This window comes from Aspergillus novofumigatus (genome assembly GCF_002847465.1).
Source record: "Aspergillus novofumigatus IBT 16806 chromosome Unknown P174scaffold_17, whole genome shotgun sequence".
NCBI lineage: Eukaryota > Fungi > Ascomycota > Eurotiomycetes > Eurotiales > Aspergillaceae > Aspergillus > Aspergillus novofumigatus.
This window is the reverse complement of record NW_020194290.1, coordinates 43,625-111,688: the sequence shown is the minus strand read 5'-3', so window position 1 is coordinate 111,688 and position 68,064 is coordinate 43,625. Positions and strand designations below refer to the sequence as shown.

The following is a 68,064-nucleotide window of genomic DNA, read 5'->3' as shown; positions in this document are numbered from 1 at the left end:
AATAGTGTCAGGAGGAACTGTCACTGTAGGCTTCTTTGATAGATCGATGCATGTGTTTTGGGTAGTTAAAATTTTTGTGGACCGTCCATGAGGCGGTACAGTTATTAAACAGAACTGGTTGGCATTTTTGGCGCTGAACAATGAATTGACATCATAGCCGGAAGGGACCTAGGGTCTAGATATGATGACTGGCTTATTGCTTGAGAGGATTCTAGGAAGACATGGGGTCATCTTGCCTGGACTTAACTGTGGTGCTACCAGATGCCTGGCTACAGCATCGCCGCTTTTTCTTTCGTAGGGCTGAATTAACGTAGCATCCGGCGGGGAACGATCCGCACGGCTTAGGCAGACCTACCCATAATCAGCATGGTGGATACGTATACCACTGCAAAGGCGTGGATACAACGGTAGGATGCTCTTCAGTGTGACACTATCTGTTATCTCATTGCGACGGGTCCATGATGGTCCATAGTGTTTGCCATTATATTTGTACATTCAGACGTTTTGCACCCACCAATAGCCGTCCATTTCATTTGGTTCATCCTGTGGAATGCGCCGGCCTCTGCGGAATCTGCGACTCCAGACGATCCCTTGGTTCCGATAAATTCTGCAGATTTACTTTCTGTTCGTCAGGTAACACCTGTGGCAGGTTGATGGAACCCGCTTTACCATTACAAGAGAAATCGCTCGTATCTCTCATACAAATACCCAGCATCAGGGCTTGAGTGAGTGAAACTGCTGCGATAGACACATAAAAAATAACAGGGTTCTGCCTTGCTGGATATCTGTTTGTCCTTGAAAATCTGATCTTTCAATCCCTCCGGCCCTAAATTCCTTGTTCAACCATCTATTGGAGCCATCTGCTCGCATAATTAGCACTGATACGGCGGAAAGTTCAGGTCGCATTGGACCTCAACTTCACGTTTTCTGGGCGCAGCTGCCTACGAACTTCCCAATGCACTCGATTTTCGTCAACATGAGCTTATTGCAACCTCTTTCAGTGCAGCTGATTACTTTGGCACTTCCCTTCAGTGTTCATCTCATCCGCTACGCCCTTTTCAGTGTCCTGATTACCTGTACCCGAAGAGGTTCCCTATCCCGGTACTTTGGTATTGGTACACTGGTATTTCTGTCAGTAATGGAAGGCGCTAGCGCAGTATTACTTCCTTTATATCGCCCACTAGGGGCGTATTTGGGTGCGGATGCCTTCCTACATACTTTACATGCAGTCAACCTCTTGATCCTCCTCGAGCTTGATGGAGCAGACCTTGAAAGGGAGGGTCTCTTACACCCCCACGCGAGCCTGAGTAAGAGAATTTGGAGCGGAGTGTATCTACAATTCAATTATCGAGGCATTCGGACGAAGTGGCAGGTGAAGAACACACCGGATTTCCTGCCCTGTTTGAAACACGCCAAGCGTCTAAGCCCAAATCAATTCTGCATGAGGCAGAGCATTATTGCAGCATGGCAACTCTTTTCTATCGCCCTTACAGTCCGGTTTGTGCAGAGCATTGTACCCAATTCGACGACGTGTGGTGAAGTCCTGCCCTGGATTAGGGAGTTCCTGCGAGCCTGGCAAATCTACATGCCTCTTGTATGGATTCTCCTCGCTCGCCCAACTCTTGACATTGCTTTCCGGCTGATCAGCGTTGCCTCCGTCGCCATAGGCCTAACTACACCAGTCGATTGGCCGCCTCTATTCAATAGCACACTGGACGCTTGGACTCTGCGCCGGTTCTGGGGGCTATATTGGCACCAGTGGCTGCGATGGCCTTTTACAGCCATAGCGACATTCTTGGTGAGGAAGATCTTGAGAATTTCAAAACCAGGGCCGGTGTACAGATACTTCCATGTTCTATGTGTCTTCAGTCTCTCAGGTATCCTCCATCTCATCAATGACGTCCTCCTGGGAGTTCGATGGCGTGAATCAGGCGCTCTGCTATTTTACTGCAGTTTCACTATGGGATTTATGATTGAGGACGGTATCCAGGAGCTGTGGCGTCACATCACAGGAAAACATGCAAAAACACTGTCAAACAGGAGTGATAATGAAGGGCAGTCAAAGGACACTGCCCAAACCATCACTCCTCTGTGGAAAAGATTGGTTGGATTTCTGTGGGTATGGGTCTGGATGAGCATGATGACGCCGGTGTACATCCAGCCATTCTTGCAGGCGGTATGCCGCCATGGTACTGCATCCGATTTCCTTCGCATGATTCGATATCTGAATCCTGAGATTGGGGTAGTGTGTCTGGCGGCAGGAACACTGTTTCTTTGGCGTCACATTGGTATAAGCATCTGACAAGGACACCTGTTCTGCTCGCTGAGTTTGCAGATGAGAATAACAAGCAACATCAGGGATTAGACAACTACGGTAACTGGAAGGTGAGCAACCCTGCGCTAAAGGCCGGTGGATTCAGTTTGAGTACTTCAAAATTTGGTACCCTGATGTGGATGATACCCTTATCCGTGCATCGAGTTGCAGGGGAATTGGCGGCTGAAGAAAGAGTGAACTTATTTTAGCTACAGTTTCAACTCTGTCATTTATCGTCTGTTTCTTAAAAGTATCTAGCTCAGAACATTTAATTAAGGGGGATTCCGCTGCTTTTGACATGACACTGTAGAGTCAAATGCTGACTAGAGAGTGGTGGCCGTTGTATATTATTCAAGCATCACTACTATGGTCACTCCCATCTAATAATATGGACAGGTATTGCTGTAGCATTAGAAACAAGCCAACCTACGAACTACGACTACAGCACCCACCCTCTCACCTCTTCCATCTGCGCATACTACTCCTTGATATATGGAAGCAGCATATGCGGTCCATAAGGCTCCAGCTCCTATTGCAGACTTGGCGCAGGAAGCCCAGTCTCCTTTAGGTAAGACTTAGTTAATTTCTCAATTATGCATCCTCAATCATATTGCTGGGCCTTGCCCACTGCATCCTGAGCAGCTATCATACTCATCCTTTAGGCTCTAGTCTCGGCTTCATGCACGCTCAGATTATCCGGATTACAATCACACTGTACTTATTATAGGCAACTAGCTGGGGTAAATTCATACTTTCATATAAGGATACTAAGTATGTTTGTAGGTATAGGGCTATTAAGAGGTTCAAACTGCATAGATATTAGTAGCTTTACTCCCATTCTTACTTGCTACTAATATAGTTGTAGTCTACAGTATTTAATATCTGCTGTGTGCACAGATGAAGGTTTTAGGGAAGGGCTTCTCTTGGCCGGAAAGCCACTCTACAGGCATGGGGTTTGTAAATTGGTACTACGTAAAGTATGAACTCTATCTGCATTATTTTTTCCTGTGATGGCACTTGCAGATAATTGATTTACGGCTTGGTGTGTGGTTCGTCCTTTCAGCACGTTTCCTTTAGTTTGCTTCAACCGATCCCAAGTAGAATAGGGCCTATCTATAGTGAGCAGGACTACTTTAATCACGCTTAATCTCACACTACAGTTGACAATGCGTTCCATTTTTTACGTTCCATTGCTGATATATCTAGAACAAACGTTTGAGTATCTCATACATCAATCTGATGTTTCTAAGACGGACATGCATGGGTCACAAGCCTGTCAGGCTGTAGTTTCCAGTCCAGGGTCTTATAGCAGAAATTTGCCATTGAAGCTTTGAAGTCAACAAGTGGCTGATAGGGGATAGGTGGTGTATATGCTAATTAGGGAAGAAAACACGAGAATGACCACCAAGAGAAAAGTGGCCAGTGAACACAGGTGATCACAGAGTTATACATGCTAATATTAATAGCGCGCGAAGTATTAAGACTGTAGATTTTTTTAGGACAATAGAACTCTATCTTTCTTTTCATCAGATATTTAAATAGTCTAGTAAATATTGAAACTTACTAGCTTTAATTAAAGAGCATACTAAGTCTAAGGGGGTGTAAATAAACAGAGCATTATAAAAAATATTCAGAATACAGTGACCTGAATGCAATAGTTACAATGACAAAATATAGAAGCTATAAGATTATGCTCAATGAGCAACCACTTATAAGGGGGTCTCGCCATAGTGCGTCTTGTAGAATAAAATGTGCACCTCTTTACTCCTGCACACTAAGGTTGAGATTGTGTTAGCAGCTGAATACATTGTGAAGAGCGGGGGTTGAAGTGGAGGAATCCAGGGCGCTAGCGTGCCCTACCATGCAGCAGTGCCTGCACAGCTGCTGGACATAAAGTATAAAAGATACTATATTTTGCGTGCGGTGAGACTGCCTATTTCCAGGAAAAACCATTGATAATAAGAAATAAGTTGGGGCAATTATTGCCTGGCATGCTGTTAAATTTATATCATAGTATTTTGGGATTGATCTTCATGCAGCCGACTGCAATGAAGGTATTTAAGAGTTAACGTAATTGGTAAGCGAGCGGCCATAACTGTGCGGCCACCATACCCCAATCGACTGTACCGATCGACTTTCCATGTATGATCCGACGACATTTCTGAGATACTTAAAATCCTGAGGACATGAGTCAGCCTACTCCTATTAGATGCTTAAGGGACTCTAAGTATGATAAGTAGATTAAGATAATTTTTAACTTTAGTTACTTAGGTATAGTTATATAAGCTCTTGGGTTTGTTCTATGGGTAAAATAAATTACCTTAAATATGGTTCCTATAGATGTGAAAGTCCTGTATAGGAGACTATGGCAGCATACAGAAGCTAAAATATGGTGGTGCATTGCTGTTACTAATGATTAGGTGGATCTGATGGAAGCATTATTAAAGAAGAAAGAAGAATTAGTTAGTAGTTTCTCCTTTTAATCTAGGGAGAATTAGGACTAATAACCATCTGCTATTTAATTTACAGAACCTGACTATAGATAAGCTTATTACTAATGCTGAACTCCTTATTATTACTAGTTTAGAAACAACTGCAATCCTTCTCAGCAGAGTGACCTATTTTCTACTCTAGAATCCAGCAGCTTATCAGCAGTTAGTTAATGAGGTGCAGTTAACTTTTAGCAGTAAGAGAGACATTAACTTCTTTAGTATTATCTAACTCCTATACTTGCTGGCTTACCTAGATAAAGCTTTATATATGTATCCATTATTAGTGAACAGTCTTCTGCGTGCCATTCCTAAGGGAGGAGTGCAGATTTTAGGGTAGTATATTCTAGAATAGGTTAGAAGATATTAATATATTAATAAGCAATGAGTAATATCATTAACTATATCTATAGATATATATGGCTGTTCCCTAGTGGGCACTCTATCACTGCAAGGAATACTTTACTAAGCCTAATACTTTCAACCCTGAGTGCTTTCTTGGTGATTCTAAGTTTACTAATAATTAATAAGATGCGCTGTAAGCCTGTAACCCTTCAGCATTAGCCCACGGAACTGCCTTGGATAGAAGTAAGTAAACTTAGATATTATATTAGGAAGCTTACTAACTCCATATTTAGCCTTGCATATGCTGAAATGGGTTTGATCCTCGCCCTTATCTTTTTTAATTTTGACATGAAGATTGACCATGATAGTCCATATTAAATTATTTAATTGCACCTGCTTGGCACGTATGCTATTGCGGAACCTGGTGGACATGTAGTAGAGAACCTTATTAATAGCTAATAATTAGTAGAAGCTAATATTAGGAATAAACCAGAGAAATTATGGATATCTGCTGCACTAACATGATGATTATAGAAGGCAGGATTATTAATCCACATGCTAATTAAAGTACACAAGGTACTTAAAGAGGTTGATGACCCCTCATTCTCATATAATAAACTTTTAAAAATAACTTGAAAGGATTAGGAATCCACTGAATATCTAGGAGTATATTTAAAGCAGGTAGGGGAGGGTGTCTTAATAAAATAATATACTTAATGAATGAGGCTTTAAGAATGCATTAGTAATATACTAATAGGGAATGGCTAACCTGTGCACTATTAAAAAGAGTTAACTCTAGGAAGTGACTGGAGTGAAATTAAATTGACTTCTTTAGATGATAAGCTGAATAGGGGAATAATATATAAATTATTAAGGAGTGATTAACTCTAAAGGGATGCTAGTAGGAAAGACACAGACTTTAATAGACTATTTATAGTGGTGATTCCAGCTCATTAGGAGTAATTAGAGAAGGATAAGCTGCTTAGTATTATAAGAATATTAAGATAAAGGAATGAATTACCCATTTAACTAAAGCTAATTACTTAAAGATAGCTAAGTATAAAAGAAAACCATAAACTAATACTAGGTAAGAGAGCTATGTCCATACTAAACTCTGAGAACTATAAAATTAATCTAACTAAAAAAGCTTCTTTAACTTTATTAGCTTCCTTAATAGGAGCTATACTTAACCACCTTAGCCTCTACCTCAGCCTTAATGATCACCCTGGTCTAAAAGGACCTAGTTCTAATATGCCTTCTTATGCTTATTAACCTCCTCTATATCTTCTTCCTCCACCTTAATGGCCTCTAGAGCATCAATCTGATTCACTATGACCTTATTAAACTTTACTAGGTCTTAGTGAATGGAACATAGGCGCCCTAAGTTCTTAAAATCCTTAGTAGAGATTAGCTAGGTAAGCACTTAACTATCTATGGGATGACCTTAATGTCTCTGCTTTAAAGGAGTAGTATTAGTTAAAGGGGTCAGATGTTTCTTCCTCTTATTAAGAAGGGTGGAAGGGGCCTTGGAAGGAGCATCTTAGGAATGATATTAGTAAAATAAGACTACATCAAACTTATTAGCCTGGAAGAACCTATATGGACAAAGATTAATAGACTTATAAGGTGAAGTAGGAGCGCTTGTCTTTAATATAAAGGGAGGAGGATTAAAAAAGGACTTCTTCTTCTAAGAATAAGTAGTAGGGCCTTTGGACAGAGAAGATATAATAATCTCTAGGGTTAACTTTTTCGCAGATACTTTGCCTTTCTTAAGGGGAGTATTCATGACTAGTTGCCTAGTCCCTATTAAACTAGCAGTAATGTTCTCTATTTTAACAGGTGGCTAGTCATATATAATAAGGCTGTTATCATTAAGAGCATAAAGCCCCCTTACTTAAGGAACAGACTGTATGAATTAGAAAAGAATAAAATAAAAATAAGGAAGGAAAAGAGAATTTATATATATTAAGGTTAGGCTTCTAGACTCCTAATTTACTAAGGTAAAAAGAGCAGTCTGTACCTTTGCTATTCTATATATAATTTACATAGGTGCTAGTATACAAAGAATAATATTATCCAGAAGAATTAATTATATTAGGGGCAGCTATGCAAGAATAAAAGGTACTATGACCACCTGCATAGGTAGAACATGGTTTAGATATCTTATTGCCATGTTATTATAGGAGGAAGGCATCATGGTTAGGTTGTGTCTTAAGGTCCTTTATAAGAATCTGCTTATTTTAAGTAGCCTAGTTAATCTCTTATATAGGGTCTAGTAACATCGCGCAGGATGTTTAAGTGCTTATTAACTTGTAGCTAATCTCTTTCTTAGCTACCTATACAGTGCCAGTGCGTTCAGGAATATTAGGCATCTTAAAATTAATAGAATGAAGATGAAATAAGGCATGAAGAACACTAAAATACTCTATATCAGGGAGCAATAATAAGAGACTGTTGGTTTAGATAAGAAGGAGTTTAGCTAAGGGATGTGGTATTAAGGCTTAAACTACAAAATATTATACATGATGAAGTGCTAAAGGTTAAGGGTATTTATACCTAGGCTATACATGCTAGCAGTAAATGCTTACTTATTTATTTATAATTATTAGTTAATTCTACCTTTATTAATTCTTTTATTTATATGTGTTTATGAATAGTGATATTTATTATAATTCCCTATATACTGCTTAGTGATTACTAATTGCTTAGGCAACTCGCGTATTAACATCACTAAGTAAAGGGATCTAATTACAACCCTTATATATTAATAAAGAAGATGCTGGGCCACCACTACCTTGATTTTGAAGTTAGAGAATAAAGAACAATTTGGTTAGTTCCATGGATGTTTAACAAAGAAATAATACTATCTAAATGCCAGATCTGGTAATTAATATATCTTGGTAATAGTTAAACCCTGTTTAGCTGCAATGATGGGTGCTGACTAAACCTTCTGCTTGCTGACTAAGAACTCTGCGGACAGAGTTTGATCTAAGCAGGGGAGGATGTGATATTAATTAATATGTGTGATTTTGATTAAGTCTATGAGGGTGCGCAGAGGATATTGGTAGATGTCATCAGCATGTATGTAACCATGTATATTCTTATGTTCCTTCATAGCTTAGGTAGAATTATAAAAGGGGCCAGAATCCCTTAATATCAGCAGGACATGTACGGGGCGGCCTTTGGCCTACCCCCTACCCTCGCACGATTCGAAGGCTCTACGCCCTCTGCGATGAACGATTATCCCAATATTTAGTGGGTGCCCCTTAGAATAGATATTCTATATCTTAAAGCTATTCTTCTTATTTCTAAAGGGTATAATTAATAGTAGAAACAGGGAGATTTTAGAACTAAATCTTAGGTTTAGAGGGTGGCTGTAAAGAGATATATAATTAGTTATAGCCTAATTATAGTAATTAGTCCCTTTCCTTAATCTCCTCTTATAATTATGCTATGGTCTTCTAGAGCTCCTAGAATCTTTTAAGTTTAGAGATATCCTATTTAATATAATTAAGGTCCTCTAATATAGGGGGCTAGTTCTATAATAGATTAGGGTTCCCTCTAGTAGGGGAGCTGCTCTGTCCTGTGGAGGTAGAGGCAGGTATTTAGTAATGTTACAGGACTAATTTAGTATCTAAAGGTATTATAACTGATACTTAGGTAGCTAAAGAGGAAGGATTAGAAATTATAAGGATCTACTTAGTAGGGTAGATAGCCTATTAACTAGGTAAGGATTAGTAATGATTATAAGGAGGAAAGGAATAGTATATTTAGTTAATCCCCTTCATATAAGAACTAATCCTTGTCTTCTTCTAGATAGATAAGGAGGAAATGTTCCTATATACCTTCATTAATAGTTTGATGATGCTTTGGCCATGATGCGTAGATATAGGTAGGTGATATCATATATAGGTGCAATGCAAGGTAATAATGTAACCTAATCTGCATCCACTCCATTACACTATATCTCTAATCTATTCTTCCCTTTTTTAGAAGGAATATTTTAGGGTAAAAATAGGAAAACTTTTAAACTTAACCTCTTACTTATCCTTATAAGGTGAAAAGGTGCTATTTTAATAGGTAATTAATCTATATTTAATAGATTTAGTACTCTTCCTAGTTTCCTAAATTTATTTAAGTTTAGTAATATTATATAAGCTATTAAATTTCATCCTTACCTAGCTTCCTATGTTAAATAGAAGAAGTAGAGGAATTACTATCCTCTAGTAGTAGTGTATTACTAGCATGTTCCTATTAGGGTTGTTATTTTCGTGGGTTGGGCCGGGTTCTCCTATCTTTTGAACCCAACCCGCCGGGTTCGGGTTCTAGATTTCTAGGGCCTAAACCCAGCCCATAACCCGGCGGGTTCTAGATAGTCAACCCGGCGGGTTCTATTCTGCCGAAAAATCCACTCTCCGCCTACCTAATCTAGTTAGTATGTATTTAATTTTTCTATACCATACTAGCATCTATACTAGCATTCAAAATATACGTATATAAATAATGCATTCTACATAGAAATCTAACCTAGGTTAGTGTATTATAATTACTAGGTATTGTAATTTAAACCCGTTTTTAGAACCCAACCCTTAGCGGGTTCTAAGAATTAGAACCCAACCGACCCACGGGCCCTAGAACCTGAACCCAAACCCGGCCCATGGTGGGTTCGGGCTGGGTTGGGTTAGGGTTCCCGGGTTGGGTTTAACCAGTCTAGTTCCTATTATTTAACTAGTATAGTAGTAGGAAATATGGCCTCTAATAAATTAGGGATAATAGATATCATAACTAATACTTAGGTAGTTAAAAAGGAAGGATTAGAATTATAAGGGATGATCTATAGGGCAGGGTAGATTAGCCTGTTAACTAGGTAAGAATTAGGAATAATAGAATATTAGGTCAGAATAGTATAGGAGAAAATAGTAGATCACTTAATAATAAGACTAATCCTTATCCTCTCTAATATTAGATAAGGGGATACTATATATCTTCACTACACATCCTAGATGCTTGTAGTGATGATATAAAAATAGTCCAAGGCCTGAAAGTGGAAGACTGAAAATAATGATAATAAGAGGTTAAAGCATAGTACTGCTTAATCTGTTACACAGAGAATAACATCCTTGGTAGAATAGAACCCGCTGGGTTCTGCTACCTAGAACCCACTAGGTTCTAGGCTGGGTTCGGGTCCTAGGTTTTTACAACCCGAACCCGGTGGGTTGGGTTCTGAAGATAGGAGAACCCAGCCCAGCCCGCGAAAATAACAACCCTAACTGAACTCGGATCAGTTTCACCCTATGTTCGAAACCATTGCGATTTCCCAGGTTAGGAACTGAACCTGAACCACTGCGAGTTCGGTGAGGGTCGGATTCGATTTTAGCGGTTTGGTTATGCCACTCTAAGTGATATAGGGGAGACTAGGCTGCTTTAGAACATAATCTTACTAGACGCTGAGAGAAGTAAAGCTGTGATTCCTGGCTCTCTACTGGTTGCAGAGAAATAGTTAAGATCAAAACGGGCACTGAGTGAAAACTCTCATTGTGCTCTGGTGGGATACTTAAACTTTGCAGATAACACATATGATAGTATCGATTTATTCATTAGTCTTAATCATACTGACATTCTAAGGGAAAACCGGGATTATTATCCCTCACGCTGACAACTAGATTGTAATCTCGTACTTGTCAGGACAGCGATTGTAGTACTAAGATCTAGATCTCTAAGTAATAATGAAAATATGCAAGTAATATAAGTGAGCTATACCTGATCATGAACCACGACGCGTCTCTAAAAAACATCACTGTCTGTTATCTGGCGGACAAGTTCAGGGACAGCTAAAAAGGGTTACTGGAGTAACATGTAGATGGCATGGAGAAATTGGAATATGTGGTATTTGGTCAACAAACCTGCGAAAGGTGGGATGAATAAGGAAGCATCCAGCATAATATCCGCTGGTAGATTTACCATTTATTGGTGGCCGCAAGCAGTCAAGAGTGACAAGAAGAGCAGAGTTTGGCCGTAACAGGTCACCTGTCGCTGCAGTCTTATAGAGGAAACGCATCAGACCGTAGCGTCAGATATGGTCCATAACCCTTGCCATCCTTGATGCTCTTTTCTGAGATAATCGTCTTTTATCCACCCCCAGAGCTCCCAACTAACGCCCAGGCCAGCTGAGTGTCAGATCTAGCCGTGGCAGCCACTGCGAACCCTTTTCCTTCCACTGAATCAAAGATCCGCGATATTTTGTCACGATATACCCGGCTCCGCACCTCCAAGGCAACAGTGGTGAGTAACGGAAGGAAGAATACAGACTCCATGCCTGCGACCTGTAGTCTCCGTTGCAAGTGCTCGAGCGCTGCGATGGCATGATATCTAATCGCGTCTTCCGGCAACATGGGGAGTGGTTCGCCCAGAATACTCCACAGCGGATCGATGAATAATCGAGAGAGGCTAATGGGACCGCAGTGATACAACGACATCATCAAGTCGTAGAGCGATCTGCCTTGTATCCAGTTATGTGTATGCAGATCCGGGGCCAGCTTTAGCAACTCTTGGCGGACCATATGCCCTTCTTGTATGATGTCTTTTCCTTCCCCCAAATGAATGCTGTCTCGCAAACTAGAAATATTATTTGTGGGTAGGCTATTGCTATATCGCATAGCTCGAGCCCGTACTAACCAGCTCAGCGAACTATTTTCGTGTCAGCTTAGAGGATGCAAACTTCCTACGCGCGCGGAGGCCATACCGGTAGTTTAGTCTACCCAAAAGAGCCATACATCGCAGCAGCCGGGTGTGATCTCTTTCGGTAGCCACTTTCCGAGTGCTGGACTCTTCAGCGCGGCCGAGCAGGCTCAGCCATTTTGGATCTGCAAGTGCGTTATCCTCATCGAATGCCAGAGTCCGAAGCGATTCGAGCACCCAGTACTGGTTGAATATGGCGAGAGCTACCGGTCTGGAAAAGCTTTCTGGTCCTCCCAGCTGCACGATGCGCTGTAAGGTACACTTCATCATCAAGTACCAGCGGGTAGTAGATGCGTCGGTCATAAGCTGGGAGGCATCAGTGTGTTTGCGACTGCGGGTAAACCGGAGCGCTTCCGGAACGCCCATAGTCCGGACAAGAGGGAAAAACAAACATGAAAGATACTCAGCAGAAGCCCACAGAGAAATGAGCCGTTGTCCCGGCCCGTGGCGGAAGAATCACATGCTTTTCGCTGCAAGTATGAACAACACTCGATGTATGTAGCCTGAGCTGTCGCTAAAAAACTCTGCTGAAGCGACGGGTCACTATGAGAGCATTCACCCGCTGCGATGACCGCTCCCAGTGCGCATGTGGCTCTGCGGACTGGTTCCACCTGCTCACAGATCGAACCAGTAATCTCACGAGTAAAACCAACCATAAGCGGTGAATACTGTGTCCCAACTAGGTCATAGAACTTGGTGACCAGGAAGTCATGTAGGTGAACATTCATACCTATGCCAGGACTGACAGTGGCCGGTGGCTGGCACACAACAATGGCCAAGTCACTACTTGACTCCACAGATGACACTGCGTCGCATCTGAGAGTCCGACTGCGGCACGCGGAGCAGGGGCGAGACCCATCACACTAAGAGTTGTTATCACAATTATGATCCAAGAGACTGGGTTTCAACTTTGCAGAACCTACTTTAATATGACTGCGCTGACAGTTCTCACAACGATGACTCTTCCGACGCTTGTCATGCGGCCCGCAACGCCTACGTACTTGGAAAGAGCCAAGGGACATCCTGGTCACCGATATTTATACTATTGTTGTTGGTGGCTGACGCGCTTCAATCAACATGGCGTGTAGAAAAAAGCGAGGATTGGTAGACGGTCACCCACATCATCGTTAATCTGCGGAGGACTTACCGCCTACTCTGTCTGTCTGTTGACGCTGCGACCGCTGTTGTCCCACTTCAGGCGAAATTTCGGCCAAACCAGTAACACAGGTATTTTAGAACTTTACTGCTTCCGGCATGATCACACCCATTTCAAGATTCATATACTGCTTTAAGACCAATCTTTGAGATTCCATACGTGTATACAGCATGCAGGTTTCCTCATCTTAGCGCATCAGGTCTTGGAGCGTCATGATACCATGCGGATTGCCAAGGTCAGGAAGTTCCACCTAACCGAGATATAACGCGACGGATCCACTCCCCCCTCGCTGTTCTCGCCTGAATCGAGATCTATCAACCAGAATATGCACTATCATTTCTGCTATGCTAGAAATGGAAGTCTAGACACCTTTTTGGCGTAGTGGTTTGATGGTTGACAGTTATGAGCCCGGAAGCCCTACACAGCAGGCAAAGATCAGACGCCCCTGTATCCTCTGAGCCCCCAGGTTCGATTCTGAGATGGCAAGGAAACTTTTCTGTGATTTCACGCATGGACTGCGCATACGCACGTGACCTAGGCCGTGCACATAAAAATAGCCTAGAGGATTATGCCAGAACAAAGATTTGGATGCCTAATGATGCCAAATGCTGCCTGAACCAACCCAGAAGCGCTGGTATGCGAAGGTCAGGTATACCGCTACACCATCATCACTGCTACACTATCATCATCGCCGCTATACCGTTATACCTGGGGGGGTGTATCAACCAGAATATGCACTATCATTTCTGCTATGCTAGAAATGGAAGTCTAGACACCTTTTTGGCGTAGTGGTTTGATGGTTGACAAGATCGCTGCCGTGGGAGCCAAGAGATCAAAGGCATGGAAAGCCCCCGGCCAGACGTGTAACTCAGCCTGGACGCCGCAATGCCACAACCTTGTGGCGTAGGCAACGGCCTCGTCTCGGAAGATTTCTGCAGAACCGACATCAACGTAGGCCATAGGCAGACCGAAGAGGTCAACCGCCCGGCTCGGCGAAGTGTAGATGCTGATAGAATCGCTTCCGTACCGCTGTCCAAGGAGGCATTTCTAACCGAGCAAGTTACTTCCCCTGCTCCATGTGCCCTCTTCTTCATATTGCTTGCTGGACACGGTATCGTTGCGGTCGTCAAGCATTGGAGCCAGCAGCATTTGAGCGCTTATCTTTAGTCCGCCCCGGTCTCGGGCAAGGAGACATACCCCCGCTGCCAGCCCTCCACCTGCAGAAGACCCCGCGATTAACATGCGGTCGGGTCAATGCCTAGAGTCGCAGCGTTTTCGGCCACCCAGACCAGTCCCGCATAGCAGTCTTCGAGCGGGACTGGATCTTCATGTTCCGGCGCGAGGCGGTATTCGACGGAGACACAAACAGCATTGTGTTCTTGAAGATAGTCAAGGATCTCCCTAATGCCCGCAAAACGATTTGCCATGATCATCCCTCCCCGTGAATGTAATAGACGCCAACTCCTGCCTCGAGACCGGCGGAACGAGGTCGCCAGACGGACAGAACAATCTCTCCGCTGGGTAGAGTGAGTGGTATCTCCTCGTGAGCAAAGTTCGCGTTGATATGAGCTGAGCCGGCGCTGGGTTTCGTTCCACGAAGAAGTGGGATCTGTGACCGGGTTATTGTATGAGGAATCGGAGTTGCAGCTAATGCCGGTTCGAGCTCGACGTCGTACGGCGGCCGCGGCAGTGTTGATGGCATGATGTCTGCAAGGAGAAATACACAAGACCAGTCTCGATATGTTATCTGACCTTCTGCAAATCACCGAGGATTTGTCGGAGAGATTGTTCTAGACTGAGGCGTATGTCCTGCTCTTGTCCACCTTGTGCGGAAGACCTGGAGTATGATGATGAAAATCCTCTAAACCAGACCCCTGTTATTGCCCGGATAGTCAAGGTTTGTCCGGCTCAGGCGCTACTTACGTCGTTACCACTCCAGAAATGCTGCGGTGAAAGGGAAAAGGGGGGTAAATCTGCTTTAGTAACGTTCCTTAGCTCGCGTTCCCCGTGTGCTTTGGGATACGACATTTTCTATTAGCCACAGCCAAAAACCATATTTTTGTTTTGAAGCAGGGATCGCGACATTATTACTCTATTGGTATTAGTGGTTATTAGACTCAAGTTTGACTACGGGACCGGTTCCACCAGTTTTGGCCTAGTCCCACTGCCAAGCATTTAATTCCCGGTTCATAATTTCTACCAATTACTCGGATGTTCAGACACCCCGATCTGACAAATTGTCTCTTGTCTTCCTCCAGCGGCGGGGGCGGGGCGTAAGTGGTTCTGCTAAGACTGGAGGCCGTCCAACACAGAAGCACCCACTCGGTCTACAACTTTCGCCGAGCTTATTCATTCGCTGCAGATGACTTACGCAAGGTGGTTCATTTGCCTTTGCCAAAACCAAGCTTGAGACTTAAGAGGCTTGAGATTATAAAAGCTTTCCGGAAATCTCGAGCGTTGGGTTAACTAGTCAAGCACACAAAACCACAAAAACGGCTGCTCATCATATCAACAACTTCAATTTTAATCTACTACATTTTAAAGCTCCGCCATGTCTAGGTTGATCACCGTCTTTGGTGCCACCGGCAACCAGGGTGGTTCCGTCATCGATGCTATCCTCGCCGATCCCCAACTCTCAAAAGAATTCAAGGTCCGGGGGTCACCCGCGACACCACCAAGAAATCAGCCCAGGAGCTGGCCAAACGGGGCGTTGAAGTTGTCACTGTAAGATTCTACTTGGTCACTAAGACTTTCAGAAGCAATCATTGATAAAGGCAACCTTATATAGGCTGATTTAGGCTCCATCAACTCTCTTACTGCAGCCCTTGAGGGCACCCACACCGTCTTCCTGGTCACCAACTACTGGGAGACCATCAATGCCGACATTGAATACTCCCAAGGGAAGAATGTGGCTGATGTATCCAAAGCTGTTGGTGTCTCTCACCTCATCTTCTCTTCCCTGCATCATGTGAAGGAAGAGAGCAAGGGACGACTCACCCATGTTCCTCATTTCGATAGCAAGGCCAATGTTGAGAAGTACATTCGTGCTTCAGGAGTGGGGTGCAGCTTTGTCCTTCCTGGGTACTACATGAGCAACTTCAAGCAGATGCTCAATCGGGCTGAGGATGGTTCATACCAGCTCTTCTACCCTGTCGGCAAGCAAGCCAAGTTCCCCTGTTTGACGCTGCCCAGGACACAGGTAAGGGTACTGTATTCTCTCTCTCTGAACAGCAACTGAAGTATCTATACCAGGTCTCTTTGTAAAGGCCGCAATTAAGCACGCGGATCAGTTGAAGAACAAGAGAATTCTGGCAGCTGCCAAGTACTACACCCCTGAAGAAATTGTGGACACTTTCTCGCAGGTTTCCGGCAAGAAGGCTGTCTTCATACAGGTTTCTCCAGAGCAGTATAAAGCCTCCTTGCCTCCTGCTGTTGCGGAGGAGTATCTCGAGAATCAGCTGTTCGTCGAGGAGCCTGGCTACTACCTCGGAGAGCCCCTGGAACCTAGTCTGAAGCTCCTCGACTCTAAGCCTACTACCTGGGCGGAATTTGTCCAGAAGAATGTTTCCGCCTGGAAATGAGCTTAAGATGCCTGCCGCACATGAAAGGATCCTGATCTTGAAGTTGAAAACTGAATTGAATTCATATCGCTCATGAGTCTCTCTCTAAATTATTCCATATTGTATAGGCTTCGTGTATACTTCTCCAACATCAATTTCGATCTGATTATCCGTCTGTTTTCGTTAATTTTGGCACTGCCACTACTCAGCCAATGTCCAATGCAGGGAATCATATGGAGCAATATCTCTGTAGAGCGAGCTGTTCGTACGGTGACTAGGATCACTCTTGTTTCGGCACCTGATATACCTGCTCTCTCATAGAGTAGTGATGGCATTATTTAATCATTTCAGCTCTTCTGGAGGTGCTGATCCTCTATTATTGTTGTTCTGGCTTCTGCCCCGTAAAATATTTGTCCCTTGGTAGGCATTTTCGCGGACAGAAGCATTGGTTGTCCAGCAACTACTACATCTGTGCTATGTCAGTTCCTGTGCTGTCGCAAAGGTTCATGCAGAAGGCGGTGACTTAGCCGACCACACAAGGATAGCCCGCGCAAATCGAGGTTTCCCATGGGCTCCAGTATACCGCGTCGCCTGATTCCCAGCGAAGCAAATGGCCTAGGCACTGGCGTCCGTCTCTATAGGAGTGATTTTGTTCACTTAGCTCTAAGAGATTAAGATTCCACTAGAGGGGAGTGTCCCATTACAACTTCCCTAAAACCAATACACTTCATGATATTTTTCATAGGAATTGGCATTGGGAAAATGGCCTGTAGGTCCACACCTTGTGAATTGTAAGCGAAAGGAGAGAAGGTAAGGGAGAGTCCTCTGAATTCTCGAGACCTAATGAGCCCCATTGACAGGGTATTCCCGGACATGCAATTTGCGCGGCCACAAAGAACTGCAAATTCAAGTTTCTGGGGATCTGAGCTCGGAAGGAACCAAGAACGCCACCAAAATGGCTAAACTATGTAAGCAGGAGGATCCCAGGTATCCCTAGGGGCGAAGAGTGGACGTACTGAGCTGACCGACGTGCAAATGAGTGCCTAGTAAAAGAAATGGGATGGCGGGACCGGCCTCGAAGATGAGGCCGAAGCCCGAAGCTTTAGTAAGAGTGCCACCCAAGAAGTGACAATCGTTACCTGGTCCGAGATGTCATTGCAGCCATGCGTTGCCATTTGCTTGTTTACATATGGACCCATTACTCGCAATCGGCGCTTGGACTGGTTGAGGACAGTGCACCTGGAACTTTCACTATTACAATAGTGCAGTATGCTTAGAATATTTGATCGCGTTCAGAATATTGGACAGATCCAAAACTCCGCATGACTTTCATACTACTAGGCCTAGTGCTGTAGCAGCTGCTGTTTGTATTCCATCAGAGTAAATGCTCTAAATTGGCGGTAGTGGTTTCGAGGGACGCGCAAAATGGGCCCATCCAATGTTCTCCGTACACCGGCAGAGGTAAGGTATAGATATTATATATTCTGACCATGTGAACATTCGTAGTGTTGCATCATTGAACAACAATCTGAGATAGAAGGATTAAAATGGCTGGGTAACCATTTATTTCCCCCTTTTACCACTTCTCCGAATACGGCCTGAGGTCTATTTCGTGCGTAAATGAACACGTGGGCTGGGTATGCAAAAACCAGTATGATTCCGCGATCTGGTGATCAGTGATTAATACAAGAACCATTTGCCCCAGAGATTCTAACTCACTTACCCATTTAGGGTCAATTCTTGAATCTGGAATGTCTTGACTGTAACCCTTAGTTTTCTGGGTATTAATAATCCCATTAATAATAGCATGGGAGACATGAATGCCCTCAGGCCTAAATTCATGTATAAGAGACTAAGACAGAGTATAAATTCTAAACTTCCTCATAGTGAACCCAGATAGTCTAGAACTGCCTTTGAGTGCAGCTGTTGCACCTATTATAGGCAGTTAGAGATGATTTATTAGTAGATTAAATATGCTGTACCTGTGAAAATGAGAGTAGGTGGATAGTATCCTGTAGCTTCATTCAATATTAAGGGTAGTGTGGCCTGAACAAAAATTAAATGCTCCCATATTAGATGGCTTAAGGCTTCCTAAGAAGGCTTCAGGGCTTTGTTCTAGGAAAGCCTTTCTAATAAATCTACTTATAACATTGTAGATTGCTGCCGCGATGCTAAGATTAGGACTAAACTTGATCTTGACCTATTCTATTGCTGAACTTATACTCAAGGAGATTATCATATTGGTAGGTATACCCATTACAGAGCCTCCACTCTGCGTGATGTCGTTGACTAATGGGTTGAGTGATAGTTGTGACTGAGCAAGCAGAACCACAGGGTAGGCTTCAGCAAACCGGCGGGCGACAGCACTGCGCCGGCAACAATTACAATAGCCTTTGGCATCTTGTATGGCTTGTAACGGGTGAGGTCGTACGTTGACTGACTAGCATATCGCACAGTCCGCTCATTTGTAGGATCTTGAGGCAGGGTGGCCTTATCTACTAAGGATGTGGATGATAATTGCATAGAGGAACTCGAAAGAATAATGACCCAACGATTGGGTAATTCTCGGAGACTCGGTGCTGCCAGTGAAGCCGAGATTATATAATCCCTGCGCCCTTAACTAAAGTTACATTCTTAACGCCAAGCCTACCCGCTGGGCTGACTTGTTGACAATGATGCTGTGGGCCTGTGGCTTGGAGCTAAGCATACCCTGGGCCGATCTAACATTGAGCCAATCATTAGGGTCAATTGCTCGCAATAGAGTTTCGAGGTTTGTCACTCCTTGCTCTTCGCTGACTGGTGAGACTGAGAGCCAATTCCAGATAATTTTTTCTCCACTCTTATGCATGGTATTTAGACACTTGTAAAGATCGTCATCTTCCTCTTGCAGACCAGTTGCGCACTCACACAATTTCACCATGCCTACAAAACAACATCGCCTTCACTGCCCCTCTCAACCCCGCCGGAGCTAGTGCCCCCTTCTAGGAGGGCAGATATGGGCCGGCCTACTCCTCAATCGCTCCGCCGAGACAGGACATCCAGTCCACTATACTTATCTGTGAATCTGGCCTGGTCACAGGGTATCCAGCCACTGTCCGCGAAGACATTTACTGTGAAGACAAACGCAGAGTGCGAGAAACAGGTACAGCAAACGAGCCTTCTTGAGTGATCTTCGTCCAGCCAGGTAGAATCACTATTACCAATCTCGTCAGCAAGGGCGCTGATGGAGAGCTGTATGTGACCTGTACCTTTGAGCGACGACACCCCGGAGCCTCCAAGACAGAACTTGCAGCGTTTTTAGAGACGGAGAAGAAAATGAGCACGATGGCCGTGAAGGGAACAATTACTGTTTTGCGGGAGTTGGCCAGAGATGGCAAGAGTTGAGAATCGTAAGGGAGCATTTGCATGCTTACCAATGTTGCATTAATTACTTCCTGATCACGTCTTGGTCAAATCCTGGCTTTTCGAGAGGGTTGGACTAAGCCTTTCCGCCCATGTTGGTAAGCTTCTGGTACTATACTTCCAGTATTGTGCTGAATTATTACACCATAATTGTTTGGTTATTTACTGCACATACTCTGTCGTTAGATTTGAACCTTATCTTTCGCCCTCGGGCCATTTAGTCGGGCGACCATGGCAGTAATTGATAATGGCGACAGAGCTTCCAGTGACAAGGACTTTGGAGCACAGAGGAGAAAACACCAGTAAGGGATGACCGCTGGTAGGGATCCTTAAACTCCAAAAAGATGGAGAGCAACAGTAATCCATGGTGTTATTACAGGAGAGGTGAAAACAATCTCGTCAGGCACTAATCTTCCAAGCCTGATGCCAATACTGCATGATTATCCCTTCAGCGCCTCTGTCGCCTTCGCCAGCTTCTCCGCCATCATCCTCTCCTGCTTCTTGATGAGCTCTTTGACTGTCGCTCGGGTATTCATTCTCTCCAGCCAGGCCGCCACATGTGGAAATAACGCCGCATCAAATCCTTCATCCGATAGCATACTCTCCGCTGCATTCTGCCAGGACACAAAGGCCAAATCCGCATAGGAAAGCCTGTCCCCAACAAGCCACTCGCTTGTCTCCAACCAGCGGTTTAGTACCTGGGATACCCGCCGAATCTCGTTCAGATATCGATCGAGCGCGCTCTGAACACGCTCTGGATGGTACCGTTTGAACCACACTGCTTGCCCATAATATGGCCCTTGTCCTGATGCTTGGAAGTACAGCCACTGGCGGGCCTGATGCGCCTCGGCAGTCCCAGGGGCAAAGCTAATCCGCCGGTCTTTGTCGTACGTCTCAATCAGATATTCAATGATCGCTCCGGACTCCCAGAGGGTGATTCCAGTATTAGGGTCGTGGATCGCAGGAAGGCGACCGTTCGGGTTGATGCTCTCGTAGGCCGGCGTCTTGAGTTCACTGAATTCGATGGAGACTGGGTTGGTAGGGAGATCAAGCTCTGACAAAATTATGGATATTTTGAATGGATTAGGCCCGAATGACCCTCCGTAGACCGTAATCGGTTTCAGCGGTTGAGACATAACTGTGCTTGGTATTATTGTTTGCTTCAGGAGAAGGACGAATGCTTGCAGGGAGAGTTTCGGCGAGAGAGAGAAGGGCAAGGGGAATATGTACGAGTTCCATCGCTGTGCATTTGTATAACTCTGCCATTTGATTCGGTCTTTTCTGTCCTCATCAATGTGATTCGACATGGCTGGTGGACATTTGCCCGCCCTCCTCGGTCTCCATCCACTGCTTGCTCTGAGCCCGAGCCCCGAGACTGGCGATTACCAATATACCTGACCCCATAAAACTGCGCTTGAAAACCTCCACTGGCGCAGGAAAAACCAGAGGCCCGCCAACATCGATGCATAGCTGCCTTAGGCGCTCGATATCGTATTTTGGGTATGGCCATCGCCCGTGAGAATTTGCCGCTGGAGTTCAAACATTAGTTCCGCGGTGTGAAGAGGATCGCAACCCAATAGCCGTATGTTTCCAGAAATGCGTTTATGGCCCATAATCTTCCCAGGGCATACCTAAAGCTTGGGTGTAGTAATACAATTCGTGGTCCCCAAAAGCTGTCACACTTGTATTCCCAAGCCTGCTTCGTGACCGGCAACTAGCTAACACTCCTGGAGCTCAAGCTACTCATCACTATTATTGTGGCGGAATGGATAGAACTAAAGGGATTCGAATCAATGCAAGCGGCCAGACAAGGTTTGAAACCTGCTGTTTGGTTAAATGTGATGCTGCAGGGCCGGTTTTCGTCGCCACCTTCCCTGTTAGAGTATGCCGTAAACACTTGGGCAGCAAATCAAGCGATATTTTGGATAGAATCTGAAAAGGGGAACTGGAGCTTGTTAGTGTTCACCACACCTACGCCAATCATGTCACAGTTGAGCGGCACAGGCTCAAACATAATGAGGAGGGCGGTACCTGTGGAATTTTGCAGTACAACCTATCTCACAGAACCATTAACTACTGGCTGAAAGGGATATGAAAGTAAGGATTACTTTGGATTTTTTGCCAGACTGGGCGCATCGGAGTTGTCAGGAAGGTCAAGCCCGGTCCTTCATGAGAGAAAAATGAGTTGGCCAGTAATGGCTTTGCATTTAGGGACTCCGTGCAAGCCGATATGCTAAAGTTCGTAATAAAGTTCATGCAGTGTACCCACCAGCATTCGTGGAGCACAGCAGGGGAGAAAGATAGTCAAAACATTCATTTAGTCATGAACCTAGGGATTGCTGGGAAAGCAACCCCTGACGCCACGCTGTATAGCGTAAAAGGTCGGCCTGAGAAAAGACCGATTGACCGATCCATTAATAATCCTCTCTAAGCCGCAATCTTCGTTTGTGCTATGCCCTTGTATGCTGTGCCCTTGAATGGGGCCACAGCTCCTTTCACGGAGCAAGAAGATGCTTCTCTCCGGCCTTGTCGCAAGAACTTGGGCTATTCAGAATGACTTACTGGCAGTATCCTTCCCCTGAAATATAACTCACTCTGTCTAATCTGATAAGGGACCCTCAGCGCCTCTCTTGTCTTAGTGCGGGTACAATTATTACAGAGTTTCGAAAGTAAATTCATTATCTTCATCCCTTTGTGCCACACAACTAACCCCAAAAGCGAGAAGAAGAAGGAAAAGAGAGAAAATAATGGCTTTGTCATTTGTCGTGATTGCTGGCGCCACCGGCAAGCTGGGCCAGCTTGTCGCAAAGGAGCTCAAGGATCGCGGCGTACCCGTCAAGGCCCTCGTCCGCCCCAACACCAGTCCCTCGCGCACTGAAACCCTAAAGGAGAATGGTGTCTCTGTTGTTCCCGTCGACCTATCCGACATTCCAGCCCTCCAGAAAGAGCTCACAGGAGCCTGCTGCGTCATCTCTACGCTGCAGGGTTTAGCCGATGTCATCCTGACCGCGCAGGGCAACCTCCTCGATGCCGCAGCAGCGGCTAAAGTGCCCCGGTTCATTCCTTCAGACTTCGCCCTTGATTTCACCAAGACGCGGCCGGGAACCAACCGTAACCTGGACCTGCGGCGCCAATTCCACTCACAGCTCGATCGGTCTGGGATTGCCTGGACCAGCATTCTTAACGGCGGCTTTATGGATCTTCTCAGCGGTGACTCACCGATGATCAATCACAAGAAGGGAAAGGTCATGTACATCGGCAGCGCGACGCAGTTACTGGACTTCACCACCGTGGCAGACACGGCCGCGTACACGGCCGCTGTGGCGGCTGATCCCAATCCCACACCCCGGTTCCTCCGCATCGCTGGCGACGTCGTTAGCGTGAAGGACATCTGTGAGATCGCGGGGCATATAGACGGCAAGTCGTTTCGTCCGTCGTGGATGGGTACCGTCGGGTCTATGAACGTCATCATCTGGCTTCTGAAGCTGTTTGGAGGCCAAGATCAGATCATGCCAATCTGGCAGGGCATGCAATACATGGCCAATATGTTCTCTGGCGTTGGAAAGCTAGAACCCTTGGATAATGACCGTTATTCCGAGCTGAAGTGGACCAAGGTGATTGACTTCCTCCGAGAGGATCAGAAGAAGCAAAGTTAATGCGGAGACTCAGTTTTGTTGTGGATCGAGGCTCTATCAAGTAGACATTAGAACTTCGTATACGGTTCTGTTTAGAAGCGGATTGATTTCCAATCCCGCTGATGTTCGTATTGTATACAAACACTCAAGTTTTGAGTTGAGAATAATAAGAATTAACCTTCATCTGAATCACAACAAGTTTCAATGAGTACAAAGCAAGGATATCCAGAGCCGAGTAAAATTGAAGTACTAGCTTTTCTTTTTACGGTTGCCATACATGATATCAGAAGGATCAAGCAGGGACATCGTAAAACCATGATAGGAAGCTAAGTTAGGTTACGTGATGGCACTGATATAACTGACTTACAGAAGGTCATCATGGAAACCTACCATCAAAGTCGATGCTGACGCGGCTGCTTCTACTACAGTATCATCTCGCCATGAATGTCTCTATGGGAGCAGAAAGTGTCAGTCTCATGCTCTCCTACTGGATCACTGTCTTCCGCCACGACCAAGATGAAGCCTTAGCACAGAGTTTTTGGCATGCTTTGAGGGGATTTTTCGCGATCCTACACAAACGGTCGATGAGATTAATTTGCTTGCCGATCAGAGTGGGAACCAAATCGCTCTATGAAGTGCGGCCGTGCCCTTAGAATCCAGCAAATGTGTTCACATGATCATTGAATCACAAATAGCCAAGAAGCCCTATGCTCCAGCGATCTGCGCCTGGGATGGAATAAAGAACTACGCCGGGCGTGACAGTTACACGACTATTCTGGCGACAGAACTTGTCCGCCGTGGGGTCGGACCGGGCGTATTTCTGTCTCTCTGGTTGTCGAAAAGCCAATGGGTCCCTGTAGTCACCTTTTTGGTCTCCTGGACCGTCCTTGTGCAAAGGCGTCCCCAGAATCCGTCGTTCAGAAGCACAGCCTTTTACACACTATCGTCTTGCCCTTCCAGGACACCATCCTGCAGGTTATCCTGTGCAGTATTTAAATACAGATCAATGATGTTTCTTGTAACGACGCCGACTTCGTTGCAGCGGTAGAGATGCTGTATCAACGAATATCTTCGGCCAGAATACTATACTTAACAACGCGAATCCAGGTGACAATGGCTCTAGGGCCATATTCGGAGTCGGTATTCAGTCTGCCATTATCACATGCTCAGTCTGATGATGTCTGTATGTCTTGTCTGGTGAAGGACCTCTCCAGCGTGTACAGTAATGACTTGGCTCTTGGACCTGAGCCTACCTTTGGGGACTATCCCGTGCATCGAGCTCAGCTTGAAAGTTTAGGCGGCTTCAAGCACTGGCACGCACTTCTCCGAGGCTCCTAAATGATTCATGTGTCATCATTACCAGGATCTGTTCCCTCTATGCTGTGCCAGAATGCTGTGGTCTGATGAACGAACAATCTAGTATCGCGACGGTGGTTGCTATTATCAAGCCTGTCCATTTAGCGGCGCTGGCGTCTAGAGCTGATTATACGTGAGATACGCTGTCTGACTGTCTGAGTTAGAGTTGGCAGTACCTTAGTATTCTAGCGGCTTGCATCCCTATGCGTACGTCTCTGGTTATATCGTTGTGCGTCGGCGAGCCAGCAGGTGGACCAAATCAACTCCTAACGAGCTGGGAACAAGTCATGATCTCAAGTTGAGTTGCCCTGAACCATGTCTGCATGTTGCAAGTGGAAGGCGAGACCGCGTCGAATCTCCATGGCCTGGGCCCCTTCAAGGAGAGATCTAGAGCGCTGCAGCAGTTACGGCGAGGCCCTCATCAAGACCGAGCCTAGTTGACCTAATGGAATCCCAAAACAACCAAGTGTCATACCCACAGACTGGTGCGATACAAAGGAACGTGATGACTATTTCCATGTATTTCAGACTAATGTCAGAATATATATTATGTCCGCCATAGCACCTACCTATTTCGGCCCCTAAGGCACGGGGAATGACTTCGAATGCTGCAAGGCACCCTGACGTGATGAGAGATGCTGGAGACCGGTGGATATGCCTCAATGTTGACGACGAACGTTGGCGGTGGTTGGCTACAAATCTATTTAAATGGGCACCAGAAAGAAGAGACTGGCCCACGCTAAGCTATAGCATTTCAGGTAGAGGACAAAGAGCCCGGTTTTCTCCAACCTAATGTTGTATACTCGTCGTCAGCTGATCCAGCTTGTTCTCATTTAAGTGGCGTACTGGCTCGCCATGGCTTACCAGAATGAAGGTCTGTTAAGAACAGTAACTGCGTATCACTTTAATGGTGTGTCAAAAACCGAGGGGGCGCCGTGTCTGTAGAGAGGCTCGGGAAGGTGACGGTTTCGTAGTGGCGACGTCATCTATGCCGGTCAGGTCACCTGTGCGAAAGCTACCCAAACCCACGCCAACCACTAGTAGCTCCAGAAAAATGAATAAGGGGCCATGTCAGCATGTGCAAAGCTCTGCAAACAAAAATTAAGCCCGGTTTTTGCTGTCGTCACCGGCTAAGCTTCAGAGATGCGTTGATACATATCTTCCTGCATTTGAAAGGCTCCCGGAAGATAGTTGATGTCAAACATTCGACCATAACATTAGTTGCTCTGTGTATTACCAAGGAATACTGCGCATTCATGGGATGCTAGTTAGCACAATGAAGCCATCGCCAAAATCTGTCTTTGATCATGTTAAAAGAACCAAGGCTGGCGGTGTTGGTGGTTTCCGCTACCATTTTTGCCCTGGCGACCACCTTCGTCGCCCTTCGCTTCTACTCCAAAATCATGATAGTGAAGAAGTTTCGGCACCACGATTACTGGAGTCTTCTGGCCTGGGTACCTTGTGGATCTCATTCGTGGTCTAAATACGTGGACTGATGTTTCACAGAGCATCGATTTTGCCTTCTCATTCTCCTTATTCTACGCAACAGCTAAGGGCCTCGGACTTCCTGCGGCCGATATAAAGCCAGAGAATCGAGGTAGTATCACTCGCGCTACCTTTACATTCACTGTTCTTTATGTGAGTCTGCTGCCAGCCCCAGTGATGCTAAACTCCAAAATGACCCATTCTTATCCTCGTTAGAACCCAGCTTTAATGACAGTAAAGACGTCGATCCTTGTTTTTTATCTGACATTCGCCAGAGGTGAAAAGCTTTTTCGACTGGGAACCTACCTGACTCTCTTTGTAGTTAATGTATCTGGCCTCGCCTTGACATTCCTCACTATCTTCCAGTGTCGTCCCGTGGGTTCCGTCCTGCTGCCAACGCTGCCGGCAACGGCGTCCTGTACCAGTGTGATCACACTCTATTTGTCCAGCGCACCAGTGAATATAATCACTGATATTGCTATCCTCTTCCTCCCGATGCCTATTTTGACCAAGATGCACCTGCCGCGGAGGCAGAAATACATCCTGATAATCACGTTCGGGTTCGGCTTTTTTGTGACAGTCGTCGACGTGATTCGCATTGCGTACCTCCAGGAGGCTGTGACAGAGACCCGGCTGACATCTCAGTCGAGGCCTATCCATAGTGGCTCTCTGATCAGCATTTCATGTACGACCTATGCCACCCCTCTGTCACGACACATCATGCTGACCTCTTATACACTAGCTTCCGCTGCATTGTCATTCATGTGGTCTGTAGTAGAGGTCAATATGTCTGTCATTTGCACTAATGTTCCACTCCTTAAGCCGCTCATTGCTCGCATCATGCCGCGGATGATCGGCGTCAGCGGCAAGAGGCACGGGAGGACGGCCGGTGCAGGAAACCCTCCTCGCGAGATACAAGGCATTGGTCCGTCTACGAATATTTCCTTATCCGCTATCGACCCGGTAAACCATTCTGGATCGCGGTGTGATCACCCCGGCTCCTCAGATGAGGATGTGGATGATGACAGTGCAGATCGCGGTGCCCAGATGCATTCAGAGCGCCGAAGAAGCAAGCCACGCTTAGGCTCTTCCGCAGGAGTTACAGGGAAGTATCTATATCCAACTAGGCACGTAACATAGATTTTCGTCCTAATGGTTCGTTGTCAGACCTTGCATTAAGTGGAGTCCAATCTGCGGAGTTCCAACCCGGCGTCGCTTTTGTGGAGTTTCTACGCTTGAAGAGACCAAAGAACATGCTCAAGCTCAATAATAGAGAATCCCTGGCACCTATAGCCTTGGTCACGCTTGTTTTCTGGCTCTGGGGATTCTCATATGGCCTTCTCGGTAACTTGAGTAACCATCTTCAGGCTGTTCTCGGGCTCGATACATGGGAGTCCCTCGGCATCCATGCTGCATACTTCAGTGGCTACCTCGTTAGCCCAGTAACGCTGGGTCGCTGGGTTTTGAAGGGATGGGGATACAAGGCTACACTAATTACAGGCTTATCTGTTTATGCCTGTGGGACATTGATATTCTGGCCGTCTGCCGTTCTGTCATCTTTTCCTGCTTTCATCGTCTCTAATTTCATCGTCGGTAGCGGACTGGGGGTCTTGGAGACGGCAGCCAATTCCTTCATCGCCTTATGCGGCCCACAGGAGAACGCCGAAATTCGCTTGAATATCTCGCAGGGCATTCAGGCGATAGCATCAGTCGTTTCGCCACTACTCTCCGAGGAAGTCCTTTTCAAGAACGTGACAAATGTTTCAGCTCTAATCAATGCGCAGTGGACGTATCTCAGTATCGCATTTTTCGACCTACTTTTAGCTGCAGCGCTATACTATCTACCTATTCCGGAAGCCCCTGACGACGATCTTGAGCAGATCGCCATCCGCTGTCGAGGAGACGGATCTAGCAAAATGCTGGGGGTTCCAGTCATCTGGCTGACTTTGTCCTTGGGTGTTGGCTCACTATACCTCTATGTAGCCGGCCAAGAGGTTCTAGCAACCAGCTTTGAGTCTTTGGTGACGGCGTCTAATCTCCGGTAAGAAATCAAGACTATCTTCTTCTCTTATGATTAACTGATTCTTCTTCATGACAGTTCGAACCTTACGGCCTTTGACTACGTAACAATTGGTCACACAGTGTTTGCTGTTGGCCGTTTTCTGACCGCCTTGGCACTGTGGTTCCTGAATCCTCGGTGGGTCTTGATGATAGCATACGCTGGTATGGTGATTTTCTCCACGCTTTGCCTCAAGACGTCTGGTTTGACAGCGGTGGCCATGGGCCTGCTCATCTACCTATTTGAAAGTGGTGCCTTCAGCACTCTGTTTGCCATATGTCTTCGTGGTATGGGAAAACACACAAAGACAGCAGCCTCTCTTTTGGCGTCTGCCATCGGCGGTGGGGCGTTTTTGCCTTTTGTGCAGCGTGCGGTGTCCACGTCTTATGGGGTGTCGTACTCCTACAGCGTCCTTGTCGCTATCTTCAGCACCGGGGCCATTTTTCCATTATATTTGAACCTTGCGCCAGCTGCTAAAAGGCAGGTAGATCCAGTGGCCCATACCTACGAGGACAGCCAGCTGCAAGTGAGCGCCTCAGAAGCAGAGGTGACTCTTGGGGAAAGAGATTCGCGCTGTTCCGGTGGGATTCTGTTGAATCCATAACGTGTGGATCGCTCAGGTCTCTCAGGACAGGCCTCATTGGATATTACAGGGCTGCTATTACACGATGGGGTTCTGTCACTTGGCGTACTATGTACATAAGCTACTGGGAGTCCAGCTGTGACTAACTTTATTTTGTGAACCACCTACTGAGCGTCTAGCTCATGTACACCATTGGACTGCATCAACCAGCTCACCTGTCCTCCCAATACCCACCCGGTAGTTTTTCTTAATTGCTGTGTTAGCACCATCGATGTAGGTCCTATGCTATAAGACGAAAGTTATTCTAGTTGTCATGCGGATGGAGTAAATGCATAAGAATTCTGATCCCTTAGGAGATGGAATAAAACTATTGAGATACATTGAGCGCTATCCGTAGACTCTCTGATTGAGACTAGGGCCCATTGAGTTTATCTATTAATCTATACTTATTAGTTAATTCTGTCTTTGTCATCTAAATGCGCTTTTGGCTTATTGGTATTATTCTCAGCGTAGCAAAACAGTTACATCGTTATATTGTTGCGTCGTGTCAGATGCATGGGACCCTACGGCAGATAGCAATAGCCCTGCGTTAGCTTTCATCTGCGTCTTTGAGAAACAGGTTGGAATGTGCATCCACCTGTTTGTAATGATCATTCTCCCCGAATCCGAGAATGGGAACCACGTTGGCGCCTTGCTGAATGGCCAAGTTGATGAAGCCATAACCCTAAGGACTCAAATGGACAATAAGACTGCCAGTAAGTACTAGCCATATCATTAAGCTCATATAGATTGATTGATTAAGACATAATATTGACTAACGGTCTCCTAGCATCGTACTTATCACCATTCCAGTATCCCCATCACCCAAGATATTATTGACCTTAGATGGCTGAGGCCCGAGCCTGGTTGGCAGGCCCAGGTACTAATTTCTTATTAGCAGCGCGTCAGACTGCATATTTTGCCTTCGTATTGCCATATATCAAGTTATATCCCCCGTTATTCCGGATGATAAGTAACCCTCAGACGTCAAATGAGTCATTTCCCAGGATCTGGAATATCCTTCTTGCGGGAAGCGTTCTGCCATTTACTGCATACAGAAAGAAACGTTTGGAAACATAGTTCTGTTTGTTTGTTAGTAACGTCTTTGCATGGAAGGAAACCTATCTGTCTCTTTTTTCAATGGAACCACAAGAATTATACGGACGAAAACAGAAAGCTTAAATGAAATACAGATTAAGATAGATTACCAGCCCTCCAACTTGTCGCAGCCCATGGCCCGAGCCCACCGTCCGAGCGCCATCAAAGGAAAGTAGTGCGGGTAGAAGTTGTATTTCATGTAGAACCAGTTGGGAAATCCAACACCCGTGGACAAATGCTCCCTCCAAGACAATCCAGGCCCCTTGGCCCTGGTCTGCGTGTCCAGCAAGTAGCGAACACCACGCATGATTGCGGGATCGGATGGAGGCAGAAAGGCAAGCATTCCCATCAAAGCCCAAGCGGTTTGTGATGCGGTCGACGGACCAATGCCTGCATAGGTGCTGTCGCTATAGGAACGGACCGACTCTCCCCAACCCCCATCCGGGTTCTGGACAGATTCCAACCAGGAAAGAGCGCGGGGAACCATCATTTGAATGCGTCGATCATCCACTGCGAATCTCATGAGACCGCAGAGCACATTGCTCGTCCCGTAGATGTAGTTGACTCCCCAGCGGCCAAACCACGCTCCGGTGGTTTCCTGCTCGTGGGCTAGCCAAGTAATCGCTCGCTCCGATGAGCGACGAATCTGGTCCAAGAGAGGATCAGATACTATGTCTCGAGACCGACGGATTTCCAGGATGAGACCAAATGCCTCCAGAACTCTACCGGTGAGGTCGGCCGTAGTGGGATCCGCCAGATTATTCATGTCGCCAAATGGGACTTTGTTCATCAGCAAGCAGTTGTTATCAGCCTCGTAGGCGCCCCAGCCTCCATCGCTGTTTTGGAGTCCTAGCAGAAACTCTGTCGCCCGGATGACCGACGTCGAAGTCACAGCAAGGCGGTCCTGCTTCAGAATTCCCAGAATGACCGCCGCCGTGTCGTCCAGGTCAGGGCACAATCGGTTGAAATACTGGAAGCAAAAGCCTCCTGGGGCGAGGTGAGGCCGGTACACTTTCCAGTCACCATCTGTCTTGAGGATCTGGCGGTGCTTGACCCAGTTCATGGCGTTTGTGAGAAGCTCACTGTCAGCCTGCACGCCGGCATCACACAGGCCGACGGTCATCAACGCAGTATCCCATATCGGGGAGACACTAGCCTGCAGGCGCAGGCCCCGCTTATCCCGCCAAGAGGACCGCTCAAGCGCTGCAAGCCCTAGCTGGATAGGAGAAGATGATACGTCGAATCCTTCTAGTCGCAGCGCCATGATACTGTTGGCCATGGCCGGATAATTCCCGCCCCAGTCTCCCTCATCTTCCTGATGCTCCAGAATCCAGCGAACGCACTTGCGTCTGGCGTATCGTCTCAAGGGGGAACGACGAATAAGACCCCCAAACAGATGAAGCGAGTAGTCAAAGACCCAGAAACCGACTTTGGTCATGTCCCAATCTGCAGGAGCATACGACGCGTTTTTATCGGTGGGATCGCACCACAGTTCATCCAGGTAGTCGTTGGACGCAGAGGCTCCATTTGGAAGCGCATAAATTGGTTGATGATGGCGAACAATCAACAAAGGGGTAATAATCCCCGAGCCCACGATGACATCCGATAGATGTTGACGGATGCACTGGCGGGAGCAAGAATGAACTCTGGAGGCAATTCAGGCACGGCTGTCCAAGGAAACAGACCGAACATGGCCAAGTAGATTCGGGTTAACATGCGCACACGGGCCACGCCCCCAGCAGAGAGAGCAAAGCTTCGTGCATTGCCCATGGCAGGGTGGTTGGGAGAAAGACCAAGTAGCTTCAACGCCAAATATGACTCAGTGGTGGTGGAGATATCACCATCATAGTCGTTTGCCAGGCTCCAAGAGCCGTCTTTCTGCTGCTGGGACAGAATCCATAAGATCAGGGCCTCTCGGTCCAATCGATCTTGCAAACCCAAGGTATGAAGAAGGAAGACATATTGCGCTGTGCAGGTGGCATTGGATTCCACTTCTGCACACCAATGGCCATCTTCGCGCACCACCTGGCAGGAGTACGCTGCTGCTTTTTGCAGGGATTGTTGCACATCGGGCAGAAGAGTTGCTGCACTCTCATCCTGCGAGGCGACGTTTTCCGCAACGGTAGTTTTTGGGACTGTCATGACTGAAACTGCTTCCCGCAGGTGAGTCTCGTATGCGGCCAGTTTGACATAGACCGTAACTGTTTCAGGAACGAAGTAAGAGGCGCAAGCACCAGGCCTGATATACCTATACTCTATGGCAAGCGTCCAAGGGTTTGCCCTTCCGAATGCAGCCGATATGTTGCATCACCCGTTACCGTCCGCAAAACATGCAAGGAATGGCATATTGGCCCCGTCATCAATAACCCTTACGTACGGTTAGTCTATAGATGCAGAATAGTGGAGCTATCTGGAGACAGCTCTGGAATCGAAAACCGGTATCGCTATTTTCCAGCTAATAAGTCTATCCCAGTCTGGGTGACCTGGAATGTAACCCTGTCTGGGCTCCAAACCATAGATACAGTGACCATGGGAGTAATTAATAGATATTTTGGTGGTTGTCAGAAGACCACGTCCCGTTGCAACCTTTTTGTACGACTGTCCTTGGCAGTTATCAACCATAACAATGCGGCACTGTTCTTGCTTATAGATGTCGGTTGGTTATCTTCCAGATGTAGCCGTCAGAGTTGAGATATTCGGTCCCTAAGACGTTCTACGCCCAGCATCAGTACCATAACGCTCTCGCAGATTCACGATGATGCAGCTGCACTTGGTTTCTACTTATCCAAGTCTACCTATCGCTCTGGTTCTCAGCGCTGTATTCCCCCTCCTCATCGCCGTCGTTTTTGGGCACTGGAAGATTCCCCCTTCATTCCCCAAGGGGATACCCGCGTTGGAGGAAGAAAGATTTTCTGTGGGCTTAAGGCCTACTTCCGAGGCTGGCTTTCGGGACGACTGAATCTCTCAGAGGGATATAAGAAGGTAAAGACATTGCTCTTACACAAGCTGTTCGTTATCTAATTATGAGAATAGTTCAATCAGTATGATCAGCTCTTTATTTATTGCAATGCCAACCTCCGTCCTCAAGCCATCTTGCCAGCAAAGGATTTGGAATGGCTGGTCCGGCAACCTGACAGTATCCTATCTTTCCAGGAAGCCCTGGAGGAAAGCATAGGCTTTAAGCATGTCTTTGGTACGACTTTTACTCCAGCGGACCGGAAGATTGCCAGCCTGGTAATCAGCCAGTTCCACACTCAGAATATAGGCCAGATCCAGTCTGCTCTTGCGGACGAGGTCCGTCAAAATATTGATAAGGAATTTGGCAAGGATTGCTACAACTGGAAGCCTGTCTGCCTCATGGAAGTGATGCAGAAAGTCGTACTCCGTGTGGCCAGCCGGGTCTCATGGGGCTCACCGCTGTGTCATGATGACGCCCTCATGCGGTCTTTTGCCACGTTATTCAACTTCCATGGGGGCGCCATGATATTATGCGGTCAATTAATCCCTTGGTTCTTACAGCCGCTGCTTGGCGCCTGCTTAAGCGTCCCCTTGCACTTTCTTCGAAAGAGAGTCTTAGCTACCACAACGCCACTCGTCAAGGAGTGGCTGGCCCAGATTAGACAGGAGGAAAGAGAGCAGGTCCCTGAAAAGGATTCCAGGGTCCCCTATAACGCAGTAACCTCGTTCATTCGAGTAGCTCGCAGAGTTTATGGGTGTGAAAATGTCGATGAGGAACGGCTCCACCTGATGATCCTGATCTTTGTAAGCCCTCCTTTTTTGTCAGTTCGAATCTTGACTGATAAACGAGTGGACCCTGTTCCCATACATGACCACTGTTCCTAGTTCCTCCGCTGCAATCTTAGATATTGCCAGCACTCCGCCAGAAATAGGACTATATCAGCAACTTCGACAAGAGGCCAAAAAAGTTCTCACTTCAGAGAAGGAATGGGTGGAGCCATCATCTTTCAACAAGCTCCATTACACAGATAGTGCTATCCGGGAGACATTACGCCTGTCGCCAGTGGTATTGCATGGATCTAACCGGGAGATCATCCATCCATCTGGTATCACCATGCCCTCGGGCCAACACCTGCCACGGGGAATGTGGGTTGCCGGGTCCACGCTGGATATCCACATGGACGAGAGATTCTATGCTGAAGGACAGCAATACAAGCCATTCCGATTCGTCAAAGGGCAGACAAGTGAAGATGGCACTGTCATGTCCAAGCAGGAGATTAATCGGGTAGCAACTGCCTCGACGTTTATGACATTTGGTACAGGGCGTCATGCGTGGTGAGTTGTTCTCTCTGAAATGATCGAATGAGTTTTCGAATCGCTTACTTACCTATCATGCTCCTCAGCCCGGGCCGGCATTTTGGTGTCCATCTGGTCAAGATGATAATCGTCTATGTCATTTTAAACTATGATATTGAACCACTCGAAAAAAGACCTGAAAACTTCGTTATGGGTGAGCATGTAATTGTACCACCGACTGCTACTGTCCGAGTCCGACGGACAGAGGTCCAGTGAAGGCCGTCGATCGAGGCACAAGGGTGTCTGGACTTTCTGACATTGCCATTACCATTCTGCTTGAACTCGGTTGGGGATGACAGTACATTGTGAAAGATTGCCCATTGAGTTTTGAACAATACCGATACTTGGTAGCATTCAGAGATCATGTACAAATCATCAAGAATGCAATGAGTCACTGCCTATTACCGAGAGATAAAGCAACGCGACCTACAGAGATCCTCTTAACACAGCAAGGATTGGAAGCGCAAGAAGTATAGTGTTTGCCCCTTGCAGCCATAACCCTCCATAAAACCAAACGAGTTTCATAATTCAAATAGTTCATCCTCATTCCACTTCACTTGCGGTTCCTCATCCCGGCAGATGGATAGAAAGTCGTTTGATTGTACCTTTGAATGACCCCAGATACCTTGGAGCTAGCTAAAGAGTCAAAATAACCATCCACATCGGAACATAATTACAGGGATTTTCACCTTAATCCCTCGTATCGTAGTGTAGCACTGAGACTGGTAGGATGCCTAAGCGCTCACATATCATGCAGATTGCATATGAACTGATAATTTACCCGCAACTGTGGGTGGGAGAAGATAGAGCACAAGTAGACATACTGCGTCCAAGGTAAACAATTTTTTCAAGAAAAATTCAAAGCATAGCTTTCGCTAGGCGGCCGCAACACGAGGACTTGTTAAGTGCGGGCAGAGAATGACCCTGCATGATTGCGTACATGCAATGAGGAGCACGGCAGAGTCAGCTTGCTCTGCTCTGTTGCTAGTTGCGACTTGGTCATGAACTCTCTATTCAGGACCGTGTAGTACTGGTGACGCTGTCGATCAGGTCCGGCGAGACTAAGCTTGAGCAGCCAGGAAACGGTTACATCAACGTAGATGCATGCGGTTAGAGAGCGTTTCTGTTAAGGTTAAATCGCACTGCGGAGAAGGCACGACTACCACAGCAGGCATCCTATGTGAGGTTGTAGATTCACATGATGCCATTCTGTGTAAGCAGCTGTTTTGCGAGAGTGAGACATGTCTCATAACCAATGCATGTATATCAAGGAAGAAGTAGAGGACTCCCACACTATGTGGTATTTTTATGCTGTCAGGATACGAGGATGGCATGGACCCTCAAATAGACTTTATCTGAGTTGCCCGTCACTGAGCCCATTGTACAGTCTGGCAATCATACCAGGAGGAGTATTACTAAGCCGAGGAAACGGCTGCGCACTTCACCGGGTTTGGTCAGAACCTGTCTAGAACACGCTGAGCGTGGCTTTCAGTGGGAGCTAACGTCTTTCTGTAGGTGGGACTGTGTTGGTCAGAACGCGGCTAGCCCATAATTACTCTCCCGTATGACTGCGGAATAAGAAAAGGGAATCTCGCAGGTGGCAGATATTTCACTTGCTATCCCTTACATGGTCACAATCTATGCCAGGGTACTGAGCACCTTAGGGCATGATTAAGTCTCCCACTGTTACGCCCTTGCTGGCCAAACAAGTTCCATCCCAAGAACGAAAATTAGCAAGGATCCAGCTTTCACGGCCGGTTTCCGGCCAAATGAACGACAATCCTACACAGGGTCTTTCCAGAGGTAAAACTCGATTGATTTCCGGTAATACTACTACGTGCGCCATCGGGTGTCAGCGATGTAACGTTGATGGTTCAAGCATAATCAATGTTTGTGGGCCTGCTCCGAAACATACACTCGGACCCACCAGAAAGTCTATTCAGATAAGAATTTAACCTACAAAAGTCAATGCAGCAGGGGAATATACCACATTCCACAGAAGCACTTTCCAAGCACTTTCCAGGCCAAGCTCCTTGATTCAGCGCAAAAGCCGACGTGGGCAACGGTCGTCCGCATCCAAAACACCTGTCGTATCCGCAACCAGCCGCTGCCTTAGGTCCCAGAAGTCACAGCGCCTTCGAAGCGAGGAGCCTGCCGAAAAATAAAAATAAAAATAAAATAAAAATAAAATAAAAATAAAAATAGAAATTGAGACTGAAGACCACAGTGCTGGTACACGAACTTTAAACAAAGCTAGAAGGGGGCACAATACTTCAGGGAAGACCAGAGTATGAGCGTAGTCAAGCCTCCGGTGTCCAGTACGCGGAGTATCAATGAGATGAAGAGCAGATGTTGGCAGAAGCATAAGAGTGGCATTAACATAAGAGTTCAGATATGTCTACTTGCAGCACGCTATATACCATCAGATAACTGAGTACGCGCATGACAGTGTCTCATATAGCTGAGTTAGAAACATGATGGACAGCTCTGGCTGGCCGCCCTCCAGAGTAATATTGCTTGCTGTTAAAGGTAAATCAGTTGCCTTAACTGTCTGTCCAGTAGAGTTGCATTCAGAATTCAGTCGGAGTTTGGGCGAGTCCAACCCCAGTTGGAACCAAACCGCTGTGATTTCGAGTCAGATTTTAGAAAATAGAACCAAACCTGATCTGTTCGGGCCTAGATAGGCCTAGCAAGGCTACTACTAACTAACTATGGTTAGATTCAGTTTAGTTTAGCTTTATTTTATATAAGCTGAACGGATTAATTTTAATGGTTTTCAGAATTCAATTTCTCCAATATTAGGCACCTATCAGACATGCTTATATAAGATTAATATTTTTATTAGAGTTGCATAACCGAACCGCTAAAATCGAATCTGACCCTCACTGAACACACAGCGGTTTGGGTTCGGTCCCTAGCCTAGGGAATCGCTTCAGTTTCGGTTTCCCTAGGGTAGAACTAATTTGAGTTCACTTAAAACCATTGGTTTCGATGTTTGAGGTTTTATTAGATTAGATTAACCAAACCTCACCGTTTTGCTTAGTAATCGCTAATTTCTCGGATTTCTCTAAAAATATTAATATCACCAGATAGCCTATTATCTAGACCATCTAAATATGAAATATGTCTATTAAACAAAGTATTTGCAACTAAGGAAGAGGTAAAAGAAAGCAAGACTATCCTCCTCCAGTCGCATTCAGTATAACGGATAGATCGTACTGCTGGCATACTTATAAAAGTGATTTGAAAATAAACTTGCCGAAAAGGGTGAAAAATGGAGAGCAGAAGATTGGAAAGGGATGCCGAAGGTTGTAGAAGTGGAAGACTATCAAAACGCTTCCTATTCTGAGGCCGCCCCTCTAGGACTCAGCCTTCTTGGTGGCTTTGGTCCTCAGTTTCATCATGAGGAACACTAGCCCGTAGATACCAATCACAAAGACAACAACAATGCCCGCGTTCCTCCATCCGTAAGATTCTTCTGCTAGGTTCAGTGTGCGGAGGTAATCGCTACCTTCGGTGTATTGGCACACACGACAGTCAGTGGCGTCGTCTGGGTTGAGAAGATTCGCGCCCACCCCCATGCCGTGGAGGTAGATCTCAAGGTATTCGCCACAAGTCTGGTTTGGAGCCGGGGCAAATACAGCCAGTTCCTCGGACTTACACTGAACTGGTTTGTCCCAGGTCGTGAAGAACAGCAAGGAACTCATAAGGTAGTTGAAGGGGTCGATATAGTACATCCTGTAGATGACGGCAGTTAGAAAGTTCTCAGAACTAGACTGGTCAAATAATATGCAAAATCAGCTTACCAATATCGCCAGAACGGCACGATTTGGCTGTATGGAATCATAACGCCGCAGAATGAGACAAGAGTAGTGATGACCAGAGGATTGACGAGTGATGCGAAGACGGCGTTGGGTGTATACGCAGCAATCATTTGTCCAATACCAGTGTAAAGACACTCGTACATGACCTGGGAAAACTGTAAGCTGTTGTATCCATAAGGTAAAGGAAGTGGGAAAATGGGTGTAGGCTTACCACAACAAAGAAGACACTGCCAGCGTGGTCTGGTGAGGTTGGAAGGCCGCAAGTGAAGTACCAGCAGACATAATACAGCAATGCGCAAACAAGCAAGTAGGGAAATTCTGAGAGGATGAGGCCGGTAACAAAGGGAGCCCAGTGGTACATCTTGCTCTTCTTCTCCCGCGCCTCATAGATATCGCGACGGTCTATGAAGAGAGGCTGGAGCTGGGAAATGACACCAGGCGCAACAAAAATAAAGTTGAAGACGGTGAATAGGTTCTGCTGCAGATCTGTAAGGGCATCTCCGATCATCCAGAAGGTAAAGCCGTTCAATAGCGCTAGGCTGATATGCATCGCAAATTTGTTATCAAGGTATTCAATATTTCTGAAGAGTGAGATGTTCATGCGGTGTGTCACAAGCTTTGTTTGCGTCCACAGTGAAGCAGCAAATTCATGTCCGTCATCATTGACGGCTGGGGGCTGAGCGACAGCGTCTTCAATCATGGCATCTAGTTCCTTGGACAGTTTGTCATGTTCCGGAGACTGCAGCCAGATCTGGTTCCAATCTTGACTATCACCTCCTATCCCCGTCACCACATCAATCATATGTTCTGCTGGATTAGCCTCAGGTGGGCAAGGGGCTCCATAGCGGCCGAAGTATTCCTTAACGGTATTCGCATTCTGGCCAATATCTCCAAAATATACGGTTTTTCCGCCCGCAGCCAGCAATAGTAGTTTGTCGAACTGCGCAAACAGTTGAGCGGATGGCTGATGGATAGTGACCAAGACGGCTTGTCCGGCTTCTGTAAGCTTGCGAAGGAAACGAACAGTATTGTAGGCGGCCTGGCCGTCGAGCCCCGAGGTCGGTTCATCCAGAAAAATGCTGTCCCCGCAGCGTTAGTAAGTTGCCAGAAGCCACAGTAATTTGCCGGAGGTCACAACTTACAGGATACTCGGCTTTGCGACAAGCTCCACGGCAATAGTAAGACGCTTACGCTGTTCCACTGAGAGACCGCTCCCTGGGCGACCAACAAGAGTGTGTTCGAGGTCATGTAGTTCCAAAAGGTCGATGATGGTTTCCACATATCGCAACTTTTCTTCGGTGGGTGTATCACGAGATTGCCGCAGGAGGGCCGAGAATTCCAGAGCCTCGCGAACGGTCGCCAAAGGCTCGTGGACATCTAACTGTTCGACATAGCCAGCCGAGCGTTGGAAGGAAATGGGGAGAGGGCGTCCATCAACTAAGACAGATCCATGGATAGTACCCGACGTTTTTCGTTGTGCGAGGACGTCAAGAAGAGTCGTCTTTCCAGCACCAGAGGAACCCATTAACGCCCCAAGCATGCCTGGTTTTACATAACCCTGTACATTATTAAGAAGAACCCGGTCACCCTCAGAGGTTTTGACCGTATATGTCAAGTTTTTCCAGGTGAATATGCTCCGGTTGCGGAGGAGGCCATTCCCAGGGTTGCCGCCCGATGCATCAGACCCGGGGTTGACTGAGGACTTCTCTGTAGCTTGCGCTTCCTCGTCTCCCGACTGCAGGAGATGCTTGGACCTGTGCTGTTGCTCCCGAGGAATAAGGAGTTTGCGGCCACCTTCTCCCAGCAACTTCCACCTGGAAGTGAAAAATATGGTGAGCGCAACGAAGAGCAACCACCAGGCGCAGTTTATGCCGAAGTTGCGCCAGATATGGCCATGGCTAAAGGACATGGCTGCGAGGTATGCATCGCCTGTAAAACTCGTCGTGCCAGGGGCTGCGCCGATAACACCAGCACATGATTGCCCACCCCCGCCGTCAATGTAGCCAGGGCCATTTGGAATAAGGTTAGGACCGTAACAGGGTATTTCCTGTCCATGAAATTCGTTTCCAAGCAGAGCTTCGAATCCATAGGCCATGGGGTTGATCCAAAAGATCCAACTCAACCACGGATGCATCTGGGGCTTGATAATCATGTAGCCCATGTAGACAAATAAGGCCACAATTGAAAGACCCGAGACTTTGGTCGCAGCGTCGAACGTAGGGAATGCGGCGCCGACGAAGCGGAAGAAACTCGTCATCGCCAAGGCAGTCATGAAGTTAGTGGCCAAGTAAGTGAAAAAAGCCCCAGCTGTGGCCTTCAAACCGACCATGAAGTAGAGGACAAGGCCGAAGTGCGTTACTTGGAATAATAGTATGGGTAAGTCTGCGGCGATTTGGGCGATGCAGATAGCCGCTGGGTGATACAATGCGAAGGAGCGGTGCTTAGCTAGAATGGGCCTGCCAGTGAAAGAGTCGGTCACTTCGGATAGGGCGATGAGTGCGTTGTAAAGTATGGAGAAGAAGAGGGCACCGCCCTTAAGAAAAAGACCGATGGAATTATCAGGAGCAGAGTAGAAGAGAGAACCGCCGAGGAGAGCCTGGATGAGTGTGGCGCCTTGCTTCATGAAGATCGTCGCCTTGTCGCCCCACATAAGCTGATACTGTCTGACAACGGCGGCCTTCACTTGGGTAATCAAACCAGTGGTGACGGGCGACGTCTCAGACACACCCCTGTGCTTCTCACGAGAGACCATTTCCTTGAAGACAGCCGTGTTCTCCGCGGCTTCCTCGCTTACTGGGTAGCTTTGACACTCTTCCAGCATCTTGGGCTGGATGCTCGACCGTTTGTATGCGGCCAGGATCTCACCAGCGGTACGTGGGAACTTGTCTTCGTATCCAGGAGCAATAAGGCGCTCGGTAGGAACTGTCACGCCCGTCAGGAAATCCGCTCGATTGGAACCAGAGTCCCTCATAAAGCCGAGGTCTTCCATGAACGGGACAGCATCTTGCTGTGGCCCATAAAAGATTTGCTTGCCCTCGTCGAGGACAAGGACCTTGTCAAAATGCTCGTAGATGCCGTTGCCCGCCTGATAGAGTGTAATAATCGTAGTGAGCCCGAGCACGTCGGTCATGACCCTGATTGCTTTGATCCACTCGAGTGCTGTGCTGGCGTCAAGACCTCTCGTCGAGTTGTCCCAGCAAAAGACGCTCGCGCGGGTGGTCAGGCATTCAAGAATTGACACACGTTTCCTCTCCCCTCCCGAGACACCCCTGATGAAAGCGTCTCCCACGTTCGTTTTCGCGGTATGGGATATTCCCACTGATCGCAGGAGAAATTCTTTATAGGACTGGACATATTCCTCATGGGACTCAATCCCAGGGGGCAGGTGATAAGGAACCTTCATGCGAGCGGCGAAGTCAATGGTGTCCTCGACAGACAGAGTTGGAAAAAAGATTTCCTCTTCCGTGTTCATGATGATCTGGCCACGATATTGTTTGGCCTCCTCGGCAGACATGTTTCCATAGTGGATGTCTCCGGTGACTTCCTCGTAGCCAAGCCGATTGTTAGCGAGGACGTTCAAAAGCGTCGTGCAGCCGGCGCCAGGGCGTCCAAGCACAAGCAACATCTCTCCTGGCTTAACGCATCCATATGAATCCTCAATGATGGTCTTCTGCTGGGCATCTTTGCTACCCCTATGGAAGGGGAAAAACTGAGAGAGTACATTTTCGTTGAACGTGGCGTTACTGCCGACGCCTTTGACAGAAAGATTATCCCAGGTCACCCCGAGCTTCCTGGGCTTCTCACCACCTGCTTCATCTCGCTCCCTCATTTTGGACACTTCGGGTGCCATGTGCCATGTCGTCCTGGAACGGAAGTTGGATACATTTTCCGTCTTGTCCTCCGCTGTGTGCAGTGCCTCGTCTGCGGTGGTGGACTCTGTGTCCACAGATGTCGAACTGATGTTCATTGTGAAACTGGGAAGAGGTGGTCGGAAACAGAGACGTTACGAAATGCGCAAGAAAGTGGAATCCAGTGCAAAACTCAGAGAGACCTACACCTCTATATACAAGCAGCCAAAACGAGCTCATCCATGGCGTTGGATACGCTCCATTGCCTGTTCGGAATCCTGCATTCATGGTTGCGTCTAAGGTCTCGTTCCGTGCTCTACTAAGCAACTGGGAAACCCTCCTTAGTCGAAAAGTCCAAGTTTTGATTTACTCAACATTAAACCCTCCGGTATGGCGTTTGACTGGAGATGGGACTAATTATCGCCACTCCGTAGCGTGAAACCCAATTTCTGATATGGCGCCCTTGCATTAGTTAAGCCCCACCCAGGAGCTAGGTGGCCATTGATAAAGCTAGTCCAAAAAGCCTAAGAGTCGGTTCGCAGAATCTTGAACCCGACGCCGACTCATACCATGGCCGGAATGATTAGTGATCGTACGCCGCAGATCACCCATATACCCACAACATTAAGTACTGGCCAGGCCTGGACCACCGCCGTTCGGTCATTTCTAGCAGCCCGAAAACCCTCTGGCAAGGAAAACGGATATTTATCAGCTTTTCTGAAGAACAAAAAGCCTCCGCCGGGCATTTTAATCACAGCCCGCCAGAAACATCATCGCACTGGCTTGAGCCTCGCCCTTGCCCTTCCCATCTCGACGCCCTTGGCATCAGTGATCCTTCGTATTAGACTTTATGACGCTGTTGGACAAAACATTATGGGGGCCACATCCATCCATCCATCCCAGAGGCGCTTTTCTTGTGAGCCCTGCAGGAAACATAAGTCGAGATGTACGCGAATGCAAGAAAATGCCGCTAAATGTACTCGGTGTATGGTGCTTGGTGCAGAGTGTACTATTGGACAACAGGGGAAAGTTGGCAGGCCGAAGAGAGCGGCGGTTTCTGCCCTTGGTGCACCCAAAAAGCCAGGACTAAAGTCACGGCCAAGCATCAAAACGTCTCCAAGTAAAATATTCGAGCCGCAGAGCCAGCTTAACTCTTATGGAAAATCCCAGGAGACTCCTTCGTTCCTAGAGGTCTATGACCGGCCCGGAGTCAGCCGAATAGTCTCTCCAGCAGCCATGCCAATACCAGCACCATCTCGGGTGACAGCAGCAGATGATGCATTCTTTCTCGCACCAACAAGGTCGACCGCTGGAATGCCTTCGTTTTATCATGACTCGCTCACTGGGAATGTTGGCCATACCTTTGATCGCGACTTTCTCTTGCCCGACTTCGATTCGACCCTCGACTTCACAAACACAGGTGTTCACTTGCTCGATCCGGCAGCTATTAGCATCAATTGCGCTCCAGATACTCTGACAATACTGGGACGAGTCAATGCGGCGGGCGATATTGATAACTCAGACGCCATAAGCAAACTTTCTAAGATTAACATCGACTTACACATCCGCATCACAGCCACTGAAAGGAACAAGGCGATTCTAGACTTGAATAGCATCCTCTACCGAGAGAGCCCGTTATTTATTCACAATTACACATTGGCCGAGTTCATGTTGAACACATCGGAAGAGTTCTTGCAGATACTGAAGCGGCTCTGCAGCTCACAAAATCCATTCCCACTGCCGTTGCAATCCCCCATTGGTAACCGACATAATCCGACTTCCACCTTTTCTTTGACCTACCCCTTCGCCGCCGCGCAACCATTGCTAGCTCCTCTCTCCCTGACCATCACAAGTATCTTTAGCCAGCTCATTTCTCTCTACGAGCTGTTGCTTGAGCACCTCACTGCCCGCATAGCGCGACTCGCCATTGACCCTATCGCCACTATCCCAGGCATCACCTTTGGAGGGTTGCCCCTAGAAAACCCATGCATACAGGGTCTACTCTTCTGTAACCTTACTGTTCACCGACTGGAGGGGATGGAACGTGCTCTAGGCATCAGTGAGACGCCGGAGGGGGTACAGTGGGTTTGCTATCAGCCAGACAGATCGATGTGCTTTGGAGTGAGTTAGACGAGAGGATTGGTATCACGCCTTGTAGTGGAGCCATGCGACCCGCTCGTGTGAAGAGACTTCTTGGAAAAGTGGCTATTATATTTAAGAAGCTCTCTTTGAGTACATAGGTGGCAATATCTGTTGGCAGCATCAAATTGCCCGCTGGCCCTGGCGAGAACTTCACAACTTTGGATTCCTCATCTAAGATCCATTTGTACCGGTGATTTGGAACTTTGGTGGGCACTTATCCACTGCTCAACTACATGATTGGTGATGGTATACTCTGCAGCTTATGCCATTTATTTAACCTTAACCCACTCAACAAAATTTCATCCAGCCTTAGTATTCCCATCTTACTATCAGGCACTGCGGACTTAGAGCAAGAGAGGTGTATTGAGTCCAAGGCAGTCCAGCCAATGTTCACTCTGGTCAACCCTATGGATGCAGGGTGATGACTTTAACCTGGACAAACTCCACCAACCCCCAGCGAGCGCCAAACCAACCTTAACCACTATCCCCATACCCTCCATGAGGCAGAGTTAGCTCATGATGTATATTTATGGAATTAATATAGACTGCACCTACCTTAATAGAGCTAGCTAGCTTAAGGACACAGTAATAATTCCAGGAAACTATTAAGGTTAATAATCTATACTTAGTTACCTTAATAATAGTAGTAATCTATTCTTCCATCCTAACAGACTTAATTTCATACAGCTTTATCTCAGGCGTTAGCCCTATTACCATAGTGGGAGGGAATCTCTGTGGTGAGGTCTCATTAACCAGGGGGGGTACATAAATTTAAGCACCCTTATTATATATATTAGATATAAGCACCTCCACCCTGGCCTTGGCTGCTGGGGAGATAAGCACTAAGGCGGTATTAACATCATGCGGGATGGCCAGAATCTTAGCTTTAAGAGCTAGAGCCATGGCAGTCATGACCAGGACCTTGTTAGTCAACATGCAGATTTTACTATTCTGCATTAATATTAGTTCTATGTCCCCACACAAGGCCAAGTCTGCCTGTGGGGCTTACATTGAGAAGGCGCCCTTAGTGATCTCTCAGGCTGCAAAATCTAAGTTAGCATTATTAAGGACCATAGTAAAGTGCTTGCCACCCAGTTCTAACAAAACAGGCTTGAGGGCTAGGGCGGCTTGCGGGAGATGATACTACGGCAAGCCATTGGGACAAAGCCGAAATAACTACTTTAGGACTTTTAGTATGTCAGACTTTCCAGTTTTCTGCTGGCAGTAAAATTTCATTTTATACCTTAGTAATTAGCAGTAGTATATTAATAACAATAGATGACATTTAATATTAATACTAGATGACATTTGATGTTAATAAAAGATGGCATTTAATGTTAATACTAGATGGCATTCAATATCAATAGATAGTATGATGGCACTGCTCATATTCCAATGGTATGGTAGTATTTCGATAGAAAACTAAGCATAGAGAAGAGAGAGAAGGAAAGTATGTACATGGTGGGGAGATATTATAAATAGAGAGCGGAGCGGTGCAAACTAGCTAAACAACCCCAAAGCAGTAAGCAGTCAAGAGAGGCAGAAAGCTCTCGTGTAAGGATGTCAGCAGGGAATATGGTGACAGATTATCACATTACCCCCCCTTTAGGTTCCGGATGTCCTCATTTGGGGTCTATCATCGTCTGGGTGATCATCAAGGAATACATTGTCTTCAGCTGCTTGCAGCCATTCTAGTAGGCGCATTAGTGGACCTGGCATGGCTGGATATCAGGTATGGAAGTCTTGGAGCAATGTTGGGGAGTTTCTAAAGTTTTAGGCTAGGTACCAGGAAAGATTAACATTATGACTAAGCCATCTTACCTGGTACTAGAGCTTGTGATAGTAGAGCTGGGATGTAAGTATTTTATTAACCTCTCACTCATCTCCACCATTGACCTTAAGTAGGGGAGCTGGGTCCTGAAGCTGGCTAGGCAGGGGTGGTGTGGATGGGGCTTTATAAAGCTTCTTAGGTGTGAAGATAGGGTGGACTTTTATAGAATTAGGTAAATCTAATTAGAAGGTGTTTGTAAAGGCTCAGTCGCAGCCCAGCCACCCAATTATGCAGCCACCCCTTGCTCCCTAATTGTTTTCAACCTCCTGTTTTCAACCTCCTGCTTTCACATCTTGAGCCGCTTTCAATTCATCGCTGAATGCATCTATGATAGACAGCGAAGATAAATAGTATCCCCCTTATCTGGTATTCAAGAAGATAAGGATTAGTTTTATTTTATATAATCTACTACTCTCTATCATTCTCTTCCATTAATTATTATTACTAATTCTTACCTAGTCAACAGGCCATCTACCCTGATACATAGATCCTTATAATTTCTAATCCTTCTTTCTTTGACTACTTAAGTATTAGTTATAATGCCTGCTGAATTTCACCATGGAGCTATTACTTCTACCCCTTTACTAGTGGAATAATATGGTCTTATTAAAGAAATGTCTCTTAATCTAAGTAACTCCTCTACCCCTACTAATTAATCTCAAGAGTTAAAGGGTGCTGAAATATAATAAATACTATAATAAATTACTGAACTTGAACGCCTTCAACAGACTCAAAGAGTTGATAAGTCTGAATAACTTTCCCATTAAAATGACACCTCTTTAATAGAAGATAGGCAGGAAATTAAATTTAAGAATCTTCCTATCTTTACTATTAAATATTCACTCTAGAAAAGAGAAGAATGGCTCTAAGATATGGAATATATATTCTGAGGAGCCCTAAAGAAATATACCCCTGATAAGTTTAAAATTATTACTGCTATTATATAAATGGACTCCACCTGCAGGCAGTAATAGTATATTAAAATTTATAAAATATTAATAGAAAGATAATAAAATGCTAAGAATTCATGGCAGTTTTTTAAAGACTAGACCTTGAGCTTAATCTAAGATACTGAAACTATTAAGGCTAATATTATTATTAAATTATATTAGGCCTATTAATACCTAGATAAGGACCCTAGAGAATTTTATTATTATTTAGATTCTCTAGAATAATATTTCCCTAGATAAGATGAAAAGTAACAAGCTCTGGCCTTCTTCAGTAGCCTTACACCAGAGTTATATACTTATATTCAAGAATACCTTGATAAACTACTAGACACTTAAGATAAAATAGTGTCTATAGCTTTAAAATACCACACCTTTTTACAGAAATAATAGAAACAGAAGAGAAAAGACATTAGAAAGCCTTAAGAAGGGAAATCTCAAGATAGTAACCCATTAAAATGCTTTCAAAGGAATCCTGAGAGGTTTATAAAACCTAAGTAAAATTAACTTAATAAGAATAGGAATCCCTTAAAATACTATAAATATAGTAGTAAAGAACATCTTGCTAACTAGTGCATTACAAGGGATGCTAAAGTCTAATTAATTATAGAAAATAATAAGAGGTTAGAGTAAAACCTACATCTCTAACCTCCTACCTAGTAGTAGGGACTACTACTTATTTCTATATTCTAATATAGCTAGCTAACAGCCTTAAAACACACACTAATCTTAATAGCTATACTAAGGTTAACATTATTAGCATTACTTTTATAAGATTATTAAAGCTATAGTAAGCTAAACTTACTACCCCTATTATTAGGGCAGTTAATAACTTTATTACCCCTACTTATAGGGTTTAGAAGGTCCCTATCATTGCCTACAATTCTAGGGGTAATAAATAAAGTTTTAAATAAGCTTATATAGCTATTAATTAAGACCTACAACCTAGAGGAAGTCCTATTCTTCTTTTAATAACTATATTATAGGATCTCTATATCTACTTATCACCATGGAAATGCTAATGGTGGTTTAAGATATTAACTTTCTCCCTAACTAACTCTCAAAAGTTCAGGAAACTATGTTATAACTATATAATAGTATTTATATTAGTTAAGTTACCTGAAGAGGTATGGCTTATAGAGGAAGAGAAAGATAAGAAGTATTATTCTCTTAAGAATATACCTCTAGAACTAGCTAAGTTCTATAATATATTCTTAGTAGAAAAGTTAAAGATTATACCTTCTCACTCTTCTTAGGATCACACTATTAAAATAAAACCTAATAAATTACTACTATTTAGCCTACTATATCCCTTATCCCAAGCAGAACTTCAAGAATTAAAGGAGTATCTTAATAAGAATATTATATATAAAAGAATTCAACCTTCTAAAAGTTTTACAGGAGCTCCTATCCTTTTTATCCTAAAGAAAGATAGGGGACTAAGACTATGTATTAATTACCATGGACTTAATAAGATAATAGTAAAGAATTAGTACCTATTACCCCTTATATCAGAGATTCTTAACTAAATCTCAGGGGCTAAATACTTCAGTAAAATTAATATCTAAGATATATACTATTAAATCTATATTAAAGAAGGAGATGAATAGAAGACAGCCTTTCATACCTAATATAGCTACTATAAGTATATAATTATGCCTTTTAGCCTTATAAATATGCTAGCCACCTTCCAGAATTACATTAACACCGCCTTATATGATATTCTTAATATCTTTTATATAGCCTATCTTAATGATATCCTCATTTTCTCCTAGATAAGAGAGGAACATACTAAACATATCTCTTAAGTCTTAGAAAAACTATAAAAGGCAAAACTTTATGCTAAACCCTCCAAATGCGCCTTCTACTAAAATTATATTAAATTCCTAGAGTATATCATCTTAGCTAATAGTATATCTATGGATATAAGCTAGGTAGAAACTATTATTACATAGGAGGAACCCTATAGTTATTATAATATCTAAGTCTTCTTAGGCTTCTATAACTTCTATTAATAATTTATTAAGAACTATTCCCTAATTACTTTACCTTTGACTAATCTTATGAGAGGAATGAAAGAAGGAAAGAAACTAGGATTAGTAAAGTTTAACCTTATTAAGAAGCTTGTATTTTAAAGACTTATTATAGCCTTTTAGGCAGTACCACTATTATAGTACTTTAATTCAGCTCTACTAATTTAAATAGAGATAGATACCTTAAAAGACAGCATAGCTGATATCCTCTCCTAACTAGATAAATAAGGGAGATGGCATCCTATTGCCTTCTAGTTAAGAAAGTTCATAGGAGCTAAACTTAATTAGGTAATACTAGATAAAGAATTATTTGCTATTATTCATTCCTTTAAATATTAGTATTAGTATACTAAAGGAGCTATATATTAGATTAAGGTCCTTTCTAATTATGCTAACCTATAAGGTTTTATAAAATAACTAAGGTTAAATAGCAGATAGGCCTATTAGTTAATTTCATTAATGCTATTTAATTTTATTATTAAGTACTAAAAGGGGAAGGCTAATCCCACTAATGCACCTATAAGATAATATAGTAATTAGACTATACTACAGTCTAATAGTGATGATATTATTATACTAATTCATAGATAAATAGTTGCTATACAGTTACTAAGGACCAAGGGTTAAGATGACTATAAACTAGAGCCAGGTAATATGCTATTAGAGCTCTATAATTATAAAAACCACCTACAGCAGGAGGTGATTTACTAAGATAATCTATAGTAGTTAACTAATAACCAGTTAACACTATAAGCCTTAGTTAAGTATGCTACTTAAAAGGAAAATATTTATAAATATAAAACTACTAAAGACCTGAAGGGTTTAATTAAATAATTATAAACTAAAGATATTAAGGTTTAACACTAAATTACTACTATTAGGCAGAATACTACAGGGTAAAAATATTAGAATATTAATTCTAAAGATCTTTTATAATTTAAAGGCAAGTTATTCATGCCTAATACTAAATAATTAAGGAACTAATTAATTAGTATTTACTATAATAAACCACTAGCTGGTTATTTCAGCAGAAACTATATAGAAGCTTTACTAAGATAAAAGTTCCACTAGACAAATCTATAAAATAATATTAAAGCATATATTAAAGAATATCTAGTATGCCAAGGCACTGCAGCACTAAGGCATAGGCCTTATAGTAAGCTTAATTTATTACTATAACCATCCCATCCATTTAGTGAACTGTCAATGGATTTTATAACTAGACTTCTAACAGTACTATATGGGATTAATCTAGTTAATAGTATTTTAGTTATAGTTAATAGGTTCTCTAAATGGTCACTCCTCTTCCCTATCTTAATAATAATAACTGCAGCAGAACTAGCTAAACTATTCTATTAAGAAGTTAAATTAAAATTTAGACCACCTAACAGCATCATTTCAGACTAAGGACCAGTCTTTACCAGTAAATTCTAGGTGAAATTATGCTATATTATAAAGATTAAATAAAGGCTATCAACTATATTTCATACCTAAACTAATAATTAAATAGAATAGATAAACTAAGTCCTTAAAAGATACCTCTATTATTTTATTAATAAAGAATAAAATAACTAGGCAACTCTACTAAGAGAAGCTAAGTTTGCTATAAATAGAGTAATTAATATATTACTAAATAAATCCCTATTTAAAATCTTACTAGGCTATAATCTAGACTTTTATATACATGCTAAGGATAGTACTACAGAGGGAGAGATTCCAGCTGTAATAGTATAAGTATAAAAACTTTTAGATCTTTAAGAAAGATTGAAGGAACAATGGCATAAAGCTAGTAAAATATAAGTAAAGTACTATAATAAATATTATAAGGAGTTAATATTAGAAAAAGGATAACTAGTAGGGCTATTAATAAAGAATCTTAAGTTAAAGATTCTAAGTAAGAAGCTAGCTCCTACTTTTATTAGACCTTTTTATATACTAGGTGCTATTAGTTTATAAGCATATTATCTTACCTTACCTATAAAATATAATTAAATTTATAATATCTTTCATGTATTATACTTAGAACTATGGAAATAGGCAAAGCATGATTAATCACTACTAATACTAGAGCTTAAAGATAATAATAAATAAGAAGTTAAAGAGGTTAAGGACAACCATATCATTAGAAATAAATAGTACTATTTAGTTAAATAGAAGGACTAGCCCTTAGAATATAACTAGTAGGTCCATACTAATAATATAACTAATGTACAAGAAGTAATACAGAAATATAAGAAAAGAATTACTATTATTAACTAATATAAAGGCACCAGGAAGACTTAGCTAAGGCTAAGTATAATAGATAAAGGTAGAACATAACACTAAGTTAAATATCCTTAAGCACCAAAGGAAAAGACTAATTAATATTAGCTAAGTAAGTCTAGCTGGCAACCACTATTTCATTATTATAGAAATAGATACTAATCACCTTAACCTCCTCTATGAAGAAGAGAAGAGAGGCAGCCTAAGCTACATACCTAGTATCACCAGGCATAAGTTAAAGAGCTTTAGCTAAATAATATGCAGCCTAATCATTAGTAGTAGCCCCAGCATTTAGGTACTAAATATAAGCTATTTTAGTATAATAACCTTTAAAGAACTTGTTATACTCATCACTCTATAAGAATATTAGTATTAAGACAGTACTATAGTAATAAATTAAACTAGAAACTTATATACTATTCCTTCTTCTTTCTAGTGATGCCATGTAACTAATAGTGGTTCTACTCTATATTTTTAAAAGTATTAACAAGCCTAAGAAGGGCGACCAAAAAGTCCTTAAAAAGGCTCAAGTCCCAGGTATACTGTGGATTGAAGAACCTAGTATACTATTTAATAATAATAGATAGGTTAAGGGCATTCCCAGCCATACTAGGCACAGCCTAAGAAACAGCTATTAATACTAAAATAACACATAGGACTAATATAATATATAGGTTTGCAGAGAGAATAGCAGGTGTTACACTACATACACTTCATAGAAGTGCTGTCTAAAAGCTTATAATTAACTTCAAAAGGAAGACCCCCTTGGTGTAGCGGGCAGGGCCCGCTGGGTGCTCGGGCTGTTCGATCAAATCGTACGGCCCTCGCGAAGTCACATCCAAACTGGACACCAGCTGCAGGTCACATGACCTCGTACTAATCAATGTAGTAATCTGCTCAGTCATGTGACCGCGAGAACTATTCGCACACTCCTTTTTATGTTTGGCCGCCGCGGCCCTAGCTAGATTTCTTCCTTAGCGATTTCTTACTGTCCAAACCTAGGTCATAGGTTGAACCGGCTTCTAGCCCGTGACATTAGAAATCGCTCAGCACAACCAGACGAACCAGACGAACCAGAGGAACCAGACGAACCAGACGAACCAGACGAACCAGACGAACCAGATGAACCAGACGAACCAGACGAACCGGATGAACCAGACGAACCAGACGAACCAGACGAACCAGACGAACCAGACGAACCAGATGAACTAGATGGGCAATATAGATGGCATGAACTATAATAACATGTTATCACGGATGTCAACATCCCCTGAAGGACCTAGCGAAGAATGACTGTCACAACAGAACAATATGCAGACGAATCTCATGGCCTAAATGGCCTAACAGCTACAGAACATCGCCAATTAAATAGCTTAACTTAAAGAATGACAAATGACTGCTACCACAGCAGCACCTACTCCTCAGACAACCCCACTGGCTACCATGGTGGAAGACCTAATAAAAAGACCTAAGCCCACGCTACCTGATGTGGAGACATATAACAGCTCTAATAAGGCCGCGTACCAGACCTTTTGTGCTAAGCTACAGGCAAAGCTGTTGCTTGACTGAGCTGCAATTGGTTCCTTCCATGGGTGCTTATAGTATGCTTTTAGCAGACTTAAGGGAAATGCTGCTGCAGCCTTAGCTCCCTAGATGGATCAGTATGGAAATAATCTAAACACAACACAAGCAACATTAAATAGCTTGTATGACCAACTCAATCTTATGTTCCTCAACTGGGGCAGAAGTGAGAAAGCCTTATAAGAACTATGAACCCTACGCCAAGGCAGCCACCCATTTAATAAGCTGTTAGTGGACCTTAACTGACTGCTGATGGAAGCTAGAGGCTATTCTTGGTCTGATGAAGTGAAGAAGAACTATCTAGATGGTGTCCTAAGCTATGAAGTGGAAGGAGCACTTACTAGTATTAGGAAGGAAGAGACCTTTGTGGACTACTGCCACTAAGTACAGCAAGTAGCTAACTAAGTAGAAGCCCTACATGCAAGGGGAACTAGCTGCTCTAATTAGTATGGGAGGAACATGCAGACTACTAATTATAGTTGTGTTACCTACATTCCTATGCCCTGGGTGAACCCCACCTCAGCTGTAACAAACCCTAATGATGCCATGGACTGGGAGCCTTCCTCTATGACCTTAGCTTGCCAGTGGCGTCGCGCTAAATGGGTTGATGAAAATGAGTTGTCCTATTATTATAGTGAAGGAAGATGCTTATGCTATAGGGTATTAGACTATATGATTAAGGGCTGCTAGTACCTAGGAGCTATTCCCCTGCAGAGTAAAGAGCTAAAGCCACTGCACACTTCTTAAGCTATTGGACCCCTACTTAAAGATAATGAAATAAGTAAGTTAGAAAACTAGTTGCTCCTATGAAAAGACTCTCACAGGGGCTAGTTAAATAGTTAATGCAGCTAAAGAGCTGGCGTCACCCATACCCTAAGAAAGAAGATATACTTGCTGGTTATAGACAGTTCCAACAAGCTATCAGATTTAACACTCCTGAATTCATTGTGTTAGGTATCATTAATAAGGAATGTAATTATAGAATCCTTCCTAATACTAGATGCACATCTTACGCGGTTATAGCTGAATGCTTTGCCTAGAAGCTATAACTAGAGCAGATCAAGATTAAACTAATTCGCCTAGAGAACTACACTGGCACCACAGGAAGTGTCATTTCAACAATCACCCGATTCTCCCTAGATATCAGCAGTAACTACCAACACCTGGTCTACGCCTACGTGGTACCCAAGCTAGGCGAAGGCACTAATTTAATCTTAGGAATTCCATGGATGAGGGATCAGAGAGCAGTAGTAGAGGCTGAGGGACCCTGGCTAAGGCTTGCAGATAGATTTGCAGTAGAGAGCATGAAGAATGAGCTGAAACTAGTAATAAGGCAGATTAGCACCCAGGGATTCGCCATTCATAACCAACAGTGGAAGAAGGACAGGACTATACAGATCTTTACTGCTAGCATTAAGGATATTAAGAAGGCCTTGTGGGTTAAGAAGCATACTGACCCAGCCATAAAGCTGCCAGCACATTACCATAAGTTCCTAGAAGTATTTGACAGGGGGAAGGCTGATAAACTACCACTACACCATCCAGGAGTCAACCATTAAATTAAGTTAGTTAAAGATGAAAAAGGGAAGCAAATAGAACCACCATGGGGACCATTATATAGCATATCACGCGGAGAACTCTTGGTACTACAGAAGATATTAACAGAACTATTAGAGAAGGGCTTCATTTGTGCTAGCAGCTCCGCAGCTACAGCACTAGTGCTCTTCGCGCATAAGCCAGGAGGCGGACTATGATTTTGTGTTGATTATCATGCCCTGAACATAATTACAAAGAGGGATCAATACCCACTTCCCTTAATTAATAAGACCCTGGAATGCATCATGAAAGCAAAGTAGTTCACCAAGCTAGATGTTATTGCTGCTTTCTATAAGATCTATATCACCCCAGGGGATGAGTGGTTAACAGCCTTCCGCACACAATTTGGCCTGTTTAAATGGCTGGTTACCCCCTTTAGCATGGCAAATGCACTAAGCACCTTCCAACAGTACATTAATTAGACACTCTGAGACTTCCTGGATGAATTCGCTTCTGCGTACATTAATAATGTGTTAATCTTCACAGATGGATCACTAGCGGAGCACCAGCAACATGTCCACCAGGTACTAGAACACCTAAAAGATGCAGGGTTGCAGCTAGACATTAATAAGTGTGAATTTGAGGTGAAAAGTACGAAGTACCTTGGGTTCATAATAGAGGCAGGTAAGGGTGTACAGATGGACCCTGACAAGGTGAGGGCCATACTAGAATGGCAGGCCCCTACCTCTGCATGTGGTGTCCAATCATTCCTGGGTTTTGCGAACTTCTATCACCAGTTTATACAGAACTTCTCGGACATAGCACAACCATTAACAGTGCTAACGCACAAGGGAGCCCCCTTTGTATGGGGAGACAAGCAGACTAAGGCTTTTAAGTTACTAAAGAAGATGTTTACTACAGCCCCAATTCTCATGCAGTTCGACCCCGACAGGGAAATAGTAGTGGAAACAGATGCATCAAACTGGGCAACAGGAGCTACTATGTCGCAATATAATAATAATAGCATACTAAGGCCCGTCACATATATCTCTAAGAAGAATACGCTAGCAGAGTATAATTATGAGATACACAATAAGGAGTTATTAGCCATTATTAATGCTCTTAAGGAATAGGAATCAGAGCTAATCAGCCTACCATAATTTAAGCTTATCATAGATTATCACAACCTTAAGTACTTCAAGACAGTCCGCAGGCTCAATAAATAGCAGATGCGTTGGTCACACTGGTTAAGCTAATTTAACTATAAGATGCACTATCAGCCCAGGAAATTAGCTGTTTGGCCTAATGCCCTGTCACAAAGGGATCAAGACATGCCACAGGACATAGAAGATGACAGACTTAAGGCACATGATCACTGCTTGGTGCCACCACAGACTATTGCTAGTCGGATGCATATACAGGCATCCCATATCTACAAAGTGGTGCCCAACCTGGACACGAGATCACCAAATGATTGTACTAATCAATATAACAATCAACAGCGTTACATAATCTTTCATACCACCCCCATGGATGAACCACTGCCACTGTTAGAAGAACACTGGGAGGAGGCCCAACTGTATGACACTACTCTGAACAAAATGCATCAAGCATTAGAGGAAGGAGCTACACACTTCCCTAGTAAGCTACACATACAGGTGTTAATTGCCAAATGTTCAACATCACTGGACGGCCACCTATTATATCAAAGTCGCAAATGGGTTCCCAATTCAGAATCATTGCGAACAAGGATACTGTAAGAGACGCATGACTCAGTGCTCACTAGCCACCCCAGGAAGAACATGCTATACGCAATAGTCGCCCGAAACTTCTACTAGCCAGAGCTCTCTGCAGACATCCGACAATTCATGTAGAACTGTGATAAGTGTGGCGCTAATCATATATGGCGTGAGCAATACTAGGGCCTGCTAAAGCCACTGCCAATCCCAGATCATAAATGGCGCGAGATTGCCATCAACTTCATCACAAAGCTGCCCACATCCAATGGTTGCAAGGACATAATAGTAATTGGCAATAGGCTTGGTAAAGGCGTGATCCTAGTGCCCTGCAAACAAACAGATTCAGAGATAGTAGCATAGTTATTAATTAATCAATTCATTAGTTACCATGGCGTCCCCAGCACAATCACATCAGACTGCAGTCCACAGTTTGTTAGCTAATTCTGGGAACACTTCTGTAAGCAGCTGGGCATTAAGCAACAGCTCTCAACAGCCTTCCACCCGCAGACAGACGGGCAGATCAAATGAATGAACACTACGCTAGAAGCCTACCTATGGAACTTCTGCAACTACACCCAGACTAACTAGAAGTCATTATTACCGATGGCCCAGCTTGCTATTAACAGTAGGGACGCTGTGAGCACAGGAGTCAGTCCGTTCTTCCTAGATCATGGATACAACGTTGAACTGTTAGAAGTCAAACTACTAGATCGGGAAGCCACCGCCATGGACGCAGCACGCTCACCAAAGGAGAGGGCTGAAGCAATCATGACAAAGATGAGGGAAGCTACTAACATAGCCCAGTCAGAACTTGCTGCCGCCCAACAGCATCAAGAAGAATATTCAAACCGCTCGCGCTTAGCAGCCCCGCGCTACGCTGTCAATTCAAAAGTATGGTTAGACCTGCGGAATGTTCGGACAGATCGCCCAAGCCAGAAGCTCAACACGCAGCATGCGAAATTCATAGTGATAGAGACTATTAGGTCGCATGCTTACTAACTAGACACACCACCAGGCATACATAATGTGTTCCACATCAACCTCCTGCGCCCCGCCGCGAACAACCTGTTCCTGAGCTAGTCGAATGACGATTACCAACCGCCCCCTAAGCTAGTTGAGGGCGAAACCAAATACGCAGTCGAAGAGATCTTAGGGGAATGTGAAAGGCGTATCAGGTGAGGCCGCCGCATGGAGTACTTAGTCAAATGGATAGGCTATGAATGCCCTACATAGGAGCCCGCTGTCAACCTCGCCAACACAGCAGCGCTTAATGCCTGGGAGAGCCGCCACCCCGGCAGGGAAAGGGGGGAGTAGTGTAGTGGGCAGGGCCTGCTGGGTGCTTGGGCTGTTCGATCAAATTGTATGGCCCTCGCGAAGTCACATCCAAACTGGACACCAGCTGCAGGTCACGTGACCTCGTACTAATTAATGTAGTAATCTGCTCGGTCACGTGACCGCGAGAACCATTCGCACACTCCTTTTTATGTTTGGCCGCCGCGGCCCTAGCTAGATTTCTTCCTTAGCGATTTCTTACCGTCCAAACCTAGGTCATAGGTTGAACCGGCTTCTAGCCCGTGACACTTGGGGGTTGAAGTTCTTTAATATAGTGTAAAGGCAATACATACACTAATACTTTTTACAAGTAATAGTATTAGCCATGATAAAACTCAACAGCAAAAAATATAAAGAGGAAGCAAAACACAGTAGAAATAAATAAAATATCATAAGATTTAGGAGAACTTAATATTAGGTATTAACAAATAAAAAGCAACCACAATGCTAAAGAAAATACTGTAATATAAAAGAGAAGTATTAATATATAAGGGTAAAAGAAGAGAAAACATAAATAAAGACATAATCAAGATAAATATACTATAGTTATTACCTATAATAACATCATTTACTACCACACCACAGTACACAACAACAAAGAACACAATAAATTTTGAAACACACAAAGCTAATATAATAGAAGTATTACATCTACCCTATAATTAGTTATCTCTATTAATAATATTACATTGTGTCAACTATCATGATATTATTTACTTCTTTAGGAAAATTTAAAGTTATATAACTCCGACTGAGGACAGTCATTATAACTGGAGGGGGTATAATTATAAAGGCTCAGCTATAGCCTAGCCACTTAATTATGCAGCCACCCCTTGCTTCCTAATTATTTTCAACCTCCTGTTTTCAACCTCCTGCTTTCACATCTTGAGCCGCTTTCGATTCATCGCTGAATACATCTATGATAGATAGCAAAGATAAATAGTATCCCCCTTGTCTGGTATTTGAGAAGACAAGGATTAGTTTTATTTTATATGATCTACTACTCTCTATCATTCTCTTCCATTGATTATCGTCACCAATTCTTACCTAGTCAACAGGCCATCTACCCTGATACGTAGATCCTTACAGTTAGGTTAACCAACCCGCAACCGTTTTACCTAGAAATTACTGAATTCTAGATATTTTTAATTGATATTAATATCACTAGATAGCCTTTGATTCAGGCTATCTAGTGATATAAATATTATTCAAAAATACCTGGTGGCTGCTGAGATATAAGGGAATTTCATCTCTGTCATAGGTTGGTATGAAAGTAGTGGTAGTTTATATATATATGCAACCGACTGTTGACAATAACCATATTTAAAAATGATTTTTTAACCACCACCCATTCAAACCTATAGATATTGAATTCATATTTTAGATCTAGATTAATATGATGATAATTACAATATATTTCATATAAAAATCATAATTTAATATAAGCATGCTTGATAGGGGCGTCAGAGGGGTCCCCGAAGGGGGAATGGTAAGGGTTAAAACGGTTAAAATTAGCGGTTTAACCAACCCGAAACCGAACTGAATCTAACCATGGTTAGTTAGTATAGGCCTAGCTAGGCCTAGCTAGGCCTAGCAGCGGGTTTTGCGGTGAAAACCACAACCGAATCGCATCGGGTCCGGGTTTGGTGCGAGTTCTAAATTTTGAACCCGAAACCGCAGCGGTTTGGTGCCAACTAGGCTTGAACCCGCCCGAACCCGCACCAAATGCAACTCTAGAGATGGCTTCCTAGCAGCACTCAGGGTCTGTTCCCTAGTGGGTAGTGAATTCTTCATAGGAGATACTATCAGCTGGCTTGTGGGTGTCTTCATCAAGGCCACTATTCTCTATCTAGTTAAGTAGGGCAGTTAGCCTTCTAGCAAAACCCAAGCCTGGTCTAGTACACTGAGTGGAGGGGTTATAGGTTCCATTCCTAGCTCCTTGCTAGTTCTCAGGCTCCTCAGCAGAAGCCGCAGGTCTGGCCATCATTTATTCTTTATGATCTTAGTTGATAGATTGTATTGTCATCTCTAACTGTTAGTGTCATTAGCATGCGAAGGGTTCTTTACAAGAGGAGGTAAGATCAGTGCTTGACGTGAAAAAGAACGCGTTTGTTGCTGGATCTTGAACCTCCTAATGAAAGAGATGATACAGGAAGTGATGCTTAGTTTTATATGATGGCACTGCTCATATTCCAATGGTATGGTAGTATTTCGATAGAAAACTAAGTATAGAGAAGAGAGAGAAGGAAAGTATGTACATGGTGGGGAGATATTATAAATAGAGAGCGGAGCGGTGCAAACTAGCCAAACAACCCCAAAGCAGTAAGTGGTCAAGAGAGGCAGAAAGCTCTCGTGTAAGGATGTCAGCGGGGAACATGGTGACGGATCGTCACAGATAGCATCTGATATTAAGCATAGATGGGTACCTAGTGTAATGAATGGCTGGACATCTCCTAACATCCAGAAAACCTGTCTATAGTAAGCCATTAGAACAAAACTGAAAAGTCTGAAATAACAACTTTAGGATTTCAGAGTATGTACACCACCAGTAATTCCACCCATGTAAGAATTTATTTATCTCTCCCCACAGATCTCCTTTATCATCTTATGGCATCTGATGTCAACAGCATTTAATATCAATACTAGACAGCATTCAATATCGCTACTAGGTGGCTTTCAATATCGCTACTAGATGGCATTCAATATCAATACTAGATGGCATACTAGATGGCATTCCATATTGATACTAGATGGCATACTAGATGGCATTTGATATCAATACTAGACGGCATACTAGACGGCATTCAATATTGATACTAGATGGCATACTAGATGGCATTTGATATTGCTACTAGACGGCATACTAGACGGCATTCAATATCGATACTAGATGGCATTCAATATCAATATTGTAAAGGCTCAGCTGCAGCCCAGCCACTCAATTATGCAGCCACCTCTTGCTTCCTAATTGTTTTCAACCTCCTGTTTTCATACCTTGAGCTGCTTTCAAATCATTGCTGAATGCATCTAGGATAGACAGCGAAGATAAATAGTATCCCCCTTATCTGGTATTCAAGAAGACAAGGATTAGTTTTTATTTCATATGATCTACTACTCTCTACCATCCTCTTCCATTGATTATCATCACTAGGGTTGTTATTTTCGCGGGTTGGGCCGGGTTATGCCATCTTTTGAACCCAACCCAGCGGGTTTGGGTTGTAGATTTCTAGGGCCTAAACCCAGCCCATAACCTGGCGGGTTGACTATCTAGAACCCGCTGGGTTCTATTCTGCTAAGGATGTTATTCTCCACCTACTAAATCCAGTTAGTATGGGCTGGGTTGGGCCCGCGAACCTACTAAGCAATATTTAATGTGTAAAACCATACTAATATTCAATAAATATATACATATAAATGAGTATTATATTGATTGAGCTAAACCTCTATTATAAAGCATCAATGAAGTAGTATAATATATATAAGGTATAGAAGTCTAACCTAAGTTAGATTTTCATGCAGGTTTCCAGAGGGGAACCTTATCTATGATGAATACATTAGAATTACTAGTTCTTTATAGTGAATATTAAGTATATATTTCTTAAACTTAAAGACTCTAAGTTAAATAAAGAACACACTACTACCTATAAATTATTTACTTCTATTCACTTCAAGCCTTGAATAAGCTGTAGTTATAGAATAATAGGCAAGCATGTACATATAATAATATCTTATAATTCTTTATACTTAATTAAACTCTCCTTCTTATTTATTTTCATTCATGTATAGACCCCTATTTACTACATAAACCACCTACTTCATGTACAGACACCTCTTATTATGTACAGAGCCTCACTGTCTTCCCTTTTTCTGTGTGCACAGAACACTATAATTAGCCTTAATTAATTTAATTAAATCTAACTTAGGTTAGATTTAATCTCCTAGACTAAGTATAGTGTTCCCTTATTTCTTTGACTACATCCAGCTATAATCTAACTTAAGTTAGATTCTATGATGCCCAAATCTGGTAAGACTAAGAAGAAAAACCTTAATACTATCACATCAGTGGTTAATAATTAATTATCCCACAAGATTAGAGATGCCTTACTAGGGACACTAATTATTAATATCTGCCTCCTAAACCCTGCGTGGCCTAATAGGAAGAACTAAGAACTTAATGCTACTTACCTAGAAAATCTCCGCCAGAGCATGGCCTTAGGAGTTTGCTAGCTTAATATAGAGACCTATATAAAGGTGCATATGAGCTAGATAGACTTTAATCAACTCCTTAAGCATCTGGTTACTTAGTACTTAACTATAAATTCAAGGCCTATCCCATCATACAAAGGAAAGCAAGTGAAGAAGTAGAGTATATAGATACTCTAGGAGATTATCTAGAATTCTATAGTTAACCCCTCTCCTGCTAGAGATATTATTATTTTTAATTAGCTAGATAAAATTCCTTACATGATCCTTGACGCTGGCCAGCATTAAAAGGCTATACTTAAATCTCTATTATTAGACTAAGCAGCTGCAGCTGCTAAACCACCAGTACCTGCTACTAATAATAGTACCCCACCTCCTGCTATAATAATGCCCACAGATTAAGTAAGTGAAATCTAACCTAGGTTAGATTTTCAACTACTGACATATATATATAGGATTACCTTTGGGCGGTTGATGTCTACTGCAGTGATGCATTTAATATAGAAATATAGATAGTCCTATGAAGCAACCAGTGGGAGGTTAATAATCCTAATTCTAATAGAGTGTTCCTAGTTAGAATGCTTAAGGTATTTAAGGGTAAGTCCCTTACAGACTAAAAAAGTCTTCTCTCATCTACTTATCTTAAAGAATGGCTTATATAAATACTGGGGATTGATCTCTTATAGGTTAATTATATTCTGCCTATCCTAAAGCATGCTAAGTTTAAGAAATGTTTTAAGTAGTACTGCTCTACTTTATATAGGGCTCTCTATTTCCACTTTACCACTGCTGATAAAATTACCTTATCTAAGCTTAATCAGGTATGTGATCTAATACTATACTTAATATAGAAATCTAACTTGAGTTAGATTTAGTTTGAGTATTTAGATGAGTTTTTTAACTTTGAGGTAATAATCTTTGGAGACCTGTTATCAAAAGTTTTAGGGGTAGACTAGGCTATACTAATACTGCTCCCTACACTAAGGGAGCATAGCATTCTTTATCTATTATTTTTCCCTACTAGTGATTACACTAATGGCATACTTAATCAGAACCTGCTTAGTCTTCCTGATGCATACACTAATGGAACCTTAAGTCTTCCTTTAATAACTCTCTTCTAGAAGAGTAGTGTGACATACAAGACCTAGATGTCACGGGCTAGAAGCCGGTTCAACCTATGACCTAGGTCTGGACGGTATGAAATCGCTAAGGGAGAAATCTAGCTAGGGCCGCGGCGGCCAAACATAGAAAGGAGTGTGCAAATGGTTCTCGCGGTCACGTGACCGGGCAGATTGCTACATTGATTAGTATGAGGTCACGTGACCTGCAGCTGGTGTCCAGTTTGGGTGTGACTTCGCAAGGGCTGTATAATTTGATCAAACAGCCTAAGCACCTAGCAGGCCCTGCCCACTACACTACCCCCCCCTTTCCCCTCCGGGGTGGCGGCTCTCCCAGGCATTAAGTGCTGCTATATTAGCAAGGTTGATAGCAGGCTCCCATGTAAGGCGTTCATAGCCTATCTATTTAACTAAATACTCTGTGCGGCGGCCTCGCCCAATGCGCCTCTCACGTTCCTCTAAAATCTCTTCAACTGCGTATTCAGCCTCGCCATTAACTAGCTTAGGGGCGGCTAGTAATCATCATTTAACTGGCTCAGGAATGGGTTGTTTATGGCAGGACGCAGGAGGCTGATGTGAAACATATTATATATGCCTAGTGGTGTGTTTAGTTAGTAAGCATGCAACCCAATAGCCTCTACCACTGTGAACTTCACATGCTGCGCGTTAAGCTTCTAGCTTGGGTAATCTATCTAAACATTCCGCAGGTCTAACCATACTTTGGAATTAACAGCGTAGCATAGGGCCGCTAAGCAAGAGCAGTTTGAATATTCTTCTTAATGCTGTTAGGCAGTAGTGAGCTCTAACTAGGCCATGTTAGTAGCTTCCCTCATCTTTATCATGATTACTTTAGCCCTCTCCTTTAGTGAGCAGGCTGCGTTTATAGCAGCAGCTTCCTGATCCAGTAGTTTAACTTCTAATGGTTTAATGTTATATCCATAATCTAGGAAGAATGGACTGACTCCTGTGCTTATAGCATCTTAGCTATTAATAGCAAGCTGGGCCATTAGTAATAATAACTTCCAGTTAGTCTAGGCATAGTTGCAGAAGTTCTGTAGGTAGGCTTCTAGTATAGTGTTCATTCATTCAATCTGCCTATCTATCTGCAGATAAAAGGCTGTTGAGAGCTATTATTTAATGCCCAGCTGCTTGCAGAAGTGTTCCTAGAATTAGCTAATAAACTGTGGACCACGGTCCAACATGATCACACTAGGGATGCCATAGTATCTAATAAACTAATTAATCAATAGCTATGCTACTATCTTAGAGTCTGTTCACTCATAGGGCACTAAGATCACACCCTTTCTAAGCCTGTTACTAATCACTATGATGTCCTTGCAGCTATTAGAGGTAGGCAACTTCATAATAAAATTAATAGTAATCTCGCGCTACTTATAGTCTGGAATTAGTAATGGCTTTAACAATCCCTAGTATTATTTACACTATACACAGTTAGCACCACACTTATCACAGTTCTGCACAAACCATTGGACATCCATAGAGAGCTCTAGCCAGTAGAAGTTCTGGGTGATCATCACATATAGCATATTCTTTCTAGGGTGGCTGGTTAGCACTAAGTTATGGGTCTCTTATAAGATTCTTATCTATAGCAGCTCTGAGTTAGGGACCCATTTGCAGCTTCAGTATAGTAGGTGACTATCCAGTAATATTAAGCATTCAGCAATTAACACCTATATGCATAACTCACTAGGGAACTGCGTTGCCCCTTCCTCCACAGCCTATCATATTTTATTCAAACTAGCATTATCTAGCTAGGCCTCTCTCCAGTGTTCTTCTAGTAGCAGGGGCGTCTTATTAGTGTGTGTAGCTAATATAGTTATATAATGGGCCTAATTATTACATTAATTACTATATTCATTTAAAGACCTTGTGTCCAGGCCAGACACCACTTTATGGGTGCAAAACACCTACATACATATTCAGCCGGCGACAACCTTTAGAGGTACTAAGCAGTGGTCGCAGGCCTTAAGCCTATTATTATCTATGTCTTGTGGCATGTCCTGTTCCCTTCACAATAGAGTATTAGGGTGAGTAGCTAGTTTCCTAGGCCAGTAGTGCATCTTATAGTTAAATCTACTTAGTATCTATAACCAGCATATTTATCATTCATTAAGCCTTCAGACAGTCTTAAAGTACTCAAGGTTGCGGTAGTCTATAATAAGCTTAAATTATAGTAAACTAATTAGTTCTAATTCCCATTCCCTAAGAGCATTAATAATAGCTAGTAGCTCCTTGTCATGGATCTCATAGTTGCACTCTGCTGGTGTATTCTTCCTAGAGATGTAGGTGACCGGCCTTAGTATGCTATTATCATCATATTGTAATATGGTAGCCCCTATCACCTAGTTAGATGCATCTATCTTGATGACTGTCTTCCTATCCAGGTCGAACTGCATAAGAATTGGGGCTGTAGTAAACATCTTCTTTAATAATTCAAAGGCCCTTGCCTGCTCATCTCCCCACACAAAGGGGGCTCCCTTATGGGTTAGAGCTATTAATAGTTATACTATCTCTAAGAAGTTCTGTATAAACTATTAATAGAAGTTTGCAAAGCTAAGGAATAATCACACACTGCAAGCTAATATAAGGGCTTGCCATTCTAATATAATCTTTACCTTATCTAGATCCATCCATACTCCCTTACCAGCTTTAATAATAAAACTAAGGTATTTCATGCTCTTTACTTTAAACTTACACTTATTAATATTAAGTTACAGCCCTGTGTTCTTTAAACACTCTGGTACTTAGTGGATATGCTGCTAGTACTTAGTTAATAATCTATTAGTAAAAATCAACACATCATTAATGTACGCAGACGCGAACTTATCTAGGAAGTCCTAAAGGGTCTAATTTATATATTATTAGAAGGTGCTCAGTGCATTTGCCATGCCAAAGGGGGTAACAAGCTATTTAAATAGGCTAAATTATGTGTGGAAAGCTGTCAACCACTCATCTCCCAGGGCTATATAGATCTTATAAAAGGTAGTGATTATATCTAGCTTAGTAAACCATCTTACTTTTAAGATATATTCTAGGGTCTTATTAATCAGGGGAAGCAGGTACTGGTCCTTCTTTATAATTATATTTAGAGCACAGTAGTTAATATAAAATCATAGTCCCCCTCTAGGCTTATAGGCAAATAGTACTAGTGCTGCAGTAGTAGAGCTACTAATATAAATAAAGCCCTTCTCTAGTAGTTCTATTAACATCTTCTATAGTACTAGGAGTTCCCCATATAATATACTATAGAGTGGTCCCCATAGTGGTTCTATTAGTTTCCCTTTCTCATCCTTGACTAGTTTGATTCAATGGTTAACTCTAGGATAGTATGGTAGTAGCTTATCAGCCTTCCCCCTGTTAAATACTTCTAGGAACTTATAGTAATGCGCTGGCAGCTTCATAGCTGGGTTAGTATACTTCTTAACCCACAAGGCCTTCTTAATATCCTTAATACTGGTGGCAAAGATCTATATAGTCCTATCCTTTCTCTACTGTTAGTTATGAATGGTAAATCCCTAAGTACTAATCTACCTTACTACTAGTTTTAGCTCATTCTTTATGCTCTCTACTATAAACCCATCTATAAGCCTTAGCTAGGGTCCCTCAGCCTCTACTACTACTCTCTAATCCCTTATCCATGGAATTCCTAAGATTAAATCAGTGCCTTTGCCTAGCTTGGGTACCATGTAGGCGTAGACTAGGTGTTAGTAGTTACCACTAATATCTAGAGAGAATCAGGTGATTGTTGAAATAATACTTCCTATAGTGCTGGTGTAGTTCTCTAGATAAATTAGTTTAATCTTAATCTACTCTAGTTATAGCTTCTAGGCAAAGCATTCAGCTATAACCGCGTAAGATATGCATCTAGTATTAGGAAGGATTCTATAATTACATTCCTTATTAATAATACCTAATATAATGAATTCAGGAGTGTTAAATCTAATAGCTTATTAGAACTATCTATAACTAGCAAGTACATCTTCTTCCTTAGGGTATAGGCAACGCTAGCTCTTTAGCTATATTAACTATTTAACTAGCCCCTGTGAGAGTCTTTTTATAGGAGTAACTAGTTTTCCACCTAACTTGCTTTATTATCTTTAAGTAGGGGTCTGATAGCTTAAGAAGTGCGCAGTGGCTTCAGCTCCTTACTCTATAGGGGAATGGCCCCTAGGTACTAGCAGCCCTTAATCATATAGTCTAATACCCTATAGTATAGGCATCTTCCTTTACTGTGATAATAGGATAACTTATTTTTATTAACCCATTTGGCGCGGCGCTGCTGGTAAGCTAAGGTTGTAGAGGAAGGCTCCCAGTCCATAATATTATTAGGGTTCATTATAGCTGAGATAGGGTTCACCAGGGGCGTAGGAACATAGGTGATATAACTATAACTAGTAGTCTGTGTGTTCCTTCTATACTAATTAGAGTGGCTAGTTCCCCTTGCATATAGGGCTTCTACTTAGTTAGCTACTTACTATACTTAGTAGTAGTAGTTTACAAAGGTCTCTTCCTTCCTAATACTAGTAAGTGCTTCTTCTACTTTATAGTTTAGGGCACTATCTAGATAGTTCTTCTTTACTTTATTAGACTAAGAATAGCCTCCAGCTTCTATTAGCAGTTAGTTAAGGTCTGCTAATAGCTTATTAAATAGGTGGCTGCCTTAGTGCAGGGTTTATAGTTCTTATAAGGCCTTCTTACTTCTGCCCTGGTCAAGGAACATAAGATTAAGTTAGTTATATAAGCTATTTAATATTACTTACATTACATATGGATTGTTTCTGTACTAATCCATCTAGGGGGCTAAGGCTATAGCAGTGTTTCCCTTAAGTCTGCTAAAAGCATACCATAAGCACCTATGGAAGGAACTAATTACAGCTTAGTTAAGTAATAGCTTTGCCTGTAGCTTAGCATGAAAGGTCTGGTATGCAGCCTTATTAGAGCTATTATACATCTCCATGTTAGGTAGTGCAGGCTTAGGTCTTCTTATTAGGTCTTCCACCATGGTAGCCAGTGGGGTCGTCTGAGGAGTAGGTGCTGCTGTGGTAGCAGTCATTTATCATTCTTCAAGTTAAGC

The 68,064-nt window shown here is 43.7% G+C and overlaps 15 protein-coding genes across 15 annotated transcripts; 7 read left to right on the top strand and 8 right to left on the bottom strand.

The window, feature by feature from the left end:
- Positions 1 to 976: 976 nt before the first annotated feature.
- Positions 977 to 2,302, top strand: P174DRAFT_380607 (wax synthase family protein; the record flags this gene model as incomplete). Its single annotated transcript, XM_024822993.1, has 1 exon — positions 977 to 2,302. One exon carries the CDS (start codon positions 977 to 979, stop codon positions 2,300 to 2,302), a length of 1,326 nt encoding a protein of 441 aa, XP_024676946.1.
- An 8,718-nt stretch (positions 2,303 to 11,020) lies between these two features.
- Positions 11,021 to 12,481, bottom strand: P174DRAFT_446546 (uncharacterized protein). Its single transcript, XM_024828596.1, has 3 exons — positions 12,279 to 12,481; positions 11,891 to 12,192; positions 11,021 to 11,835 (listed from the first exon to the last, which is right to left on the bottom strand). Exons 2-3 carry the CDS (start codon positions 12,187 to 12,189, stop codon positions 11,277 to 11,279), a joined length of 858 nt encoding a protein of 285 aa, XP_024676945.1. The 5' UTR covers positions 12,190 to 12,192; positions 12,279 to 12,481; the 3' UTR covers positions 11,021 to 11,276.
- Positions 12,347 to 12,988, bottom strand: P174DRAFT_74749 (uncharacterized protein). Its single transcript, XM_024832446.1, has 3 exons — positions 12,810 to 12,988; positions 12,617 to 12,749; positions 12,347 to 12,497 (listed from the first exon to the last, which is right to left on the bottom strand). Exons 1-3 carry the CDS (start codon positions 12,906 to 12,908, stop codon positions 12,442 to 12,444), a joined length of 288 nt encoding a protein of 95 aa, XP_024676944.1. The 5' UTR covers positions 12,909 to 12,988; the 3' UTR covers positions 12,347 to 12,441.
- A 290-nt stretch (positions 12,989 to 13,278) lies between these two features.
- P174DRAFT_516589 (alpha/beta hydrolase) lies at positions 13,279 to 14,998 on the bottom strand (the record flags this gene model as incomplete). Its single annotated transcript, XM_024832356.1, has 5 exons — positions 14,519 to 14,998; positions 14,283 to 14,477; positions 14,153 to 14,259; positions 13,848 to 14,089; positions 13,279 to 13,336 (listed from the first exon to the last, which is right to left on the bottom strand). The coding sequence occupies exons 1-5, from the start codon at positions 14,742 to 14,744 to the stop codon at positions 13,279 to 13,281; spliced, it is 828 nt and encodes a 275-aa protein (XP_024676943.1). The 5' UTR covers positions 14,745 to 14,998.
- A 595-nt stretch (positions 14,999 to 15,593) lies between these two features.
- P174DRAFT_465241 (NmrA/HSCARG family protein) lies at positions 15,594 to 16,623 on the top strand (the record flags this gene model as incomplete). The annotated part of the gene is made up of 4 exons (XM_024830520.1): positions 15,594 to 15,692; positions 15,722 to 15,766; positions 15,831 to 16,241; positions 16,309 to 16,623. The coding sequence occupies 4 exons, from the start codon at positions 15,594 to 15,596 to the stop codon at positions 16,621 to 16,623; spliced, it is 870 nt and encodes a 289-aa protein (XP_024676942.1).
- Positions 16,624 to 18,108: 1,485 nt separating this feature from the next.
- Positions 18,109 to 19,125, bottom strand: P174DRAFT_516587 (uncharacterized protein; the record flags this gene model as incomplete). The annotated part of the gene is made up of 7 exons (XM_024832355.1): positions 18,109 to 18,268; positions 18,326 to 18,362; positions 18,456 to 18,534; positions 18,585 to 18,620; positions 18,655 to 18,802; positions 18,863 to 18,968; positions 19,034 to 19,125. 7 exons carry the CDS (start codon positions 19,123 to 19,125, stop codon positions 18,179 to 18,181), a joined length of 588 nt encoding a protein of 195 aa, XP_024676941.1. The 3' UTR covers positions 18,109 to 18,178.
- Positions 19,126 to 19,443: 318 nt separating this feature from the next.
- On the bottom strand, positions 19,444 to 20,227 carry P174DRAFT_74690 (uncharacterized protein). Its single transcript, XM_024832445.1, has one exon. It carries the CDS (start codon positions 20,007 to 20,009, stop codon positions 19,710 to 19,712), a length of 300 nt encoding a protein of 99 aa, XP_024676940.1. The 5' UTR covers positions 20,010 to 20,227; the 3' UTR covers positions 19,444 to 19,709.
- Positions 20,228 to 20,444: 217 nt separating this feature from the next.
- Positions 20,445 to 21,140, bottom strand: P174DRAFT_380612 (glutathione S-transferase family protein; the record flags this gene model as incomplete). Its single annotated transcript, XM_024822994.1, has 1 exon — positions 20,445 to 21,140. One exon carries the CDS (start codon positions 21,138 to 21,140, stop codon positions 20,445 to 20,447), a length of 696 nt encoding a protein of 231 aa, XP_024676939.1.
- Positions 21,141 to 22,551: 1,411 nt separating this feature from the next.
- On the top strand, positions 22,552 to 23,826 carry P174DRAFT_415424 (NAD(P)-binding protein). Its single transcript, XM_024824426.1, has 2 exons — positions 22,552 to 22,668; positions 22,723 to 23,826. Exon 2 carries the CDS (start codon positions 22,752 to 22,754, stop codon positions 23,658 to 23,660), a length of 909 nt encoding a protein of 302 aa, XP_024676938.1. The 5' UTR covers positions 22,552 to 22,668; positions 22,723 to 22,751; the 3' UTR covers positions 23,661 to 23,826.
- Positions 23,827 to 24,273: 447 nt separating this feature from the next.
- P174DRAFT_347753 (uncharacterized protein) lies at positions 24,274 to 24,495 on the top strand (the record flags this gene model as incomplete). Its single annotated transcript, XM_024821722.1, has 1 exon — positions 24,274 to 24,495. A coding segment is annotated over one exon (222 nt), but the record flags the coding sequence as incomplete, so codon positions are not given.
- Positions 24,496 to 26,302: 1,807 nt separating this feature from the next.
- Positions 26,303 to 29,450, top strand: P174DRAFT_465237 (MFS transporter; the record flags this gene model as incomplete). The annotated part of the gene is made up of 7 exons (XM_024830519.1): positions 26,303 to 26,449; positions 26,502 to 26,633; positions 26,697 to 27,165; positions 27,223 to 27,507; positions 27,648 to 28,521; positions 28,579 to 29,065; positions 29,400 to 29,450. 7 exons carry the CDS (start codon positions 26,303 to 26,305, stop codon positions 29,448 to 29,450), a joined length of 2,445 nt encoding a protein of 814 aa, XP_024676936.1.
- An 854-nt stretch (positions 29,451 to 30,304) lies between these two features.
- Positions 30,305 to 32,433, bottom strand: P174DRAFT_473928 (terpene cyclase/mutase family protein). The gene is made up of 2 exons (XM_024830641.1): positions 31,828 to 32,433; positions 30,305 to 31,780 (listed from the first exon to the last, which is right to left on the bottom strand). The coding sequence occupies exons 1-2, from the start codon at positions 32,399 to 32,401 to the stop codon at positions 30,366 to 30,368; spliced, it is 1,989 nt and encodes a 662-aa protein (XP_024676935.1). The 5' UTR covers positions 32,402 to 32,433; the 3' UTR covers positions 30,305 to 30,365.
- Positions 32,434 to 33,014: 581 nt separating this feature from the next.
- Positions 33,015 to 34,789, top strand: P174DRAFT_426107 (cytochrome P450; the record flags this gene model as incomplete). Its single annotated transcript, XM_024825355.1, has 5 exons — positions 33,015 to 33,173; positions 33,230 to 33,241; positions 33,293 to 34,021; positions 34,068 to 34,552; positions 34,621 to 34,789. 5 exons carry the CDS (start codon positions 33,015 to 33,017, stop codon positions 34,787 to 34,789), a joined length of 1,554 nt encoding a protein of 517 aa, XP_024676934.1.
- A 2,825-nt stretch (positions 34,790 to 37,614) lies between these two features.
- On the bottom strand, positions 37,615 to 42,697 carry P174DRAFT_455618 (putative ABC transporter). The gene is made up of 4 exons (XM_024829339.1): positions 39,540 to 42,697; positions 38,609 to 39,476; positions 38,380 to 38,543; positions 37,615 to 38,311 (listed from the first exon to the last, which is right to left on the bottom strand). Exons 1-4 carry the CDS (start codon positions 42,362 to 42,364, stop codon positions 37,933 to 37,935), a joined length of 4,236 nt encoding a protein of 1,411 aa, XP_024676933.1. The 5' UTR covers positions 42,365 to 42,697; the 3' UTR covers positions 37,615 to 37,932.
- Positions 42,698 to 43,118: 421 nt separating this feature from the next.
- On the top strand, positions 43,119 to 44,876 carry P174DRAFT_516583 (Zn(II)2Cys6 transcription factor domain-containing protein; the record flags this gene model as incomplete). Its single annotated transcript, XM_024832354.1, has 2 exons — positions 43,119 to 44,321; positions 44,351 to 44,876. The coding sequence occupies 2 exons, from the start codon at positions 43,119 to 43,121 to the stop codon at positions 44,483 to 44,485; spliced, it is 1,338 nt and encodes a 445-aa protein (XP_024676932.1). The 3' UTR covers positions 44,486 to 44,876.
- Positions 44,877 to 68,064: the final 23,188 nt, after the last annotated feature.

Excerpts from the sequence above, each read along its gene's own strand:
- P174DRAFT_446546 (XM_024828596.1), bottom strand. The coding sequence starts at position 12,189 with ATGACCGACGCATCTACTACCCGCTGGTACTTGATGATGAAGTGTACC. Across the intron at positions 11,836-11,890 it reads TTGGGTAGACTAAACTACCG|TTCGCTGAGCTGGTTAGTAC; the intron begins GTATGGCCTCCG and ends ACACGAAAATAG.
- P174DRAFT_74749 (XM_024832446.1), bottom strand. The coding sequence starts at position 12,908 with ATGTCCCTTGGCTCTTTCCAAGTACGTAGGCGTTGCGGGCCGCATGAC. Across the intron at positions 12,750-12,809 it reads GTCAGCGCAGTCATATTAAA|TGTGATGGGTCTCGCCCCTG; the intron begins GTAGGTTCTGCA and ends AACAACTCTTAG. Across the intron at positions 12,498-12,616 it reads CACTGTCAGTCCTGGCATAG|GTGGAACCAGTCCGCAGAGC; the intron begins GTATGAATGTTC and ends ATCTGTGAGCAG.
- P174DRAFT_74690 (XM_024832445.1), bottom strand. The coding sequence starts at position 20,009 with ATGCAAATGCTCCCTTACGATTCTCAACTCTTGCCATCTCTGGCCAAC.
- P174DRAFT_415424 (XM_024824426.1), top strand. The coding sequence starts at position 22,752 with ATGGCTTTGTCATTTGTCGTGATTGCTGGCGCCACCGGCAAGCTGGGC.
- P174DRAFT_473928 (XM_024830641.1), bottom strand. The coding sequence starts at position 32,401 with ATGACAGTCCCAAAAACTACCGTTGCGGAAAACGTCGCCTCGCAGGAT. Across the intron at positions 31,781-31,827 it reads TCGGGGATTATTACCCCTTT|CCTCTGCGTCCAACGACTAC; the intron begins GTTGATTGTTCG and ends TTCCAAATGGAG.
- P174DRAFT_455618 (XM_024829339.1), bottom strand. The coding sequence starts at position 42,364 with ATGAACATCAGTTCGACATCTGTGGACACAGAGTCCACCACCGCAGAC. Across the intron at positions 38,544-38,608 it reads GCAGTGTCTTCTTTGTTGTG|GTCATGTACGAGTGTCTTTA; the intron begins GTAAGCCTACAC and ends CAGTTTTCCCAG. Across the intron at positions 38,312-38,379 it reads GTGCCGTTCTGGCGATATTG|GATGTACTATATCGACCCCT; the intron begins GTAAGCTGATTT and ends CGTCATCTACAG.